Raw genomic sequence first — 72,089 nt, 5'->3', positions numbered from 1 at the left:
CCAAGTCCTCTATCCTTAATTGGTATTTTTGCTGGGCTCTTCGTTACAAGACCAACTAGATTCCCTGGCTGAGGTGGAGGTGGTTTTACAGAATAGGAGAGGGTTAGACCTACTGATAGCTGAAAAGGACTGTCAGACGTGAAGGGCTTTGCCTCTTCTTGAACGAAGAATGCTGCTTTTATGTAAACCAATCAGGAATAGTCAGGGACATGGCCCAACATCTAAGGGAATGAATCATGAAAAAGAGAGAGGAGCTAGCAAATTCCTGGGGTAACTGGAAAAATATCTGGAGTTGGGCATCATGGATTCTGCCTTTAACGGGTCCTCTCTTCATGCTCTTTGCAGTGCTCTTGTTGGCCCTTGTATTCTCAATGCAATCACCCAGTTCATAACCTCTTGGATTGAATCCATAAAGTTACAAATGGTAGCAGCTCAATATAGCCCCCTAAACAATGGAGATGTCCTACCAAAACATGAGATGATGCTTTTTACAATGAGTGATAGAAACATCAAGAGGGGAATGAAGAGGAGAAGTTATAATTTAACATAACCTCTTGCTCCTTCTGCCTCTGTAACTCAGCTTGCTCCTTGCAAAGCCTGGATCATGTAGGTCACGTAGTCTCAGAAAGTGGGGACTTAGCGATACTAGGAACTGGAGCTTATCTCACTCACCCTTGTACTGCTATTTGCAACTGCCCAGCTCCTGCAAACCTGCTTAATCATGCCTGCTCATTTAAAGGTCAGGGATCCCTCTCCCTGTCTTGACTGCTGTTCCCACGCATGCAAAACCTCTTGGTTTAAATCAGCCTATTAGCAGCTACTGTTGCCCACCATAGTCTGTCTAAAAACTCTGTAACCTCTTTGTTCTGGGCTCAGAGCTTGGAGTGTTAACTCCTCTGGGCATGCCAGGATAATAAACCTGAATTCTCCAATTCTTTGAGTGCAGTGCTTGGTTTCTCGATTACTGGTTTCTGCAACACAAGTACACCATCCTAGTCATCCTGGCGGAAGTCAGGGCCATAAATTGGACCCAGAAAGTCATTGAGTCTTATTAGGTGTCAGCCAGTATATTTCTGGATGCCTGACCCAGTCTGTTCCATACCAGTCACAGTTTTTAAAAGAAATCGTACTTTGGCAGTTTTGATAGGACACCCAGTCTACTTTTCTAGTGTTATTTGTTTGATTATCTTTGGTATGATTTAAATTTCCCAGCAAAGGGGGGACTTCAGGTTTACATGACCGTAGCCTGGTGTTAGCCAGATAAATCTGAGAGAGTCAATTCTTAGGCAGGTTGATAAGAAGTCCGGGGTCTCTGAGGAGAAAGGGGCCTGGGACTCTTGAGGAGGAGATATGGGGTCTGAAATTCTCAAGGAGGAGGAAAAGACAAATGTCTTTTTTTCTCTACATTCCTTAGCCTTAGTCACATAAAACATTTTTTTTTTTTCTTTAAACTGTGAACTGATGATTACACAACAAACAACCCAGTTTAAACTCTGTACTAAGGATTATATAACAACAATGTATACTGCTTGAGGACAGTTTCCTCTTCTTGAAAACCTTCTGACTAATCCTGTTATTTTAGAATGTATATTATGGGAGTGGATCTGGTAAGATCTTTCAATTGTTAGTTCTAATCCTGTCATTTTAAAGTGTAAATTGTGGGAGTAGGTCTAGTAAGAGGTTTGCAAACTGGAGACATTCTTTTGATTTATTGTAGTAACCAATTTAAAAAGTATATAATTTCCTTGCTAAGGCTAGTGAGTGGGGGCACTCTCCATCCCCATTCTGATGTCCATGTCAGAAGCTTTCTCTGTCCTTTTTCACTTTAATAAAACTCTGCTACACGAAAGCTGTTGAGTGATCAAGCCTGGTCCCCGGTCCCGAAACTAAATCTTCTTCAGAGATCACGAATCAGACATCATTCATCGTAAGCTATCAAATCCATCCCATAACAGAGGAAGCATCCCTCTTAATAGTGTAGAGTTTATTTATTTATTTATTTTTTGGACTGGAATTTATGTTCTGATTGAGCTATAGTACCTTAAGAGAAAATTCGTATTTATGGCCAGGGTTAGAATATTTGATTGGCCAAGTGAGTGGGTCTTATCTAGCAATATAAGTAATAGCCCAGACAGAACTATAATTCCTTTCTTTTAAAATAAACTTCCTAACAGTCATCCAATCAGAACCCTAGTGGAAAGATACCCATCAAGGTAAACCAGAGGTACTGGATGCAGGTAATTGACCATAATCTAACAATTTGATTGATTTCTAAAATTTGCAAAAATTGTGTCCATGATAGAAAAACATTTATGTGCTAGTGTCCAAGAGACCAAGAATAAAACTTTATGAACAATTATACAAGCCAGGTCCAGCATCTTGGGTCAGCTGTCTACTTCTGATGTCTTCTTCTTGTCCTGGCGTTGGTGTTTCCTTATTATCAGAGCATTGCTTTAAGATGAGTGTGAGGTCAGCAGTTCTTTCTATAGACCAGTCTGGTGCAGGAATCATTTTTAGGTGGGAAAGATAAACCCAAGAGTCAATTTCTTTCAGTTTTGCTGTGCATGAGCTAGTCAAAATAACCTATAAAGGGCCCTTCCATCTAGGTTGGAGGGAGTCCTTTAAATTATGTCAGGCTTGAGGGAATCCTTTAAATGATGTCTTTTCTAATATACATAATCGCCTGGTTGTAAGTCATGGGACATTTGATCTTCATTTGAGGATAGATTACTATGATAAGCGTCAGAAACAAGTTTAGATGACTTGTCAATAATTTGATTAAACCCTTGAAAATAATTTATATCCCTTAAGTAATATAGGATCATATAGTCTTTTATCCAATCTTATTGGTCTCCCTATAATAATCTCAAAGGAGACAAATGATGTTTGCCAAAAGGAGTGGGTCTGAGGTTGAGGAGAACCAGTGGAAGGGCCTTAGGCCAAGGTAAGGAATAAGCATCAATAATGTTAGCCACCTGAGTTTTAATTGTCCGATTTGATTTTTCCACTAATCCAGAAGACTGGGGGTAATTGGCACAATGGAAATATTGCATAATAGGCCAAATTTCCTCAACAATTTGTCCAGTAAAATGGATACCTCTGTCTATGTAGTTCAGAGGGGATTCCCAAGATGGGACTCACTCTTTCTAAAAGCAGCCTCCCTATACATTTTGCCATGGCCCTTCTGCATGGTTAAATATTTGAATACTATGCAGTTAGGGAACTTGGATATTTTGCAACATAAAACATTTTAGTATAATCATTAGAATTATGACTGATAACATTATATCAAGGCATATCAGATGTTAGGGATTCCATATAAATCTTGGAATATCTGTATTAGTGATATTTATCTGTATATTACAGCCTAAAGTTCACTTTCAATCACTTGACAATGTTTTTTAATTAAAAATACCAAATAAACTTAGCTTAACATCTGGCTCTGAGGTTCCTCAGAGATGTTTCTTTGATGCATCCATCCCAGACTCAACTGGAGGCTGAAAAGCTTAGTTAGATTTTGATTTGGGGAAGTTTGTTAGAAATACCAAAAATATTTTATTTTTCCCCCCCCCCAAAATTTTAAAACACAGGATCATGGGTCACTGAAACAATACCTATTCATTTAACCAAGGTCACAAAGAAAATAAATACAGATCATTTAAGGGCACAGAAGCTCACACAATCAGTTATCAGAAGGAGCATTTATAACAGACAGAAACACAATTTCCAGTCTTGTACTACCTCACTTAACAAAATCCATTCACTTTAGTTAACTTAAATCTAAGTTTAGTTAATCCTGAGAAGTGAAAGTGAAAGTCGCTCAGTCATGTCTGACTATTTGTGACCCCATTGACTCTCCATGAAATTCTCCAGGCAGAATACTGGTGGGAGTAGCTTTTCCTTTCTCCAGGGGATCTTCCCAAACCAGGGATCAAACCCAGGTCTTCCACATTGCAGGTGGATTCATTACCAGCTGAGCCACAAACGAAGCCCTTAGTTGATCCTGACTATGTATAAAACCTTTTCCACAGGATTCCTCTTCATAATCTCTTATTACTTTTTGGATCCAGGCTATCTCTCATTTTTCATACAAATAAAATTAACAAGCTCATTTTTTTTTTTTTGCTAGAATGTAATTTCATTTCTCATATTTTCTTTACTGAAAACATACATTTTATTTCTTTCTGTATTCAGAAAATTTACTATATTATTTTCAATAACTTTAAATATGTTTAAATTAGAATCCTCAACTCTTAAAAATCTTAATTTTAGAAAAACTGTGAAGTATGAAATGAAAATATCTCCTGCTATATTAATAAACAAGAGTTGTCACACCATCAGTGATTTCTGGCCTCCAAATGTGAATGAGAGCTCCATCCAAAGGATGCTGCCACCCCCTATGGTGACTGCTGAGGAGCTAGGGGAATACAAGAAGCAAGGTGAATAAGAAAACAGGTTTGGCCCAAATAGCTGAGGTGCAATTGAAAGGAATGAATTCAGTGAGCCCAGAGTGCTAAATTCCTTAACTTGATACCTGATCTTTAATGTTTAGATTGCCTGCTCCCTTTGTTGCAAACTTGTATAAGGCCTGACTTGCCCTCCTACCTCCTTGGAGCAGTTTGTTTCAGAACTACTGAGATGCTCCCTCCTGGACTCAGAGTCCTAAACATTCCCAACAAATAAAATAATGCTGCAGGGAGGCAGCCAATTCTGATTCCATGTTGGAAACTGTTTTTCTGACTTGCTTATATTATTTTTATTATTTAATTTGTTTTTAATTGGAGGCTAATTACAATATTGTGGTTGATTTTGTCATACATTCACATGAATCAGCCATGAGTGCACATGTATTCTCCATCCAGACCCTCCCGCTCACCTCCCTCCCCATCCCATCTCTCAGGGTTATCCCAGTGCACCAGCCCTGAGCACCCTGCCTCATGCATCAAACCTAGATTGGCAATCTATTTCACATATGATAATATACATGTTTCAATGCTATTCTCTCAAATCATCCCACCCTCGCCCTCTCCCAGAGTCCAAAAGTCTGTTCTTTCCATCTGTGTCTCTTTGGCTGTCTCGCATATAGGGTCATCGTTACCATCTTTTTAAATTCCATATGTATATGTTGCTGCTGCTGCTGCTGCTGCTAAGCCATTTTAGTCATGTCCGACTCTGTGTGACCCCATAGACGGCAGCCCACCAGGCTCCACCATCCCTGGGACTCTCCAGGCAAGAGTACTGGAGTGGGTTACCATTCCTCTCTTGGATATGTGTTAATATACTGTATTGGTGTTTTTCTTTCTGACTTACTTCACTCTGTATAATAGGCTCCAGTTTCATCCACCTCATTAGAAATGATTCAAATGCATTCTTTTCAATAGTTGAGCAATATTCTATTGTGTATATGTACCACAGATTTCTTATCCATCTGACTGCTGATGAACTTTTAGGTTGCTTCCATGTCCTGGCTATTGTAAACAGTGCTGCAATGAACATTGGGATACATGTGTCTCTTTCAATTCTGGTTTCCTCAGTGTGTATGCCCAGCAGTGGGATTTCTGGGTCATATGACAGTTCTATTTCCAGTTTTATAAGGAATCTCCACAATGTTCTGCATCGTGGCTGTTCTAGTTTGCATTCCCACCAACAGTGTAAGAGGGTTCCTGTTTCTCCACACTCTCTCCAGCATTTTTTGTTTCTTTGATAGTAGCCATTCTGACTGGTGTGAGATGGCACCTCATTGTGGTTTTGATTTTCATTTCTCTGATAATGAGTGATGTTGACCATCTTTTCATGTGTTTTTTAGCCATTTGTGTATCTTCTTTGGAGAAATGTCTTTTAATTCTTGCCCATTTTTTGATTGGGTTGTTTATTTTTATGGAGTTTAGCTGCAGGAGTTGCTTGTGTATTTTTGAGATTAATCTTTTGTCAATTGCTTCTTTTCCTATTATTTGCTCCCATTCTGAAGGTTGTCTTTTCACCTTGCTTATAGTTTCCTCCATTGTGCAAACGTTTTTAAGTTTAATTAGGTTCCATCTGTTTATTTTTGCTTTTATTTCCATTACTCTGGGAGGTGGGTCATAGAGGATCCTGCTATGACTTTTGTCAGAGAGTGTTTTGCCTATGTTTTCCTCTAGGAGTTTTATGGTTTCTGGTCTTACATTTAGATCTTTAACCCATTTTCAGCTTACTTTTGTGTATGGTGTTAGAAAGTGTTCTAGTTTCATTCTTTTACAAGTGGTTGACCAGTTTTCCCAGCACCACTTGTTAAAGAGGTTGTCTTTTTTCCATTGTATATCCTTGCCTCCTTTGTGGAAGATAAGGTGTCCATAGGTTCGTGGATTTATCTCTGGGCTTTCTATTCTGTTCCATTGATCTATATTTCTGTCTTTGTGCCAGTACCATACTGTCTTGATGACTGTGGCTTTGTAGTAGAGTCTGAAGTCAGGCAGGTTGATTCCTCCAGTTCCATTCTTCTTTATTAAGATTGCTTTGGCTATTTTAGGTTTTTTATAATTCCAGACAAATTGAGAAGAATTTGTAATTCTAATTCACTGAAAAATACCATTAGAACCTTCAAAGGGATTGCACTGAATCTATAGATTGCTTTAGCTAGTATACTCATTTTCACTATGTTGATTCTTCCAGTCCTTGAACATGGTATATCTTTCCATCTATTTGTGTCCTCTTTGATTTCTTTCATCAGTGTTTTATAGTTTTCTATATATAGGTCTTTTGTTTCTTTAGGTACATTTATTCCTACGTATTTTATTCATTTCATTGCAATGGTGAATGGGGTTGTTTCCTTAATTTCTCTTTCTGTTTTCTCAATGTTAGTGTATAGGAATGCACAGGAATTCTGTGTGTTAATTTTATATCCTGCAACATTACTGTATTCACTAATTAGCTCTAGTAATTTTCTGGTGGATTCTTTAGGGTTTTCTATGTAGAGGATCATGTCTCACTGCAAACAGTAAAAGTCTTACTTCTTCTTTTTTAATCTGGATTCATTTTCTGCTCTGATTGCTGTGGCGAAAACTTCCAAAACTATGTTGAATGTAGTGGTGAGAGTTCTCACCCTTGTCTTATTCCTGACTTTAGGGGAAATGCTTTCATTTTTTCACCACTGAGTATAATGTTTGCTGTGGGTTTATCATATATGACTTCTATTATGTTAAGGCATGTTCCTTCTATGCCTACTTTCTAGAAACTTTTTGTCATAAATTTTGAAATTTGTCATGACAAATCATGAATTTTGTCAAAGGCTTTCTCTGTATCTATTGAGGTAATCATATGGTCTTTATCTTTCAATTTGTTAATGTGATGTATCACATTGATTGATTTGAGAATATTGAAGAATCCTTGCATCCCTGGGATAAAGCTCACTTGGTTATGATGTATGATGTTTTTAAAATGCTGTTGGATTCTGTTTGATAGAATTTTGTTGAGGATTTTTGCATCTATGTTCATCACTGATATTGCCCTGTAGTTTTCTTTTTTTGTGGCATCTTTGTCTGGTTTGGGAATTAGTGGCCTCATAGAATGAGTTTAGAAATTAACCTTCCTCTGCAATTTTCTGGAAGAGTTTGAGAAGGATAGGTGTTAGCTCTTCTCTAGATTTTTGGTAGAATTCAGCTGTGAAGCCATGTGGTCCTAGGGTTTTGTTTGTTGGAAGATTTCTGATTACAGTTTCGAATTCTGTGCTTCTGATAGGTCTGTTAAGATGTTCTATTTCTTTCTGGTTCAGTTTTGGAAAGTTATACTTTTCTAAGAATTTGTCCATTTCTTCCAAGTTGTCCATTTTATTGGCATGTAGCTGCTGATAGTAGTCTCTTATGATCCTTTGTATTTCTGTGTTGTCTCTTGTGATTTTTATATTTTCATTTATAAGTTTGTTGATTTGATTCTTCTCCGTCTGTTTCTTGATGAGTCTGGCTAATGGTTTGTCTATTTTATTTATCTTCTTGAAGAACCAGCTTTTAGGTTTGTTAATGTTTGCTATGGTCTCTTTTGTTTCTTTTGCAGTTATTTCTACCCTAATTTTTGTGATTTCTTTCCTTTTACTAATGCTGGGGTTCTTAATTTCTTCCTTTTCTAGTTGCTTTTTGTGTAGAGTTAGGTTACTTATTTGATTTCTCTCCTGTTTCTTGAGGTAGGCTCATATTGCTATGAAAATTCCCCTTTGCATTGCTTTTACTGAATCCCATAGGTTTTGGGTTGCTTGTTTTCATTTTCATTCGTTTCTATGCATATTTTGATTTCTTTTTTGATTTCTTCTGTGATTTGTTGCTTATTTAGAAGTCTGTTTTTTAGCCTCCATATGTTTGTATTTTTCATAGTTTTTTTGTGTAGTTGACGTCTAGTCTTACCGCATTGTGATCAGAAAAGATGCTTGAGATGATTTAGATTTTTTTTTAATTTACCAAGGCTTGATTTATGGCCCAGGATGTGATCTATCCTGGAGAAGGTTCCATGTACACTTGAGAAAAAGGTGAAATTCATTGTTTTAGGGTGAAATGTCTTATAGATATCAATTAGGTCTAGCTTGTCCATTGTATCATTTAAAGTTTTTGTTGCCTTGCTAATTTTCTGTTTAGTTGATGTATTCATTGGTGTGAGTGGGGTATTAAAGTCTCCCACTATTATTGTGTTAATGTTAATTTGCCCTTTCATATTTGTTAGCAATTGCCTTACATATTGCAGCATTCCTATGTTGGGTGCATATATATCTATAATTGTCATATCTTCTTGGATTGATCCTTTGATCATTATGTAGTGTCCTTCGTTGTCTCTTTTCATAGCCTTTATTTCAAAGTCTATTTTATTTGATATGAAAATTGCTACTCCTGCTTTCTTTTGGTCTCCGTTTGCATGAAATACCTTTTTCCAGCCCTTCACTTTTAGTCTGTATGTGTCCCTAGGTTTGAGGTGGGTCTCTTGTTGACAGCACATATAGGGGTTTTAATTTTTTATCCATTCAGCCAGACTTTGTCTTTTGGTTGGGGCATTCAATCCATTGACATTTAAGGTAATTATTGATAAATATGATCCCGTTGCCATTTAGTTTCTTGTTTTGAGTTCACGTTTATAATCCTTTTCTGTTTCCTGTCTAGAGAAGATCCTTTAGCATTTGTTGGATAGCTGGTTTGGTGGTACTGAATTCTCTCAGCTTTTGCTTGTCTTTAGCTTTTGATTTCTCCTTCATATTTGAATGAGATCCTTGCTGGGTATCATAATCTGGGTTGTAGGTTTTTCTCTTGCATCACTTTAAGTATGCCCTGCCATTCCCTTCTGACTTGAAGAGTTTCTATTGAAATATCAGCTGTTATCCTTATGGGGATCCCCTTGTGGATTAATTGTTGTTTCTCCCTTGTTGCTTTTAATATTTGTTCTTTGTGTTTGATATTCACTAATTTGATTAATAGGTGTCTTGGGGTGTTTTGCCTTGGTTTTATCCTGTTTCAGACTCTCTGGGTTTCTTGGACTTGGATGGCTATTTCCTTTCCCATCTTAGGGAAGGAAATATCTCCTCAAGTATTTTCTCACGGCCTTTCTTTTTGCCTTCTCCTTCTGGGACTCTTATGATTCGAATGTTGGGGCATTTCACATTGTCCCAGAGGTCTCTGAGGTTGTCCACATTTCTTTTAATTCTTTTTTTCTTTTTCCCTCTCTGCTTCATATATTTCCACCATTCTATCTGCCACCTCACTTATCCTATCTTCTTCCTCAGTTATTCTACTGTTGGTTTCCTCCAGAGTGATTTTGATCTCAGCTATTGCATTATTCATTATTGATTCTTTTTTTTTTTTCCTAGGTCCTTGTTAAACTTTTCTTGCAACTTCTCAATCCTTGTCTCCAGACTATTTATCTGTAACTCCATTTTGTTTTCAAGATTTTGGATCATTTTTACTATCATTATTCTGAATTCTTTTTCAGGTAGACTCCCTATTTCCTCCTCTTTTGTTTGATTTGGTGGGCTTTTATCATGTTCCTTTACCTGCTGAATATTTCTCTGCCTTTTAGGTTGCTGTGTTTGTGGTGGCCTTTCTGTATTCTGGAAGTTTGTGGTTCCTCTTTATTGTGGAGGTTCCTCCCTGTGTGTCGAGTCGGACCAGTGTCTTGTCAAGGTTTCCTGTTTAGGGAAGCTTGTGTCTGTGTTCTGGTCAGTGAAGCTGGATCTCTCTCTGGAGTGCGATGAAGTGTCCAGTAGTGAGTTTTGAGGTGTCTGTTATTTGGAATGACTTTTGGCTGCCTGTGTTTTTGTGCTCAGGTTTATGTTCCTGCTTTGTTGGATAATTAGCTTGCTATTTCTTGCTCTGAATCTTGTTGGCTTTTGGGTGGAGCTTGGTTTCAGGGTAGGTATGGAGGCTTTCGGATGAGCTTTTGTCGATTAATGATCCCTGGAGTCAGGAGATTTCTGGTGATCTCAAGGTTTGGTTTTAGGCCTCCTGCCTCTGCCTTTCAGTCTTATTCTTGTAGTAGCCTCAAGATTTCTGCATCCATACAGCTCTGATGACAAAACATCTAGGTTAATGGTGAAAAAATTCTCCACAGTGAGGGGTACCCAGAGAGGTTCACAGAGTTACATGAAGAAGAGAACAGGGATGAGGGAGATAGAGGTGACCAGGAGGAGAAAGGGGGAGTCAAAAGGGGAGAGAGCAGTCTAGCCAGTAATCAATTGGCTATTTTCTCTCCACAGTCTGGAACACTCAGAGAGGTTCATGGAGTTCCATAGAGAAGAGAATAAAGGAGGAATGAGATAGAGGTGACCAGGAGGAGAGGAGGGGGAATCAAAAGGAGAGAGACTAGTCTAGCCTGTGATCAGTTCCCTAAGTTTTCTCCACAGCCCGGAACACCCAAAGAGATTCAGAGTTAAGTAGAGAAGAGAAGGGGGAGCGATGGGATAGAGGTGACCTGGGGGAGAAAAAGGAGCGTCAAAAGGGGAGAGAGCAATCAAGCCAGTAATCACACTCCTAAGTAAAAATGGGTACTGAAGATTAGATTCTTAAAGGTACAAAATTGATAACAATTACCAAGAAGAAAAGATTAAAAATCTAGAGTAGAGGTCAGTTAGCCTCTCAAAAATACAGTATTAAGAAAACAAAACAAAATTGCAAAAGTTATATAAAAAATATGAAATTTGCTTTAAAAATAGGATCTTTTTTCAAGGTAATAGTAGGTTTTAAAAAATGAAAATTAAAGAATTAATAAAGAACTTAAAAATTAAAAAAATAAAAAGAAATTAAAAATGATAATAGTAAAATACATCTAGCAATTTCTCTGGAGCTGTTGAGGCCAGTGTGTGGTCAGTTCAGTTTCAGATAGTTCCTTGTTCCACCTTATACTTCTTTTCAAGGTCTATAGGTCCCTTCCAATGTAATCAGGAATCAATGTAACTACAGGGTTTTAATCTGTTGCACCTGTCACTTCCAAAGCCAGTCCTTCTTCTTTGTTTATTTTGGCTTCCTCTGTTTGCAAGTCTTTTCAGTATCTAATTTCCACCCTGACACAAGGGGCATAGGTGGTCATTTATTTAAACTCACTTGTTCAATTGTGCTGTGGGGAAGAGGAACACTGCATACAAATATCACTGGCGTGTGTGGGGAGGGCTCGCTCTGTCTGGGTCACACTGGGTTTGCCCCCGCTCACGGTGTGTGTGCTTTCCTGGTCTACACTGCTTAGGTTTCAGGTTGCTCTGCTGGGAACTGTCTGAAGTGGTCCCTGGGTTGCATGCACTTCCCATATCTACACTGTTCAGGTTCAGGTTCTTGGGTACTCTACAAAGGCACAGGCTCAGCTGGACCTGATTTTTGTGCTCACGTTTTGTGCCCTTCCCAGGTCCGAGCAGCTCAGGTGACTAGGTGCTTAGCGAGTGCACAATCCTCAGGTGTGGTGCACTGGGGACCTCCCCAGTCCCAGCCGCTCAGTTTCCTGGGTGTGCAGCTGCATCTCAGGTGTGCCATGTGTCTCTTCTGGGGAGCTGATCTCTGGCTACAACAGATGTCAGCCGTCCAGGATCCCAGGAAGACTTGGCTAGCGACTGAGAGCCTGCTTGTTGTTTAGTAGGGTATGATGTCTCTGGGGCCGAGTGTGCCCCAATTCCTTCTGGCTCTGGCTGGTGCCCGCCTGCCTCCCTGCCTCTGGTGGGGGATGGGCCAGTCCACAGCCAGCTAGCTCTCCTCTGGTACTTGCTCAGTCTTTTGTTCTGTGATCGGGCCCAGCAGTGCCTTAGGTTAGAGCTTTTCATGGGAAAGTTCTCTCTCTCTCTCTTTCCTCTACCACCGCCCTCACCGCCCCGGCCCTAGCTATCCTATCGTTTGGATTGCTATCTCACGTTAGCTCCCTCAGATTGCCCTCAGGGCATTCAGGCCCGGTCCTTACCCTAAGGAGCGCAGCCTGCGCCTCCCTGTTCAGCCCCCACTTGCTTGTGGCAGACACGAGCGTCTGGGTTACTTCTGTGCTAGGAGTTGTAGATGGACCTGCAATCTGTGGGTTTTATTTATTTATTCCCCCCCCCCCCCATTATGTTGCCCTCTGAGATTCCAAAACTCCCCACAGACCCACTGGTGAGAGGGTCTTCTGGTGTTTGGAAACTTCTCTTTTAAGTCTCCCTCTTCAGGATGGTTCTCTGTCCCTAACTCTCTTGTCTCTCTTTTTATCTTTTATATTTTGTCCTACCTCCTTTTGAAGACAATGGGCTGCCTTTTCTGGGTGCCTGGTGTCCTCTGCCAGCATTCAGAAGTTGTTTTGTAGTATTTGCTCAGCGTTCAAATGATCTTTTGATGAGTTTGTGGGGGAGAAAGTGGTCTCCCCGTCATATTCCTCTGCTATCATAGGGCCACCTCCCTAAATATGTAAAACTTTTAAAATTATCATTCAATAAAGCTGAAAAGGAAAGGAGAGAGGAAGGGAAGGATAGAGGAAGGGAGGAAGAGAAAAACCACCAGACACACAGGAGTTCTCACTCATGGATTTCATAAAAGATTTCAAAGACAAGACAAAAGGCCAATATCTCTGACTTGCTTTTATTATTATAATCATACTCAATGGCTTGCCTGGAGACCCTGTCCCTCTGCTTGACTATGAACTAAAGTGCCTTTGTTCAACTTGAGAGTTTAGAGTTAAGCTTTATTTGGGGCAAAATGAGGACTTCAGCCTGGGAGGCATCATCTCAGATAGCTCTGAAAGATTGCTCCAAAGCAGCAGTGGGGAAAGTCGATATATAAGGTTTTGCTGAAGAGGGATTTCAATACCATGAAACACTCATTTTACAAAAGGTTTTTTGTTAGTCATGAGGATCTGATGTTACCATGAAGAGATTAGTGCTTCTTTAGATATGAGGAGATGCAAAGATTGAGATCATAAAATCTGTTCCTAAAAGCATCCAACTATCTAAAGGCCTGTCTTACCAGATTCCCTGGAGCACAGAGTGCCTCACTCCACCTTGAATTTCCTCAGGGATTGTTGAAAGTCAACAGCTATAGCAACATGGGATTCAATCTCCATGGCAGATGGCAAATACCTTTGTTGTTCAGTCGTTGACTGTGCTTTTGGTAAGTGCCAATTTGTAGTTGACATAGCCCCTTTGTGGTCATAAATCTGACTATACTTTGGAGGGCATTTCATGACCATTTTGTCTGGCGTCACTGGGAAGGCTTGTTCCCAGTTTTGAAAGGTTTTTGCTGATAGGCCACTCAATGTGCTATTACTGGACTAGATCTTAGTCAAAGATCTCTGGACACCTGTCTTCTAGTTATGATCCAGGAAAGTATTCCCTTTCATTGCATCTTCCCATATCTAGAGTTATGCTACTAAAATCATTGATCATTTATCAAGCTATACATTTGATTAGCTGCTTCAAGTCTAGTCATCATTATTTTCATTGGTGCATCAGTCATACACTTGGTAATATAAGAAACAATAATCTTGTGACATAAATATACAAACAGTATATTTTGTGATATTACTATACAAATATTTGTGATATATATTTGTGATATATATTACTATACAAATATAGTTAATAACATTAACTATACTGGAATTAAAAGTTAATATTTTAGCCATAAACTTCCCTCACCAAGCAAGTTTTCTAAAAGATTGTCAAGACTAGGGAATGGGTCACTTAAAGCAGAAATCTGATTTTTAATATGGTTCATCAAATGTGTTACATTTAAGGATTTATCAGGAATGAAAATATAGCATTCACTTTGAAGTATAGTGCAAATATCTCCCTGAGATTCTGTAAGGGGTCAAGGGTCTTGCAGTTTTGTAGCACTGACTTTCTCATCATAGAACTTTCAGAATTCAATGGGCTAATAGTCCAGTAACTATCATTTAAAGCTTATGAAAGTTGTTAAGGCTTCAAATGCAAAAAGGCAAAATCGTTGTCTGAGAAGGCCTTAAAAATAGCTGTGAAAAGAAGAGTAGCGATAAGCAAAGGATCAATAAGAAAAGAGAGATAAGAAAGCCTTCCTCAGTGATCAATGCAAAGGAATAGAGGAAAACAACAGAATGGGAGAGACTAGAGATCTCTTCAAGAAAATTAGAGGTACCAAGGGAACATTTCATGAAAAGATGGGTTCGATAATGTACAGAAATGGTATGGACCTAAAAGAAGCAGAAGATATAAAGAAGAGGTGGCAAGAATACACAGAAGAATTGTACAAAAAAGATCTTCACGACCCAGATAATCACGATGGTGTGATCACTTACCTAGAGCCAGACATCATGGAATGTGAAGTCAAGTGGGCCTTAGAAACCATCACTATGAACAAAGCTAGTGGATGTGATGGAATTCCAGTCGAGCTATTTCAAATCCTGAAAGATGATGCTGTGAAGGTGCTGCACTCAATATGCCAGCAAATTTGGAAAACTCAGAAGTGGCCACAGGACTGGAAAAGGTCAGTTTTCATTCCAAACCCAAAGAAAAGCAATCCCAAAGAATGCTCAAACTACCACACAATTGCACTCATCTCACACACTAGTAAAGTAATGCTCAAAATTCTCCAAGTCAGGCTTCAGCAATACGTGAACCGTGAACTTCCAGATGTTCAAACTGGTTTTAGAAAAGGCAGAGAACCAGAGATCAAATTGCCAACATTCGCGGGATCATCAAAAAAGCAAGAGAGTCCCAGAAAAACATCAATTTCTGCTTTATTGACTATGCCAAAGCCTTTGACTATGTGGATCACAATAAACTGTGGAAAATTCTGAAAGTGATGGGAATATCAGACCACCTGACCTACCTCTTGAGAAACCTATATACAGGCCAGGAAGCAACAGTTAGAACTGGACATGGAACAACAGACTTGCTCCAAATAGGAAAAGGAGTACGTCAAGGCTGTATATTGTCACTCTGCTTATTTAACTTATATACAGAGTATATCATGAGAAACGCTGGGCTGGAAGAAGTACAAGCTGGATTCAAAATTGCTGGGAGAAATATCAACAACCTCAGATATGCAGATGACACCACCCTTATAGCAGAAAGTGAAGAGGAAATAAAATGTCTCTTGATGAAAGTGAAAGAGGAGAGTGAAAAATTTGGCTTAAATCTCAACATTCAGAAAACTAAGATCAAGGCATCTGGTCCCATCACTTCATGTGAAATAGATGGGGAAACTGTGGAAACAGTGTCAAACTTTATTTTTTTTGGGGGGGGGGAGGGGCTCCAAAATCACTGCAGATGGTGATTGTAGCCATGAAATTAAAAGACGCTTACTCCTTGGAGGGAAAGTTATGACCAATCTAGAAAGCATATTAAAAAGCAGAGATATTACTTTGCCAACAAAGGTCTGTTTAGTCTAGGTTATGGTTTTTCCAGTGGTCATGTACGGATAAGAGTGTTGCACTGTGATGAAAGCTGAGTGCCGAAAAATTGATGCTTTTGAACTGTGGTGTTGGAGAAGACTCTTGAGAGTCCCTTGGACTGCAAGGAGATCCAACCAGTCCATCCTAAAGGAGATCAGTCCTGGCTGTTCATTGGGAGGACTGATGCTGAAGCTGAAACTCCAGTACTTTGGTCACCTCATGGGGAGAGTTGACTCATTGGAAAAGACCCTGATGCTGGGAGGGATTGGGGGCAGGAGGAGAAGAGGACAACAGAGGTTGAGATGGCTGGATGGCATCACTGACTCGATGGGCATGAGTTTGAGTAAACTCTGGGAGTTTGTGATTGACAGGGAGGCCTGGCGTGTTGCGATTCATGGGGTCATAAAGAGTGGGACACGACTGAGCGACTGAACTGAACCGAAGGCTTCAACATGGCGAATTACATCCTCCAACCCCAGTGAAGGCACAGGCGCATGCATGCACACACACACACACACACACACACACACACACACACACACACACACACGGAGCTGTTAAATGGTCATATCAGAATACAGACCTTTGACCCATTGGGATCATACCAATCATAGATTGCTTGAGGTTACCTCTAATTTTTTAACATGTATGACATTAAATTTATGGGAACCCAGGATACACCTTTGTATCCATCCCTGTAGATATCAAGACCATAAAAGTGCCACAAATCCAGTGAGTTCCATGCCAATCACTCTCTCTAAGGGTCATCATAGGCATAGTTCATAAAGCACCCAGCCTTGTCTCATAATTAACAGGTTGATCATTTTTAGTATGATTTACTTGCTCCAAACATAGAGAAGCTTTTAAACTTAAATGACCATAGCTTGGTGTTAGTCATATAGATCCACGCCATAATTGTGGGGTTTTTCCTTTTAGTAAATGAGGGGTTAATTTTTTTTTGCCGAGACTTAACTTGTCACTCTGATTGAGTTTGAATGACCCTAAGAGGAAACTTAAATTTATGGCCAGAATCAGAGCAGGTATTTTTAATTCGCCAGGTGAGAGGATTCCCATCTAGTAATATCATTAATAGACAGAACAAGACTGAACTCTCATTTAAAATAAATTTCCTAGGGGGTATCCAATCAGAGCCCTGAAGGAGAGATATCCACCAAGGTAACCCAGAAGTACCAGACACAGGAAATTGGCCACAACCCAACAATTGGATTGAGATTTAAACTAGCATAGAATTGTGTTCATGATAGAAAACATTTGATGGATAGACACAGGTCCAAGGAATCAAGAAAACATTATAAACGATCATACGAATCAGGTTCAGCTTCTTGGACAAGCTGTCTACTTCTGATGTCATCATCTTCTCATCCTAGGGTAATGCAGCTTCCTCTTTGAGACCCGTAAAGTTATAAGGTGAGTTTGAAGTCAGCAAGCCTCTCTATAGACCAGTCCAGCTAAGGGGCATTTGGAAGTGGGAGTTACTTCAAGAGTCAATTTCCCTTCACTTTCACTGTGTATGAGTCGGTTAAGAGTAGCAGACAGAAAGGTCCTTACAACCAGGTTGGAGACAGTTTCTTAAATTATGTCTTTTTCCAGTCTTGGTTGCAGGTCATGTGTGAAGCATCTAATCTTCATCCAAAGGTAGATTACTGAGATAAGCTTCAGAAGTAAACCTAAAGTGCCCTTTAATAATTTAATTAGATTTTACATTAATATACCCTAACAGCAAAACTCTATCCAGGAAATGAGTCTTAGTAGTTACAGATCTACATTAACAAAGTGGAATTTAACATTCACTGAAACATCATTTTCTCCCTAAAATCACTGTTGTTTTTACCAAATTAAAAGTTGTTTAATTAGCCAAATTAAGAGTTGTTTGTGATATAGTTCTGGTCTCAATAGACTTGGCGTGATGATTTATATAACCATAATTAATCATAGACCTTTTTGCTTTGCTGAAACTTTTAAAATAAAAACTTTTAGGGCTAGGAAAGTCATGCCAAAGGCTTGTCACATATTTGCCTAACAGATCTGAGTTCCTCCCTTCTCAAGGTCTCCAAAATTCCTTGAGATTTCTGTACCTGTTAATGAGATAACCTCCCTAACTTATCTTAATAAGTTAGTAATAAATAAAGTTGCTGGAAATTAAAAGATTCCAATCTCTGGAGGGTTCAGATAGAAAAGATTAAATGTTTTAATTTGTTTATAAAGCATAATTTTACCAAATTACTATCATAATTAGTTTGAGGGGAAAGTTTTTCTTATATCTGAAAAACACAGATTCACATCAGCAATTTTTCAGATAGAAACCTTAAAAGTTATGAGCATATTCACCAGTTTAATCAGTCATTTTGTTAACCTTTGTTAAGTCATCAGGTTTTCTACTAGAATCCTTACCCAGTTGAGAAAATTGTATTTTTCCAAAAGTCCTTTCTATAAATCTTTTTGAAAAGGAAGCATTTTTTTTTAAACTTGGTTAGTGCTGTGACAATATTTTGAGATACTAACTAGAATTATGACTAATAACATTTTACCCAAGCCTATCAGAATTTTGGGAACACCATATAGTTTTTAGGATATCTATGTTAGTAACATTTACCATACAACATAACCCGAGATGTATTACTCACTTGACAATACTTTCCATGTAATACTTTATACAGTTCAGTACAGTTCAGTCTATCATTCATACCCTACTCTTTTTGACCCTATGGATGGCAGTGCGCCATGCCTCCCTATCCATCACTAATTCCTGGAGGTTACCCAAACTCATGTCCATTGAGTCAGTGATGCCATCCAACAATCTCATCCTCTGAGGTCCACTTCTCTTCCCTCCCTCAACCTTTCCCAGCATTAGGGTTTTTCAAATGAGCCAGTTCTTCACATCAGGTGGCAGAAGTATTGGAGTTTCAGTTTCAGCATCAGTCCTTCCAGTGAATGTTCAGGACTTTTTTCCATTAGGATGGATTGGTTAGATGGAGGGATTCTCAAGAGTCTTCTCCAACATCACAGTTCAAAAGCATCAATTCTTCAGCGCTTAGATTTCTTTATAGTTCAAATCTCACATTCGTATATGGCCACTGGGAAAATCATAATTTTGACTAGATGGACCTTTGTTGGCAAAGTAAGGTCTCTGCTTTGTGATAAGTTGTCTAGATTGGTCATAACTTTTCTTCCAAGGAGCAAGCACTTTTAATGTCATGGCTGCAGTCACCATCTGCAGTGATTTTGGAGCCTCCCAAAATAAAGTCTGTCACTATTTCCATTCTTTTCCCATCTAATTTCCATGAAGTAGTGGGACCAGATGCCATGATCTTAGTTTTCTGAATGTTGAGTTTTAAGCCAACTTTTTCACTCTGTTCTTTCACTTTCATCAAGAAGCTCTTTAGTTCTTCTTTACTTTCAACCATAAGGGTGATGTCATATGTATATCTGAGGATATTGATATTTCCCCCAGCAATCTTGATTCCATCTTATGCTTCATCCAGTCCAGCATTTCTCATGCTGTACACTGCATATGTTAAATAAGCAGAGTGACAATATACAGCCTTGATGTACTCCTTTCCCTATTTGGAACCAGTCTGTCGTTCCATGTCCAGTTCTAACTGTTGTTTCTTGACTTGAATACACATTTCTCAAGAGGCAGATCAGGTGGTCTGTTATTCCCATCTCTTGAAGAGTTTTCCACAATTTGTAGTGATCCACACAGTCAAAGGCTTTGGCATAGTCAATAAAGCAGATGTTTTTCTGGAATGCTCTTGCTTTTTCAATGATCCAATGGATGTTGGCAATTTGATCTCTCGTTCCTCTGCCTTTTCTAAATCCAGCTTGAACATCTGGAAGTTCATGGTTCATGTACTGTTGAAACCTGGCTTGGAGAATTTTAAACATTACTTTACTAGCATGTGAGATGAGTGCAATTGTGTGGTAGTTTGAGCATTCTCTGGGGTTGCCTTTCTTTGGGATTGGAATGAAAACTGACCTTTTCTAGTCCTGTGGCCACTGCTGAGTTTTCCAGATTTGCTGGCATATTGAGTGCAGCACTTTCATAGCATCATCTTTTAGGATTTGAAATAGCTCAACTAGGATTCCATCACCTCTTCTAGCTTTGTTCATAGTGATGCTTCCTAAGGCTCCCTTGACTTCGCATTCCAGGATGTCTGGCTCTAGGTGAGGAATCACACCATCATGAATATCTGGGTCATGAAGATCTTTTTTGTACAGTGTATTTTTTCCACCTCTTCTTAATATCTTCTGCTTCTGTTAGGTCCATACCATTTCTGTCCTTTATTGAACCCATCTTTGCATGAAATGTTCCCTTGGTATCTCTAATTTTCTTGAAGAGATCTCTATTCTTTCTCATTCTATTGTTTTCCTCTATTTCTTTGCATTGATCACTGAGGAAGGCTTTCTTATCTCTCCTTGCTATTCTTTGGAACTCTGCATTCAATCGGTATATCTTTCCTTTTCTCCTTTGTCTTTTGCTTCTCTTCTTTTCACTGCTATTTGTAAGGCCTCCTCTGGCAACCATTTTATCTTTTTGCATTTCTTTTTCTTGGGAATGGTATTGATCCTTGTCTCCTGTACACGAAGCTCCATTCATAGTTCTTCAGGCACTCTGTGTATCAGATCTAATTTCTTGAATCTGTTTGTCACTTCCAGCGTGTGATCCTAAGGGATTTGATTTAAGTCATACCTGAATGCTTTAGTGGTTTTCCCTACTTTCTTCAATTTAAGTGTGAATTTGGCAATAAGAAGTTCATGATCTGAGCCACAGTCAGCTCCTGGTCTTTTTTTTTTTTTTTTTTTTGCTGACTGTAGAGAGCTTCTCCATCTTTGACTGCAAAGAATATGGTCAGTATTGACCATCTGGTGGTGTCCATATGTAGTGTCTTCTCTTGTGTTGTTGGAAGGTGTTTGCTATGACCAGTGCATTCTCTTGGCAAAACTCTATTAGCCTTTGTCCTGCTTCCTGCTTCATTCTGTACTCCAAGGCCAAATACTCCATGTGTTTCTTGACTTCCTACTTTTGCATCCCAGTCCCCTATAATGAAAAGCACATTTTTTTTTTTTTTTTTTTTTTTAGTGTCAGTTGTAGAAGGTCTTGTATGTCTTCATAGAACCGTTCAACTTCAGTTTCTTCAGCATCACTGGTCGGGGCATAGACTTGGATTACTGTGAATGGTTTGCCTTGGAAACAAACAGAGATCAGTCTGTCATTTTTGAGACTGCATTTAAGTATTTCATTTCGGACTCTTGTTGACTAGGGTGGCTGCTCCATTTCTTCTAAGGGATTTTTGCCCACAGTGATAGATATAACGCTCATCTGAGTTAAATTCACCCATTCCAGTCCATATTAATTCGCTGATTCCTAAAATGCCGACATTCACTCTTGCCATCCCCTGTTTGTCCACTTCCAACTTGCCTTGATTCATGAACCTAACATTCCAGGTTCCTATGCAGTATTGCTCTTTATAGCATCAGACTTTAGTTCCATCACCAGTCACATCCACAACTGGGTGTCGTTTTTGCTTTGTCTCTGTCTCTTCATTCTTTCTGGAGATATTTCTACATTCATCTCCAGTAGCATGTTGGGCACCTATCGACCTGGGGAGTTCATCTTTCAGTGTTGTATCTTTTTGCCTTTTCCTACTGTTCATGGGGTTCTCAAGGCAGTTGCTATTCCTTTCTCCAGTGGACCACATTTTGTCAGAACTCTCCACTGTGACCCGTCCATCATGAGTGGCCTTATATGGCATGATGCAAAGTTTCATTGAGTTAGACAAGGCTGTGGTCCCTGTGATAAGATTGGTTAGTTTTCTGTGATTGTGGTTTTCATTCTGTCTACCCTCTCATGGAGAAGAATGAGGCTTATGAAAGTTTCCTGATGGGATAGACTGACTGAGAAGGAAACTAGGTCTTGTTTTGATGGGTGGGGACATGCTCAGTAAATGTTTAATCCAATTTTCTCTTGATGGTTGGGATTGCAGTTCCCTCCATATTATTTGACCTGAGGCCAAACTATGGTGGAGGTAATGAAGATACTGGCAATCTCCTTCAAAAGTCCCATGCAGGCACTTCTGTACTCAGTGCCCCCAAGCCTGCAGCAGGCCACCACCGACCCAGGCCTCCACTGGACACTCTTGGACACTCCCGGGCAAGTATGAGTCAGTCTATTTTGGGGTCACTGCTCCTTTCTCCTGGGTCCTGGTGCACACAAGGCTTTATTTGTGCCCTCAAAGAGTCTGTTTCCCCAGTCCTGTGTACGTTCTGATGGTTCTATGGTGGGGTTAATGGTGACCTCCTCCAAGAGGGCTTATTCCATATCCAGGTCTACTGCACCCAGAGCCCCTGCCCTTGCAGCAGTCCACCGCTGACCTGTACCTCCACAGGAGACACTTAAACACAGTTCTGTCTCCGTCTCTGTGGGGTCTCTGGGTCCTAGTGCACACAAGGTTTATTTGAGCCCTCTTAGTGTCTCTGGCAGGTATGGAGTTTCATTCAATTCTAAATGTGTTTCCGCCCCTCCTACTGTCTTGCTGGGACTTCTCCTTTACTCTTGGTCATGAGGTATCTCCTCAGAGTCACTTCAGCACTGTGCAGCCACTGCTCTAGCACTGCACAGCCAATTTTGTATACAAAATGAACCTAATTAGTGTAATATTTCTCTTTGGGATATTTCAGGGACCCTCTGAAGCATCCCAAAGTTTGCTAGAAATCAAGTTCTTCATTAGAATGATTTCGGAAGCTTTGTTAACAAATATCAAAAAGGTTTAGAACACTCAGTCAAATAAGATTATAGGTTATTTTGAAACAATAACTATTCACTTAGCCAAAGTTATAATAAAGGATTTCAGAACAGATCATTTAAGAGATAAAGAAACTTAAATCTATTATCAAAGGTAGCTTAATATCTGTAGAAAAGGTGTCTTCTTAACAGAGAGAAAAACTAAATTCAAGTTTTTTCACCAGCTTATTTTACTTAAAATGTAAACTTAATTAACTTTATTTTAAACTTAGTCATGACTATGTACAAAACTCTTTCCTCATGGTTCACTTTCCACAAAACTTATCAATTTCTGTATCCATTACTCTGTTCTTTCATCCTAAAAAGCCACCTGTAAGTCAGGCTTACTTCCTTTTCCTTTCACAAAATACAACTCCATTCCTCATACCTTCTTTACTGAAAACGCATTTCCTACTTTCCTTAAGCAACCAAGAACTGTCTTTTATTAGCATTTTATAGATTGGTGAGAATAAATAAGAGTAATGATTTCTAACACAAAACAAAACAAAAACTTGCTTTCTTATAGGGAACATCTCAGGATGGCACCAAACACTATTCATTAATGGTGTTTATTCCAAAATCTCTAGTTTCTCTGTAAAAGAAAGTTAGTGTTCAGTAATGAATGTTTCAGAATCTTATTTTATTTGGAAATGAACTAGCTATTCAATAGACTTCCAGCACTTAGTTAGCACAACCTTTAGAAATTGAAGTTGCCCCAATCTGGAGAGACTATTTTAGACAGACATTCCTTAAGCATAATTATTTTTAATAGAGTTTATCTAAAGTTCATATTGCATTTACATTTTTTAGAAATTTCTTCACTTGAGGTAATTTCCTTGTTGACAAAATTGTAACAGATATAATAATATTTAACTTCTATTAAGCCTAGGTACAATGAAAATATTCTGCTTAATGTTAATTACTCTAAGACATGCATATATTAGTTAGATCAACAAACAAACATTAATATAAGGTATTTAATACTGAATATTTCCCAGTTCACATGAGCCTGAAATTCATTTAGGTTAATTTATCTTCTATTTAGAATTATTTGGTTTTTAAGCACTTACTTTTTTTTTAAGGCCAACTAGGTTAGAGCTCATTTACAAACTGATCTCAGCAATCAGCAATATTATCCAAAAAATCAAAGACACACACTGAGACATACGTATATCCAAATAGATATAATAAAAGATCCTATAACTTTGTTTTTCAAACTTAATTATGAATCAGATATAGTAATATGAAACTCACTAGTTGTAAACAAATGGTTGGAATATAATTTTAAAAGATTTTGTTCCTCCCTTTTTTTCCTTTTGGTTTCAGGAATTAGAGATGGTCTAGATAAGTGATCCAGAGAATGCTGGTCTAAAGGTATAGGAAGAATTATTTCCTCAGGAAAAGAATTCTTAAAGAGATAATTTTTTGTCTTCAAACTTTCTCTGGAGTCTAAAGAATATTGTGACAACATTGTCAAAAATCGTATTTTTCTGTGCTCACAGTTTTATAGCCAGAATTTAGACCAGATAGTGTTCAAATTGGCCCTGATTACAAGGGCAGATTGATCCCAGCAGGGACTGTCCCTCTGGGGAATTGGGGGTCTTGATTTGATCAGCCCTGGGCTGTTGATTATAGGAGAAAGTCTTGGACATAACATCAGTCCATTTTCCTATGTCAATAAAGATCTAATATTTTTAGCCATTTTTCTTGTCACTGGATCAAATCTATAGATTGGCCAGTCAAAAAAAAAAAAAAAAAAAAAAAAAGAAAAAAATCCCCCCCGCCTCAAGGAATTCCCAGGTGGAGTGTGGAACCTTAGAGTGAACAATTGCCATATCAGCTCAAGCAGTTTGGACGAGATGTCTGTGCACTCAAACCAAACTAACAATGCCAAACTGAACCAGAACTTCACCAGACAGGAGTCACACTCCAAATGAAACAAAAGGCAAAGAGATGCCCAGAAATCAAAAGCCAGATGGCATAAATGCCAGACATGACTTCCCAGTTCCACTAGATCTGCAACCTGGCAGAGTCAGTGTTAGCAGCCTTTTTAGTTCTGATATAGTTTCAAGCAATTTCTTATTGGCTTCCTGCAAAGAAGTTACTCTATCATTTCCTCATTTAGAAATTTCTAGATACCAGTCAAGGGAAGCATGACGACCTTTTCTAATTGTGTGTGCAAAAATACCAATTTTGGAATATCAAAAGAACCCCAATTTGGCCATTTTAGGTTGATATCTCTTTCAGTATAATTTATTCAATTAACTAGGTACTTGCAAGTATGAGCTCTGTACATATTGTACATAAATCTGGCTGGAGTGTTAGTCAGATGCTGGCTTTCTGACACCCCTTTGCTTCTGTTTTTGAGAGTTTCTGTTTCCCATTTTAAGTTGAATTTGTCAGGGATAAAAATCACTAGTGAACTTCTGTAGTGGGCCCTTGTGCTGCTTGTGAGCTTAACTCCTCCGGAGTCACACCAGATTCATTTTAGCTTGTCTTACATGTCTCGGATTCTGCCTCCAGCAATCTAAGACCACCATGGCTGCTCAGGTCGCTAAATGCCTAGTTCTTATGTGCAACCCTGGGACAAACAAGTATTTTAATTAAAGAGACCACTGCACGGTATGAGGACTAGGCCTCCACCACTCCTGAAAATGTTTCAGTCACCTGAGAAAACCAAAACCAGCCAGAAGGAGTCTTGTCCTTTTCCTTTGGACCAAAGTTCTTCTATATTCTCCTCACTTTTATCCTGACAAATTCTATAATGGCAGTAGAATTGAGGGAAAATGTCAAATCAGCCTCTTACTTAACCACTCAACCAAGACCGTTTAGTCCACTACAATGGAGTGACCTTGGCATCTTTCAGCAGAACCCAGGGTATTCCTTGATTTTTTCCCCCTAATTGATCCCCCCCCACACACACACAGTACCTTTCCACTGGGTGGGTAATTCCCCTGGTGTCTTTCAGCCAGCCCCCCACCCAGTATCTTTTGCCTGGGTGGGAATTTCTCAGTATCTGTCAAGCGAGCCCCACTCAGTGTTTAGACCATGAGTGGGTATACCCAGGATGTTTCATCCTCTACCCCCACCCCACCCCACCATATCTTTCCTACTAGGAGGGGACAGGTAACCTGCTCCACTGCCAAATAAAACTCAGAATCTCAACCAATATGGGAAATTCAAAAACCAGGAGAGACTTACTCAAATTCGTTTCCACTCCCCAAGGAGGTGGATGGGCACAAGGGGTCACTGCTGGTACCAGAGTTCCAGTTCCTTTTGGAGTCCAGTCGAAGTAGAGAAGTTTGGGTCCCTTTGTGATCACCATAACTGTCAACTAAAAAAGATGTGCAACTTGGGAGTTGCAAGTTAAGTTTTATTTTGGGCAAAATGAGGACTGCAACCTGGGAGGCTGCATCTCAGATAGCTCTGAGAGACTGCTCCAAATCGGCAGTGGGGGAAGGTCAATATACAAGGTTTTGGTGAAGAGGGAGTTCAATACCTTGAAGCACTCATTTTAACAAAAGGTTTTTGGTTAGTCATGAGGATCTGATGTCACCATGAAGGGATTTAGTGCTTCTCTAGATATGAGGAGATGCAAAGATTGAGATCATAAAATTTGTTCCTAAAAGCATCCAACTATCTAAAGACCTGTCTCACCAGATTCCCTGTAGCACAGAGTGCCTCACTCCACCTTGAATTCCCTCAGGGGTTGTTGAAGGTCAACAGCTATAACAGCATGGGGTTCAATCTCCATGGCAGATGGCAAATGCCTTTGTTTTTCAGTCATTGGCAATGCTCTTGGTAAGTGCCAATTTGTAATTGACATATGTTAATTTAGATCCACAGACTTAAATATCAGGTATCAACTTAATAGTGAATATTCCCAGTTCACTTGAACCTGAAAGTCATCTTAGTCAGTTTTCTTAAAATGTAAGTGCTTTTTATTAAAATTAAATTGAACCCTTTATAAATTTGATTCTAATAATACCTTTCAGAAGTAGAGATATCTCATATGTATAATGTGTACACAGACATAAACAAACTAGAGATCTCATGACTTTACTAACAGCTTATGAACCAGATATTACAATACTGATATCAATTTACAAACAGTTAAACAGTTGGAATAACTTAAAGTTAATTGTTCAGATGATTAAGACTTATTATCTGTAAAGTTTGGCTGAGGAACATACTCAGCAGTTTCAATTTGAAACTGCTGCTTTTCCCCCCTTGATTTCCCAGGTCTTGACTGCTTAATTGGACTTAATCTTAGCTCTTAGATGCCTGTATTCATAGTCTGGTTTAAACATATGTGAGACAAAAGCAGTTTTCCAAATAACCTTTCTACCATAAAAAGTTACTAAAATCAGAGGTAAGATTTTTAATCAAACTGAAATTTAATTTACGAAATTCTATGTTTTATAACTTTTAAAACTTTCATAACTTTTTAATTCATTTATTTATTTTCAGTGGGTTTTGTCATACATTGATATGAATCAGCCATAGAGTTACACGAATTCCCCATCCCGGTCTCCCATCCCACCTCCCTCTCCACCCGATTCCTCTGGATCTTCCCAGCCCAACAGGCCCGAGCACTTGACTCATGCCTCCCACCTGGGCTGGTGGTCTGTTTCACCACAGATAATATACATGTTGTTCTTTCGAAACATCCCACCCTCCCCTTCTCCCACAGAGTTCAAAAGTCTGTTCTGTACTTCTGCGTCTCTTCTTCTGCCCTGCATATAGGACCATCGTTACCATCTTTCTAAATTCCGTATATATGTGTTAGTATACTGTAATGTTCTTATCTTTCTGGCTCACCTCACTCTGTATAATGGGCTCCAGTTTCATCCATCTCATTAGAACTGATTCAAATGAATTCTTTTTAACGGCTGAGTAATATTCCATGGTGTATATGTACCACAGCTTCCTTATCCATTCATCTGCTGATGGGCATCTAGGTTGCTTCCATGTCCTGGCTATTATAAACAGTGCTGCGATGAACATTGGGGTGCACGTGTCTCTTTCAGATCTAGATTCCTCAGTGTGTATGCCCAGAAGTGGTATTGCTGGGTCATATGGTAGTTCTATTTCCAGTTTTTTAAGAAATCTCCACACTGTTTTCCATAGTGGCTGTACTAGTTTGCATTCCCACCAACAGTGTAAGAGGGTTCCCTTTTCTCCACACCCTCTCCAGCATTTATTGCTTGTAGACTTTTGGATAGCAGCCATCCTGACTGGCATGTAATGGTACCTCATTGTGGTTTTGATTTGCATTTCTCTGATAATGAGTGATGTGGAGCATTTTTCATGTGTTTGTTAGCCATCTGTATGTCTTCTTTGGAGAAATGGATTAATCTCAAAAATATACAAGCAACTCCTGAAGCTCAATTCCAGAAAAAGAAATGACCCAATTAAAAAATGGGCCAAAGAACAAAACTTTCATAACTTTTTTTAGAGGCTTACCAGGTGGCGCTGGTGGTAAAGAACCCACCTACCAATGCAGGAGATTTAAAAGGTGTGGATTCGATCCCTGGGTTGGGAAGATTCCCTGGAAAAGGGCATGGCAACCCACTCCAGTATTCTTGTTGGAGAATCCTACCCACAGAGGAGCCTGGCAGGCTGCAGTTCGTGGGGTAACAAAGAGTCAGACACGACTGAAGCAACTTAGCACAAAGGCACATGTTTTATAACTTTAGAGTTTTAATTTAGCATGTCTTCAAAGGTTTGTATAAGGCATTTAACAAAGATCTCTCTGAGTTTATAAATTAAATCAATGCAAAATCACTATTTTTTTTTTTAATATTAACCCTTACATGTTAATTCTCAATTTACTTACTTTGTATTACTAAGGTAATTGGTTTCCTCGGTATGGTTAGTTAATAGTTCCTTAGTGGCAATCTATATGCCTTGTTTATTCCAGGATATAATTAAATAAGAGCTGTAACGAATTTATGTCAAGCCCCTTTAAATATACCAATTTATACACCTTTACCTAAATTCTACCAAATTCTATACCTTTAACTTTAGTTTTCATAAGGATCCAGTCAACAATCTTTGTTTGATCTTAGAAGAGAGTTTAGAAAGCTTTTTTGTTGTTGTTGTTGTTATTCCATATTTTACCTACTTTTACATAGAAAGCTCTGGGATCCCCAGAGTAGCATAGAGCAAAGGAAGTCAGGCCCTTTGGCCTAACTGTCCCGAAATAATTGTCGGTCAGATATCTCAGTGTAAATTTTTCTAGCCCCTTAAATATATAACTTTAAACTGGGTAAATAGAACAGACTTTTTTATTTTTAATGTTGGGAACGAATAGGGGGGGATCTCTCTTGGCTCATTCACTTTAGGTAGTGCAGTAATATCAAATCTTAATCACATAAATGTCTATTTTATTTATGCCATTCTAAATACCATCCAAAGGATGTTTTAAAATTCATTTTAGGTAAATCTTTTTTAATTTTTTTAATATCATTGAAATAATAACTAAACTTTCCCCCTCCCAAGTTTTTTTGTTGATATTCTTAATTGCTATTATTAACATCTGTAAGGCACATTGAGGAGAAGGCCTCAATGAAGCTTCCTAAACCAGTTTCTCATTCTAAAATAAAAGGTTCTTAGATTAGTATGACTTTTGTTTATACGTTCAAACAAAATAATTGTTTACAATGAGAGCACTCTGGATTTAACAATTTGTTAGTTTCTAAATTTTCAAAGGATCCCATTTGGCCCCCAATAAATTATATCTCCAGAGAGATGCAAATGATTAAGAATGCAAAAAGATCTCTTGTAGGCCTAACACAAACACACAATAGAACAACCTAGGAAGATCAGACAGAACATTTACATCTCAAAGACACAGAGAAATCTGAGCTTCCCCTCAGAATGCCTTGTTTAAGGTTTTACTATGCAAGTTTTTTAAGTTTTTACTGCTGCTGCTTCTGCTAAGTCGATTCAGTCGTGTCCGACTCTGTGCGACCCCATAAATGGCAGCCCACCAGGCTCCTCCATCCCTGGGATTCTCCAGGCAAGAATACTGGAGTGGGGTGCCATTTCCCTCTCCAATGCATGAAAGTGAAAAGTGAAAGTGAAGTCACTCAGTCATGGCTTAAGTTTTTACTACTTACACACTAAACAGCCCCCTCAATACTTAGGGCGAGATTTAATTTTTCCAGTTAACTAGGTACTTGCAAGCATGAGCTCTGTTCCTCATTTCTTTCTAGAACAGAACCACCTCGGTGTTTTTCAACAGAGCCCCAGGTATTTCTTCTTAACATCCGACTGAGCCTGCCTTCACCAGTGCCTTTCCACTGGGTGGGTATTTTCTCAGTATCCTTCAACTGAGACCCACCCAGTATCTAGATCCCGGGTGGGTATGTCCTGGTGATCTTTCAGCTGGGCCCCCTACAGTTCTTCAACTGAGAGGTGGACAGGTACCTGCTATACTCCACTAAATAAAAATTCAAGATCTCAACAAATATGGGAGATCCGAGGATCAAGAGAGACTTCTCAAGCCCATTCTGAACTCCAAAGGAAGTGGATGGGCCCAAAGGGCCTCTGCTGGTACCATGGCTCTGGTTTCTCGCAGAGTTCAGGTGGAGGAGAGAGAGCTACTCTGGGTCCCTTCATGTTGGTTGCCAAAACTGTCAACTAAAAAAATACTCAAAACCTAAAAGTTGAGAGTTAGATTTTATTCAGTGCGAATGTTAAGATTTGAGCCCAGCAAAAGTATCTCAGGTGACACGGAGAACTGACTCTGAGGGGGCAGGGGAGGAGCCAGGCTATATACAAGTTTGGAGCAAGGGACAGAGGACTGAATATGAAAAGATTACTGTTAATAAAGGGAAAACTAAATCTCACACATGAAAAATTTTAGTGATCTTCTATGCATTGGAAGGAAAGTTATGACCAACCTAGATAGCATATTAAAAAGCAGAGACATTTCTTTGCCAACAAAAGTCCGTCTGGCCAAGGCTATGGTTTTTTCCAGTGGTCATGTATGGATGTGAGAGTTGGTCTGTAAAGAAAGCTGAGTGCCAAAGAGTTCATGCTTTTGAACTGTGGTGTTGGAGAAGACTCTTGAGAGTCCCTTGGACTGCAAGGAGAGATCCAACCAGTCCATCCTAAAGGAGATCAGTCTTGGCTGTTCATTGGAAGAACTGATGCTGAAGCTGAAACTCCAGTACTTTGGCCACCTCATGGGAAGAGTTGACTCATTGGAAAATACCCTGATACTGGGAGGGATTGGGGGCAGGAGGAGAAGGGGACGACAGAGGATGAGATGGCTGGATGACATCACCAACTCGATGGACATGTGTTTGAGTAAACTCCGGGAGTTTGCTATGGACAGGGAGGACTGGCGTGCTGCGATTCATGGGGTCGCAAAGAGTCAGACACGACTGAGCGACTGAACCGAACTGAACTGAAATGATGTATGGGAAGATGGCAGCATCCAGGCTTGCTGAAATCATGACTTTCATATGGGTCTAGCTATCTGGGGCCAATCCTGCTTTCTTTATTGTTCACATACTAATTCTTCATTTACCCTAAGAGATGGTGAATGTGGCAGATGGCCTCCTCTCATATCCCCCACAGCTTCTCAGCACTTACCAGAGAGGAAGAAACTGATAGCTTCCTAATAGTTGATTTTGTTTCACTTGGGCTCATATATCTACATTTGGGAAAGGCTTGTCCACTGGTAGAGCCTAAAGCAGAAAACATTTTTTTTCACAAATACTCTTGTGGGTCTTTTGCCTCTCCATGTAAACCTTAGAATCAATTTGTCGATATCCATAAAATAACTTGTTAGAATTTTCATTGGGATTTCATTGAATCTACAGATCAATTTGGAAAGAATTGACATCCTCACGATATTGATTTTTTTCCTATCCATGAACATGGACTATCTTTAAATTTATTTAGTTCTTTTTTGATTCATTTCATCGTAACTTTGTATTAGTTTTCCTTATATAGATCTTGTATATATTTTATTAGATTTACACCTAAGTTTTTTGCTTTTTTGGATGCTAATATAAATGGTATTGTGTTTCAATTTCAAACTTCACTTGTTCATTGTTGATATATAGGAAAGCAATTGATTTTTGTGTGCATGCATTAATCTTATAATTGCTTACTGGTTTCAGGAATTTTTTGTCAATACTTAAGAATTTTTTTTTAATGTAGATGATCATGTTATCAGCAAACATAGACAGTTTTATATCTTCTTTGTAAATTTGTATACCTTTTATTTTCTTTTCTTGCTATGTTGCATTGGCAAGGACATCTAGTACAATATTGAAAAGGAGTAGAGAAGAGAGGGGATATTCTTGCTTTCCTCCTGATCTTAGTGGGAGAGTATTAAGCTTTTTATTATTGCATATTTATCTATAAGATTTTGTAGATAGTCTCTATCAAACTGAGAAATTTTTCTCCAATTTTTAATTTGCTGAGAGGTTTTATCATGAATGACAGATTTTGTTAAGTGCTTTTCATGCATCTGTTGATATGATGATATTATTTCTCCTTTTTAATCAATTGATATGGTAGATTATATTATTTGATTTTCAAATATTGAACCAGTCTTCTATACCTAGGGTAAGTCTCACTTAGTCACTGTGGGGTTTCTTATACCTTTTTTTACTTCTTATACTTTTTTGTATTTGATTTGTAATATTTCATTGGGGAGATTTCCAACTGTATACATAATACATTTGTAGTACTCTTTTCTTGTAATGTCTTATTTGGTTTTATATTATGGTAAAACTGGCCTTGATGAGTTGGGAATTATTCCCTATGCTTTTATCCTCTGAAAAAGGTTGCAACTAATTGGCAAAATTTCTTATCTAACTGTTTGGTACAATTCAATAGTAAATCTGTCTGGGTCTGACACTTTCTGTCTGGGAAGGTTATTATTTATTGGTTCAGTTTTATTAATGGCTATAAGCTTAGCCTGATTATCTCTTTCTGTGTGAGTTTTGGCAGATTGTGACTTTTATGGTATTACTAAATTTCATCTAGGTTATCAGATTTGTGGGCATAGTCTTGTTTGAACTATTATTATTGTTTTGATGTACATGGAATTTGTAGTTAGTCATTTCATTTATGTTATTGGAATTTGTGTCTTATCTCTTTTCTTATCCTGGCTAAAGGCTTATTGATTTACTGATCTTTTCAAATTATCAATTTTTGGTTCTGTTAATTTTTTTCCATTGTTTTTCTGTTTTCAATTTCATTGATTTCTGCTCTGATTCTTATTATTGCTTTTCTTCTGCTTGCTTTGGGGATTTAATTTGATTGTTTTCTAGTGGAAACAGATGATTGATTTTAGACCTTCCTTCTTTTCTAATGTATATATTCAGTGCTATACAACTTTTTCTAAATGCTGCTCTCACCGCATTCTACAAATTTTGATAAATTGTATTTTCATTGAGTTGAAAATACTTTTAAATGTCAACTGAGATGTCTTCTCTGAATTATGTGTTATTTCAAAGTATTTTGTTTAATATTGACATATTTGGCACTTTTCAAGTTATATTTTTGTTAGTGATTTCTAGTTTAATTCCACTGTGGTGTGAGGGAAGACATTGTATGATTTATCTTCTTTTAATTTGTTCAGCTGTGTTTTATGACTCATAATGTAGTTTATCTTAGTGTATATCCCATGTGAACTTGAGAAAAATGTATATTCTGCTGTTGTTGGATGAAGCAGTCTATAGATATTGATTATATCTAGTTGGTTGATGGTGTTTTTGTGTTCAATGACGTACTTATTGATTTTCTATCCACTGGATCTGTCCATTTCTGAGAGGGGTGTTAAGTTTCCAACTCTGACAGTAGAGTCATTTATTTCTCCCTGCAGTTCTATCAGTTTGTGTATTACATGGTTTGATACTTTGCTGTTATACACATTAAGAATTTTTATGTCTTTTTAAATAACATGATCCTTTTCTCACTATATAATGGCCTTTATCCCTGATGACTTTCCTTACTTTGAAGTCTACTTTGTCTGAAATTAATATAGCTATTCTTTCTTTCTTTTGATTGGTTAGGATGATATACTTTTCTCCATTCATTTCCCTTTAATCTATATGTGTCTTTATATTTAAAGTGGGTTTATTGTAGGTGACACATTTTGCATTATGCTTTTTAATCAACTCATAGTAGTGCCATTTAATTTGTACATTTAGACCACTGACATTCAAAGTGTGTGTGTATGTTAGTCACTCAGTCATGTCTGACTCTTTGTGACCCCATGGATTGTAGCCCCTCAGGCTCCTCTGTCCATGGGATTATCCAGGAAAGAATGCTGGAATGGATTGCCATTCTCTTCTCCAGAGGATCTGCTTGACCCAGGGATCGAACCATGGTCTCCTGCATTGCAGGCAGATTCTTTATCATGAGCTACAAGGAAGTCCTGACATTCAAAGTGATTATTGATATATTTGGATTAATATCTACCATATTCATTACTAGGCTTCCCTGATGGCTCAATGATAAAGAATCTGCCTGCAATGCAGGAGACATGTGTTCAATCCCTGGGTTGGGAAGACCCCCATAGAAGGGAATGGCAACCCACTCCTGTATTCTTGCCTAGAGAATTCCATGGACAAAGGAGCCTGGCAGGCTATAGTCTATAGAGTCACAAAGAGTTGAACATGACTGAGTGATTAATACTCAAATTCACTACTCTTTTCTGTGTGTTGCCCTTATTCTTTGTCCCTAATTTTATCTTCCACTTTTTTCTGTCTTTTGTTTTATTAATTGAGAATGTCATAGGATTCTATCTTTTCTTAGTATATCATATACACTTTTATTTTTAAACTTGTTTGATATATCTGGTCCGATAATTATAACATCAATGCCTTGTCTGGTTTTTGGTGCTTGCTGGAGCTTCCTTGGTGGCTCAAATGGTAAAGAATATGGCTACCAATGCAGGACAGGTGAGTTCAATTCCTGGGTCAGGAAGATCCTCTGGAGAAGGAAATGGAAATCCACTCCAGTATTCTTGTCTAGAGATCCCATGGAGAGAGGAGACTGGTGGTCACAAAGCATCCATGGGGTCCATGGGGTTGTAAAGAGTAGGACACAACTGAGCAAGTAACACTTTCACTGTCTCTTCATTATATTGTTTGCCTTTTGTGTATGCCTTGTATCTTTTTATTGATGGTTGGGCATGAAGTATAGGATGAAAGGAACTAATGTTCAGGGTAGAGGAAGTTTCTGTAGCCCTATGGTTAGGTCTTAGTCTTTCAGTGAGCTAATGCCTCTGGACTGTGAACTACACAAGTATTTCTTTTTTTTTTCTCCCCCCTTAAGTGGGAGAGGATGGCTAGTGTGGGCTGGAATTGGGTATTTTCCTTCTTGCATGTGAAAGTCTAGAGCTGGCTAGAGTTGGGTGTTTCCTTTCCCCCAGGTTAGTTAGGTTCTGATAATACCCAAGCAGGTTAAGCTCTGGTTAACAAGTTTCTCCTGAGGGCAGACCTGATTAAGAGGAAGAGAGAGCTCTGAAGTATTTAAAAATCATTCCTTTTCCATTCCCACTGCTGAAAACCTGAGGAGATTTTTCTCAAGCATTTACTATGGGATCTAACTGAGCTCCTGGTGTTATATCTCACAATATTGCATGATCTCCTATGAGTGAATCCCTCTGTTTTCTAAGCCACCCTGAAATATTTAGCTCACATGTTATGTCTTAGTAGAAAGAAGAAATTATTAGTATGTGCATGTTTATGTGTGTGTATGCATGTGAACTTGTGTGTACCTCTTTTTCTTCTTCCATCCTCTGCCATCTTTCCTCTCTCTGTTGTGTTGTTCAGCAGTATTGCTGCTTGTTTTTAACCCTTCTCTTTCTCTTTGCCCAGCAAGTCATTTCTGGTCCCCCCTGTAGTCACTTCCCAATCAATCTTACACACTCCAATCCCATTCTCCATTAAATTCATGTTAAAAAATAGTTTATTGATTTTGTCTGCTGGTAGTCATAAGTCATATTGCATGTTAGATGAATTTTTAGATGGCTATTGACATTAAATGTATGTCAATGTATCTTTTGATGAGTGCAAATACAGTAAAATGTTAAGTTCCAGAATTGAATGATTTTTATTTAGTAAAAAATAAGAACATTATTATTAAACAGTTGAGGTAAACCCATGATAGCAGAACAATGGACTCAAAGAAAAAGCTTTTTTCCTCTTCAAAGTTTGATGGTCCATATTACACTATGTGAGATGCAGGTTAATTGAATATAAATATGAAAGGTATAACTGAATGACAACATATATGGATCACCACATGTATTTTGATAATCATCTGCTTCAGATTGCTCAGAGTTCTTACAATGAATATCTGATTCATATTCTCATCAGAGATGTCCAGAAATTAAAGTGAATGCCAAATGTCAGTGGTGTTGGTAAATCAACATATACTAGTTGTCAACCCTAATATATTACTGTATAATATGACTTCCATATTAGAGCTTTTTGTGATTTCACTTTAAGTAAAGCATCTTCATCTTGTAGAGTTAGAAACAAACTAGGCTTTAAATCAGTCAACAAAGGAACTTAAAATTAAAATCACACTATTCTGCATAAGTTTATCTATTCCCCTTGCAAAAATTTATCATGAAATACTGGGATTTTTTTTTAACATAAACTTGATATTGTGCTCATAAGAATTCAATAGTTTAGATTCAGAAGTATATTTCTTATTCTCTTAGATTTTATGCTATCATGTGTCTAATTGGTATACAGAGTGTTGAGCACCACTGACAATTTCTAGCATATTCTGCCCCCTAGTTTCAGTAGTGTAGAAAGTGACATACTTAGCTGTATATCACCTTTGTTATTTCCTGTTTCAATTAGATGGAATAGTAGAGCCATCACTTGGGTAGTTGGACATTTTAAGATTGTGTCCCACTGATAAACATCAAAGACTTCTAATTACATGTGCTACAGAAAACTAAGATCATGGCATCCGGTCCCATCACTTCATGGCAAATAGATGGGGAAACAGTGGTTGACTTTATTTTTCTCCAAAATCACTGCAGATGGTGATTGCAGCCATGAAATTAAAAGAGGCTTCCTCCTTGGAAGGAAAGGTATGACCAACCTAGATAGCATATGAAAAAGCAGCGACATTACTTTGCCAACAAAGGTCCATCTAGTCAAGGCTATGGTTTTTCCAGTAGTCATGTATGGATGTGAGAGTTGGACTATAAAGAAAGCTGAGCACTGAAGAATTGATGCTTTTGAACTGTGGTGTTGGAGAAGATTCTTGATAGTCCCTTGGACTACAAGGAGATCCAACCAGCCCATCCTAAAGGAGATCAGCCCTGGGTGTTCATTGGAAGGACTGATGTTGAAACTGAAACACCAATACTTTGGCCACCTGATGCGAGGCACTGACTCATTGGAAAAGACCCTGATGCTGGGAAAGATTGAGGGCAGGGGGAGAAGGGGACGATAGAGGATGAGATGGTTGGATGACATCACCGATGGACTTGGGTGGACTCCAGAAGTTGGTGATGGACAGGGAGGCCTGGTGTGCTGCAGTTCATGGGGTCATAAACAGTCAGACACAACAGAGCCACTCAACTGAACTGAACTAATGCTTTATAGTGCTGTTAGGGATTTAATTTAATGGAGCTTTCAGAATCAAATGAGTCTTGTGTTGATGCCTTAAGTACTTGAAAAGGAACTATCATCAGTTTATAGTACCTTATTAACCAGATCAAGAAATCCCTCAGACTAGCAGAGAAGAGGTAAAAATGGATATTACAAGCATTTTATACAGTATGGCAAGAAGGAAGTCTTAAAATATGTCTATTGATTAATTTCATAAAACTCGTAAGACAACCAGAATAACCTGTACTATTGCTCTACAATATTACTGTATATTTGACATCACTTACTTTCTTCTTTCTCAAATTCTATGTTACTACTGAGGTTTGAAGTAGTAAATCCATAAATGGATTTTAACTGGAGATGGAGCATTTTTAGTAAAACATTTTCTAACAGAATCTAAATTCCTTAACCTGACATTCAAAACCATCACAAATTAGCCCTTACCAACCATCCCAGATTTTTTTCATTTATTCTTGTTTATGAGCTTGCCATTTTAACATAACTTTTACTCCACTTCAGATATGCTTGTGAAATTTCATATTTGTACCTTTGTTTGTAACAATAACAACTACCACTTATTAAGCATTTATCACATGTCATGCATATACAAAGTGCTTTTCATGCATTATAACCCAATGCCCTAAGCCTTCATTTAAATATCATCTCCTCTGTAAAACCAGACACAATTTGTTCTGTATGCTTCTATAGCACTTTGCTCATGCATCAATCATGTATTTTTCGCACTCCATTATAAATAAACTATTGTGACTAGAATACTATCCCTTTGAGAAGAAGCTGCATGTTATATTTGGCTTCGATTGCCCCTACCTAGTACCTAACAAAAAGAAGTAGGACAGACTAGGTGTTCAATCAACATATGTAGAAAAGTTATCATTAGTGAGCCACTGTGGATGATTGCTAAGGGAACATGAGCAATACTCAAAGAGTTTATGTTATTGTAGAGAAAACATGACAAATGCAAAGTAACTATACTACTAGACCAGATGTAGTAAAAACCTTCAGAGATGACAAACTATTTGACAAGATCAGAAAAAAAAGATATGACTTCTGACTTGGTGTGGTTAGGAGATAAAAATACTAAGAAATAGCTTAATGTTCATAGATTTTGAAGTTATTTTGGTCATCATTCAATAAACATTTCCTGAGGGACTGCTGTTTGTCAGACGCTGTGCTAGACCCACTAGACAATAAATATAAGACATAGGTTTGTTTTCTAAGAATACAATATCTGGTGTGGGAGAAACATGTGCAAAATGACAATTTAAAAACAACCTGGAAACACAGAAAGGAGCACAGCATACTTTAACACCAATGGGGTTTTTCTAAAAAAAAAAAAAAAAAAAAAAAAAAAAAAAAAAACCAGACACAGTAGTAGCAGGTATTTCAGTGTTAAGAAAGAATTTCTGAAGGAAGTAATGATTGAGCTAAATGGAACAGGGCTGGATTTGAGCAAGGTGTTAGTACTTAATGGCTGTATAACTTCAAAACCAGCTGAGGGATGTATGTGAGTACTAATAACTGGGTTGGCCAAAAAGTTTGTTTCGGCTTTTCCAAAAGAAGTTATGGAAAACCCAGTTGAACTTTGGGTCAGCTGAATATAATTGCAGGATACTTATGAAAGTTAAAATGGGTAAAGCACTTAAACTAGGATGCACTTAGAAGATCCTGTTCAATAATGGTTCTTTTCCTATCCTCTTTCTCTTTTTTGAACTAAAATATTGACTGCCATATCAATAAACAAAGGATGTGCAGCCATCAAGCCACCATATTATAGCCGCGCAGATGGTGAGCCCTGAGGGAACTCAGGAAGGAAAGAAAGAGTGCCAGCCATCTAGCAGTCATCTGCTGTAGCCAACCCCTGATGGTGTACCCTGAGGAGACAGGATGAGAAAGCACAGGATGCTGGCCCCAGATAGCTGAGATAGCAAAGGAATGATCTCAGTGAGCCTTCTGTCCATGGGATTCTCCAGGCCAGAATACTGCAGCGGGTAGCCATTCCCATCTCCAGGGGAGCTTCCCAACGCAGGGATTGAACCCAGGTCTCCCGCATTGCAGGCGGATTCTTTACAGTCTGAGATACCAGGAAAGCCCCCAGTGAGCCCAGACTCTTGCATCTGCCTATATGTAGAAAAGTATTGAATTCTTCAAATTGAGATATTTGGTTTTCTTTTATCAACAATAATCTTTTGCTGTTTCTACTATCTAGTATTTTGTTGCAAAAATTCTAATATATCCTGGCTCCCTGCTTGCCTCTTTGGAACCATTTCTCAGAGTTAACAGAGATGCTGTGTTCCAGGGTTGAAGTCCTCAGAACGTCCACTGAATAAAACATAACTCTCAGCTTTTAGAGTGTGCATTTTTTTTTTCAGTTGACACTTTTCTTCAGCTTCACTTGTTGCTTTCATATGTGCACATTTACATTTAGGTGCAGCAAGAATGAGACATCAGTCCTCCAAGCTGAAACATATACATGATAAATTTCCTGTTTGGTAAATCATGTACTTTGAAAAACCCTGTCAGTGAAAGCTCTAGCTATTCCTAGATTGAAATTATTTAAAAAGGAAATGTATTAGCTGATGTACAGAATCTACAAGTAGCATCTGAGTGACCACATTGTTCATTTTTTTAGACTAGATATCTCTTTTTTGTTCAATTCTTCAAAGACTCGTGGCTCCCTTGAATCATCTTACACTGTTATGACTGAATGAACCTCTGTGCAAAGTTCAAAGATTAATTGACCCCAGGGGTGTGGAGTCTGTATGTAAATTGAAATTTTTTATTGGATTTCACTTCTAACAGAGCATGACTGTGATGTTAAGTGGAGCTGGTGTTAAAAGGTAGTAATCTTTTTTACTGAGAAGATACTGAAAAGGAAAAGAAATAATTCCCTGATCAAGCACTTCAACCAGTCGATTAGTGTTGAGGCAGAGATGTTAACCTCTTGTTCTCTAACTACAAAATGGTAGACTGACAATATTCATTAGTACTTTTCCTTGAAGAAAGCTGCAAAAAAGCATTCTCACCCTGGACATAAGCAATAAATTCTGAAGCCTCCGAATGCCCAGTGTTCATTGTAAGCTCTGTGAAATCTTGGTCACTGGGTCACCACAGTCCAGTTTCCTGACAACTTAATTTGCAAGTCATTACCACTTGCAAATCAGTCAGAAAGAATCATTCAAATTGAAATAATACAATACAATGGAGATCTTAGCCTTTTTATTTCAGTTATTTATCATAAAAGGATTTGTTTTAAATTTTTGTTTGAAACTAAACAGTATATTGATTAGTTTTCAACAATTCATGAATCACAGTTCAACACAAAGTACTTTAAATTGAGGCAGTCAGAAAATACAGCAGACCAATTTTAGCTTAGCTGCATATATTATAGGGAATAATGATATAAAAATTCTTGTCTTTATCTAAATGCTTCTGATTTTTCCCAAGACAAATGGCTTGTGCCTGTGATAGTCAAAGATGAAAACAGAGATAAAAGTTAAAGGCTAAATTTCGGTGATCTGAGTGGAAGCTTTGGCAAATGAGCAGAGTAATGAGTCTGGGTTTGGTCCACAATAAATAAACTTATTCTCTGGACTAGTTTGTTTATTTATTTATTTATTTTTAATATAAATTTATTTATTTAATTGGAGGCTAATTACTTTACAATATTGTAGTGGTGTTGCCATACATTGACATGGATCCACCACGGGTGTACATGTGTTCCCATCCTGAACCCCCCAACCACCTCCATCTCCATCCCATCCCTCTGAGTCATCCCAGTGCACCAACCACTAGCACCCTGTCTCATGCATTGAACTCGGACTGGCGATCCATTTCATATATGATAGTATACATGTTTCAATGCCATTTTCCCAAATCATCCCACCCTCGCCCTCTCCTACAGAATCCAAAAGACTGTTCTATACATCTGTGTCTCTTTTGCTGTCTCAAATATAGGGTTATAGTAACCACCTTTCTAAATTCCATATAAATGCATTAGTATATTGTATTGGTGTTTTTCTTTCTGGCTTACTTCACTCTGTATAATAGGCTCCAGTTTCATCCATCTCATTAGAACTGATTCAAATATATTCTTTTTAATGGCTTGGTAATATTCCATTGTGTATATGTACCACAGCTTTCTTATACATTCATCTGCTGATGGGCATCTAGGTTGCTTCCATGTCCTCTCTATTATAAACAGTGCTGTGATGAACATTGGGGTACACGTGTCTCTTTCAATTCTGATTTTTCTTCAGTGTGTATGCCCAGCAGTGGGATTTCTGGGTTGTATGGCAGTTCTATTTCCAGTTTTTTATGGAATCTCCACACTGTTCTCCATAGTGGCTGTACTAGTTTGCATTCCCACCAAGAGTGTAAGAGGGTTTCCTTTTCTCCACACCCTCTCCAGCATTTATTGCTTGTAGACTTTTGGATAGCAGCCATCCTGACTGGCGTGTAATGGCACCTCACTGTGGTCTGATTTGCATTTCTCTGATAATGAGTGATGTTGACCATCCTTTCATTGTTTTTTAGCCATTTGTATGTCTTCTTGGAGAAATGTCTGTTTAATTCTTTGGCCAATTTTTTTTTATTGGGTCATTTATTTTTCTGGAATTGAGCTGCAAGAGTTGTTTGTATATTTTTGAGATTAATTCTTTGTGAGTTGCATCGTTTGCTATTATTTTCTCCCATTCTGAAGACTGCTTTTCACCTTGCTTATAGTTTCACTCGTTGTGCAAAGCATTTAAGTTTAATTAGGTCCCATTTGTTTATTTTCACTTTTATTTCCAATACTCTGGGAGGTGGGTCATAGAGGCTCCTGCTGTGATTTATGTTGGAGAGTGTTTTGCCTATGTTTTACTCCAGGAGTTTTATCATTTCTGGTCTTACATTTAGATCTTTAATCCAGTTTGAGTTTATTTTTGTGCATGGTGATAGAAAGTGTTCTAGTTTTATTCTTTTACAAGTGATTGGAGCCTGGTGGGCTGCCGTTTATGGGGTCATACAAAGTTGAACATGACTGACGTGACTTAGCAGCAGCAGCAGACCAGTTTTCCCAGCATCACTTGTTAAGGAAATTGTCTTTTCTCCATTGTGTATGCTTGCCTCCTTTGCTGAAGATAAGGTGTCCGGAGGTGTGGGGATTTATCTCTGGGCTTTCTATTTTGTTCCATTGATCTATATTGTTTTCTTTGTGCCAGTACCATACTGTTTTGATGACTGTAGCTTTGTAGCAGAGCCTGGAGTCAGGCAGGTTGATTCCTGCAGTTCCATTCTTCTTTTTCATGATTGCTTTGGCTATTTGAGGTTTTTCTATATTTCCATACAAATTGTGAAATTATTTGTTCTAGTTCTGTGAAAAATACCGTTGGTAGCTGGATAGGGATTATATTGAATCTATAGATTGCATTGGGTAGTATACTCATTTTCACTATATTGATCCTTCCAGTCCTTGAACATGGTATATTTCTTCATCTATTTGTGTCCTCTTTGATTTTTTTCATTAGTGTATTATAGTTTTCTATATATAGGTTTTTTGTTTCTTTAGGTAGATATATTCCTAAGTATTTTATTCTTTTCATCGCAATGTCAAATTGAATTGTTTCCCTAATTTCTCTTTCTGTTTTCTCATTGTTAGTGTATAGGAATGCAAGGGATTTTTTTTTGTGTTAATTTTATATCATGCATCTTTACTATATTCATTGATTAACTCTAGTAATTCTCTGGTGGAGTCTTTACGGTTTTCTGTGTAGAGGATCAACCCCAAAGAATGCTCAAACTACCACACAATTGCACTCATCTCACACGCTAGTAAAGTAATGCTCAAAATTCTCCAAGCCAGGCTTCAGCAATATGTGAACCGTGAACTTCCAGATGTTCAACCTGGTTTTAGAAAAGGCAGAGGAACCAGAGATCAAATTGCCAATATCCGCTGGATCATTGAAAAAGCAAGAGAGTTCCAGAGAAACATGTTTCTGCTTTATTGACTATGCCAAAGCCTTCGACTGTGTGGATCACAATAAACTGTGGAAAATTCTGAAGGAGATGGGGATACCAGACCACCTGACCTGCCTCTTGAGAAACCTGTATGCAGGTGAGGAAGCAACAGTTAGAACTGGACATGGAACAACAGACTGGTTCCAAATAGGACAAGGAGTACGTCAAGGCTGTATATTGCCACTCTGCTTATTTAACTTATATGCAGAATATATCATGAGAAACGCTGGGCTGAAAGAAGTACAAGCTGGATTCAAGATTGCTGGGAGAAATATCAATAACCTCAGGTATGCAGATGACACCACCCTTATGGCAGAAAGTGAAGAGGAACTAAAAAGCCTCTTGATGAAAGTGAAAGAGGAGAGTGAAAAAGTTGACTTAAAGCTCAACATTCGGAAAACTAAGATCATGGCTTCTGGCCCCATCATTTCATGGCAAGTAGATGGGGAAAGAATGGAAACAGTGTCAGACTTCATTTTTGGGGGGGCTCTAAAATCACTGCTGATGGGGACTACAGCCATGAAATTAAAAGACACTTACCCCTTGGAAGGAAAGTTATGATCAACCTAGATAGCATATTAAAAAGCAGAGACATTACTTTGCCAACAAAGGTCTGTCTGGTCAAGGCTATTGTTTTTCCAGTGGTCATGTATGGATGTGAGAGTTGGACTGTGAAGAAAGCTGAGCGCCAAAAAGTTGATGCTTTTGAACTGTGGTGTTGGAGAAGACTCTTGAGAGTCCCTTGGACTGCAAGGAGATCCAACCAGTCCATCCTAAAAGAGATCAATCCTGGGTGTTCATTGGAAGGACTGATGCTGAAGCTGAAACTCCAGTACTTTGGCCACCTCATGCAAAGAGTTGACTCATTGGAAAAGACCCTGATTCTGGGAGTGATTGGGGGCAGGAGGAGAAGGTGGCAACAGAGGATGAGATGGCTGGATGGCATCACCGACTCGATGGGCATGAGTTTGAGTAAACTCCGGGAGCTGGTGATGGACAGGGAGGCCTGGAGTGCTATAATTCATGGGGTCGCAATGAGTCCGATATGACTGAGCAAGTGAACTGAACTGAACTGAACTGAACTGAATGTAGAGGATCATGTTTTTTGCAAACAGTGAAAATTTTACTTCTTCTTTACCAATCTGGATTCATTTTATTTCTTTATCTGCTCTTCTGGACTTGTTCAGAAATGAAAATTTTTATGTACTTTAGTATTCCTTTGCTGTGAATTCTGATTGAAAGTCAGATTATCTTATATGAGGACAGACTAATATCCAAAAATTCAACTTGTTTTGTTAATGCCAGTTCCTTAAATGGTACTCATAATGATTCCAATAAATATTCAACTATATCCACATAGGAGTAAGTGTAAATCCACAAAAAATAAACATGTATGTGTTACTATTCTTGAAACACATTGCTATTTGTATGTCTAATTCCTTTTAATTCATAACCAAAAAAGCATGCTGACTCCTTTGGAGAAAGAGGAGAGTGATGTTGTACTCCTGTTTTCTAAAATTTGCTACGACCAAGGTGGTGTTACTTTTTTACTTGTATTCTCTCTTTACTTCGGAAAATATTCCTTAGTTGATCTTATGACATTTTTTCCAATCATAGGAATACAGCACAGTTCTCATTTAGTCAACAGCTAGAGTTGACTATAGAGATTGGTTTTTAGCCTGGGAGTACAGTGCCATGAGGTCTGTGGTTCTTCAGCAAGCAATTATTATTTGCCTTCACGGTCAGCCAAGCACCGTCCTTCTCTCCTTAAATTTTAAAAATTCCTACTACAGCAATAAGTTATCTCAACTAGCAATACGTTTTCAATCCTTGAAATATACAGTTATCTCTGTATTATATTTTTTCTCTCTGACTCTGGCACTAGTCATTATGTTCTGGTAGTGTTAATTGTCTTTTGTGTACTGGGTTATATTAAATTCCTTAGCTGTTTTTGTGGGCTTCCTTTGTAGCTCAGCTGATAGCGAATCTGCCTGCAATGCAGGAGACCCTGGTTCAATTATTGGGTCGCGAAGATCCCCTGGAGAAGGGCATGAGTACCCACACCAGTATTCATGGCTTTCCCTTGTGGCTCGGCTGGTAAAGAGTCTGCCTAAAATGCGGGAAACCTGGGTTCAATCCCTGGGTTGGGAAGATCTCCTTGAGGAGGGCATGGTAACCCATTCCAGTATTCTTTCCTGGAGAATTCCCATGGACAGAGGGGCCTGGTGGGCTACAGTCCATGGGGTCACAAGGAGTCGGACAAGACTGAGCAACTAAGTAGAGCACAGCTTTTGCAGCAGTTTTAAAACTACTACAGTCCTTACTACAATCAATCCTTTGACTGCAGTCTACAATGCCAGATAGCACATTCTTCTAGGATGGTAGTATTGAGATGTTTTCTTTATTCTTTTCAAGTTAGACATATTGATCTCAGGTGGCCTCAGCCGCAATAGCTTGGACCAGGACTTGGATTTCCAGCCGGAGACTGGGGCTGGCTTACAGTGGTGACAGCACCAGATCCTAGCCACTAGACCACTGCTCAGTGACAAAAGCCCTGGCCCTTTGACTTTCCAGAAAATAATTTCTACAAAGACAGAAAGTAGTGAAGCAAGTAAAGTATTTACTAGGAGGAGAAAGAGTACAATACATGTGGAAAGACACACAGGCAGACTCAGAGGGAGAGTCTGAGTCGCCCGACATAGTAGTTTAAATCAATTATATGGGGCATTTTTTCTGGGTTTCCTTTGGTCAGTCATTTTGATTTGCCTGGTGCACAGTCCATATTTGGTATATCTCAGGTTACTTTCATGTATGCACAGGTATCTCTTAGCCAAGATGGATCCTACCAAAAAGATGTCTGGGTAGAACATCCCTTAACATGACTCTCCTTTGGCCTCCAAGAAGCCTTTTCTGTGCATGTGTGATCAGGGAGGTCTCCTAACTTTGGGAATGAGAAATATGTGGTCTATGCAAGGTCCAGCCTCCTCCCTTAATTGCCCTGCTATCCTTATCTTGGAGTTTTGGTCACTAGAGAATAAATCTCCAATTACATTACCCTGGGTAACTCATGGGGCTTCCTTCACCTGCCTCCTGACTCAATATGGATTAGACCCTTGCTACTCAAAGTACAGTTGGTATAATCTGGTTTGTTAGCAGCACAGAATCTGCATTTTAGAGTTTATGCATATGTATATTAAAATTTGAACAGTATAGATGGATCAGTGTCTGGCATATAGTAGATGATAGAATAAATGCCTAATGGAATGAATGAATATAATAAAAATTACAAATGGATGTTAGAAATTATACTATATTATTAGTTTCAAATTAACTTAAACAACAAATAAGTATTGGTTTTTTTTTTTAGTTCCAAACAAACTTTGAACATTGAAATGTGGAAATAAATGATCAGAAAGAGGATTGATTATTTCCGGAGACAGAAGCTTTACTTTTGTATAAGAAAATTGAATGAATTATATTATCAGAGAAATGCAAATCAAAACCTCAATGAGGTACCATTACATGCCAGTCAGAATGGCTGCTATCCAAAAGTCTACAAGCAATAAATGCTGGAGAGGGTGTGCAGAAAAGGGAACCCTCTTACACTGTTGGTGGGAATGCAAACTAGTACAGCCACTATGGAGAACAGTGTGGAAATTCCTTAAAAAACTGGAAATAGAACTGCCATATGACCCAGTAATCCCACTCCTGGGCATACACACCGAGGAAACCAGATCTGAAAGAAACATGTGCACCTCAATGTTCATCACAGCACTGTTTATAATAGCCAGGACATGGAAGCAACCTAGATGCCCATCAGCAGATTAATGGATAAGGAAACTGTGGTACATATACACCATGGAATATTACTCAGCCGTTAAAAAGAATTCATTTGAATCAGTTCTAATGAGATGGATGAAACTGGAGCCCATTATACAGAGTGAAGTAAGCCAGAAAGATAAAGACCAATACAGTATAGTAACACACATATATGGAATTTAAAAAGATGGTAATGATAACCCTATATGCAAAACAGAGAAAATGACACAGATGTACAGAACAGACTTTGGGATTCTGTGGGAGAAGGCGAGGGTGGGATGATCTGAGAGAACAGCGTTGAAACAAGTATACTATCAAGGGTGAAACAGATCACCAGCCCAGGTTGGATGCATGAGGCAAGTGCTCAGGGCTGATGCACTGGGAAGACCCAGAGGGATGGGATGGGGAGGGAGGTGGGAGTGGGGTTCAGGATGGGGAACACTTATAAATCCATGGCTGATTCATGTCAATGCTTGGCAAAAACCACTATAATATTGTAATTAGCCTCCAACTAATAAAAATAAATGGAAAAAAATGAATGAATTATAAATGTAGTCACAGAGTTTAGATATGAGATAATGTGCCCAGCTCCAGTTTATAAATTATATTACCAAATGACATAGTTTTATTAACTTTTTAAAAAAATGGCACAGCTGTAGAATTAATCATTATAAGGAAAGTTTCTCTTTAAATGAAGCAATGATCATTTTGACATACCATGTTTTCCACTCCAGTATGTGACCAAATAGTGTCTCTGCTTTTTCTGTTGTACTCTGTATCTACTTCCACATTCTGGCTCTGTCCTTGGTCCATAGGGATCAAAATGTATAGCATGACATTATGACACAGAAGGGGAAGAGGACAAGCTTTTTACAAGTAAAGATTGATTTGGAGAATTAAGTAGGTGATGAAATGGAATAATAAATGGCAAAAATTGATTGAGCCATCAACAAAATGATTTATTATCAGTTTAGAAAATACACAGACAAATCTGATCAATCTGAAACCCTTAATGAATTAAGTGTGAACATCTGCTCTATTGTAAATAAATAAACAAGCAAAAACAGTATGTCAAAATTGCATAAAATATTACTTGTATTAGCAAGGGATATTGAAAATAAACAAATTTTTTAAAAATTCAAACTCTCATGTCTCCTGTCCAACGTTCTTTTACAGAACTCTCTTTCAAAATTTAATAACTTTGATAAGCAAAAACAAAATGCAATATATTGTTATGGCATGTTTATGTACTTAAAAAACATTTACAGCTCCTTTTTTTTTTCTCTCCACACAGCTTGGAGAACCTTAGTTCCCCAACCAGGTATTAAATCCATGCCACCTGCAGTGGGAATGCATAGTTTTAACCACTGGTTCACCAGGAAAATCCTTTACAGCTTCCTCTTTTAAAGTAACTGGCACAGACTGGTAAGGTCTTGTGGATTTGCTTTGAGCCTTCAAAGACAATTAGAGTTCAAATCAGTCTTTTCTGTTTTATCAATAATATGCTAATCTTGGATTAAAATCAGTGTTTATGCCTTATGGGTCTTCTTAGGGATACTTAATTTTGTCCCTGGTAGCTCAGAGGTAAAGAATCTGTCTGCAATGCAGGAGACACCAGTTTGATCCCTGGGTTGGGAAGGCCCACTGGAGAAGGAAATAGCAACCCACTCCATTATTCTTGCCTAGAAAATCCCATGGACAGAGGAACCTGACAGGCTACAGTTCATGGGCTCACAAAAAGTCAGACATGACTCAGTGACTAAACAATAAACAACAGGGACCACTTAAGAAAATATATATATACATGCATTTTGAGATGGAGCTCTATGGAATGACAGTTGCTTTCAAAAATATATATATAATTGTGTGTGATTTTCTGTCTTTTATCTTAAGAAAATTATGAATAGCAGGACGATTAAAGTATAATGAAATTAAAACGATGAAAATCCATGCCTTTTTCTTCCAGCTGTCTCTTTCAAGTTCTCTGTTTCTGTCAGTGAATCTCCAGCTGTATCTTACTCCAGAATCACGTGAAAAGTATGAAAAACTGCATATTCCTGGGCCCAAATATGTCTAAAGTGAGTCCCAGAAATCTCTATTTAAATGAACAAATTCCCTAGGCAAATCCTGCATAGCTCAGTAGGTAAAACATCTGCCTGCAATGTGGGAGGCCTGAGTTCAATTCCTGGGTTGGGAAGTTCCCCTGGAGAAGCAAATGGCAATCTATATCCAGTTTTCTTGCCTGGAGAATCCCATGGACAGAGGAACCTGGCAGGCTACAGTCCATGGGATCACAAGAGTCAGACACAACTTAGCACTATCTTTAGGCAAATTGTGATGCTTCATATGATCTTTTGAAAAATATTTCTCTAAGACATTAATACCATTTTACTTCCCCCTGATAAAAGACTAAATTAAGGACTCTTTTCCAAAACTCTATTGAATTGCCTTGGATTCTAAAATATACATGGGGATGTTTATGCTTTAGATGTTATTGGACTTACTGAAATATATTTTATTTAAGCTCATCATATTCATTTCATAAGGCAATCAGTATTACAACAAGCATTTCTACTGATCTCAAGAAAGTAAAAAAATACATGAGTTCTTGCTAATTTTTACAGAAGGCATTCTAATTTGTTTATAGTCTGTAAAACAGTATTAGCAGTTTCAGGACTTTGTATTTTGTATCTGCAAAAAAAAAAAAAAAAGGCCAAAGGCATTTTAATCACTCAAGAATTCTTGACAATTTTTTTTTCTGATAAAATTGATGTCTTTAATAGGTTTCATGATGCTAATTGTGAGCTATTTTTTTTGAACAAGAATTCTCCACTAGTGGATTAGTGTAAAATGCATATTAATTGTCCAGGAAAAAAAATAGAAGGAATAGTTAAGCATTTTAAATCTACCCTTATATGCTCTGATTTTTAAATGGCTAAGCAATAAGGATTTTATGACTTCTTAGAAATGGTTCCACACAAAACACACATATTAGCTGTTTTGGAAATGTCCGTGTACAGTTTCACATCATTACTCCTTTTGGACTCTTTTATCCTTGCTGGTTGGTTAACCTTTACAAATAAATGTGGCCTGCTTGTCTTTATTTGGTCAGCACTTCCATCGACAGTTACACATGTTTACTAAACGTTTTAAAGCCTTAATTGCCTAGAATGTCCAGAGCTAAACATTTTGTTTACTTTGTTTCTGGGAAAGTTAGGGGTTATATAAAAATAAAGCATTTTATTTTATAACCTGTTATTGAAAATATTTGTAAGATATATTAATTGGATTTCTGGTTCTAGAGAGCTCTGTATGCTGAAGATAATTGCATATGTCTTCCTTTGCTGGTTGAATGACTTGTAGGGACATATGAGCATCAATGATTCATGTGTAGCACTCAAACTGTTTACCTCAGATTAGGATTTGAACCTACGTACCTGTCCTCAAACCTAGCCAAAACCTTGCTTGGTACTTGAACCCACGTGGCCAGGACTCAAACCCAGTCAAAACCCACAATCTTCAAACTGAGATCAAATACCTGGTTTCAGGACCTAATGTAGCTCTTGTTCTTGATGTCTCATTACAGAAAGAATTCAGTGAGAGACAAAGTGACAGGTAGGAAGTGGATTTATTTAGACAGAAACGCACTCCATAGTGTGGAGTGTGGGCCATCACAGAAGGTGAGAGCAGCCTTGGGAGAAACATACTCCACAGACAAGAGTGTGGGCCATCACAGAGGGTGAGTGTGGCCTCAAAATATAGTGTGGTTAGCTTTTATGGGTTGGGTAATATCATAGGCTAATGAGTAGGAGGATTATTCCAAATATTTTGGGGAAAGGGCAGAAATTTCCAGGAATTGGACCACTTTTTCAACTCTGATGGTTGGCCTTGGAACAGTCATGGTGCTTCTGAGTGTATCATTTAGCTTGCTGATACGTTACAATGAGCTTATACTGAGGTCTCGTTGAAGCTAACTTTTCTGCCATCTTGGATCCATTTGATTCTAACAAGTTTATGTTGTGTTCTCAGGCTATGTTATTCTTTGAAAGGTTGTGTCCTGCCCCCTTCCCTTATGTTTCAATCCTATATATTTTGAGGGATTAAAGGATTGAGCTAAATTTTTACTGACTCTGAAGCTCCAGAGCTTTGACCAAGTTGTATGTGTGTGTGTGTGTGTGTGTGTGTGTGTGTGTGTGTGTGTGTTACTGGTTTGCTCAAAATTTTGAGTATTTGAATTATGGTCCATCATATTTTATTTGACATGCAATAAGAAAAGACTGAGAGAGAGAGAGAGAGAGAGAGAGAGAGAGAGAAATTGAGCTCTAAGCATTCTTTTCCAAGACTTGAATAGGACCTTTCATTTATCTGTGGATATTTTTAAGGAAAATAAATCCAAGACTAAATACTTTGTGAAAAATGAAAGCCATCCCCTTGGGAAGATCTAAAGGTTAACTTTTTAAAAATATATATTTATTCATTTCTTTGGCTGGATCAGGTCTTGGTTGCAGTGTATGATATCTTCATTATGGCATACAGAGTCTTTCATTGAGGTCCACAGTCTTCTCTAGTTGTGGCATGCAGGCTTAGTTGCCCTGTGGCATTTGGGATCTTAGTTCCCTGACCAGGTATCAAATCTGCATCCCCTGCATTGGAAGGTAGATTCTTAACCACTGGACAACTAGGGAAGTCCCTAAAGTTTAACTTTTTTAAAACTGCAAGAACCAAGAAAATAATCTTGCTTGAAACCTCATCAAAAAGAATAAAATACCAAGGAGCATACTTAACCAAAGAGTTGAAAGACTTATACTCTGAAAACTATAAAACGTTGATGAAGGAAGTTGAAGAAAATACAAAGAAATGGAAAGACGTCTTATGTTCATTGATTGGGAGAACTAGTATTGCTAAAATGTCCATACTACCCAAGTAATCTACAGATTTAATGCAATTTTTATCAGAATACTTATGACATTTTTCACAGAACTAGAACAAATAATCCTACAGTTAATATGAAACCAAAAAAGACCACAAGTAGACAAAGCAATCACAAGCAAAAAGAACAAAGCCGGAGGTATCATGCTCCTTGAATTCAGACTATACTACAAAGCTACAGTGATCAAAACAGTGTTGTACTGGCACAAAAACAGACCAAGACATCAATGGAACAAAATAGAGGGCCCAGAAATAAATTAATGCACATTTAGTTAATTAATCTATGACAAAGGAGGCAATAATATACAATAGGAGATTAAAAAAAAAAAAAAAAACCTCTTCAGTAAACAATGTTTGGGAACAGGAACAGGACAGCTATATTTAAAACAATGAGATTAGAACAATTTTGAATACCATACACAAAAATAAAATCAAAATGGATAAAATACCTAAATGTAAGACTGAAATCCATAAAACTCCTAGAGGAAAACATAGGCAGAAATTGCTTTGACATAACTTGTAGCAATAATTTTTTGGATCTGTCTCTTGAGACAAAGGGAGCACAAACAAAAATCAACAAATGAGACCTAACTAAACTTTAAACCTTTTTCACACCAAAGAAAACCATTGAGAAAGTGATAATACAACCTAATGAATAATATTTACTAATGATACGGCTGATAAGCAGTTAATATCCAAAATATATAAACAACTAATACAACCTAATAGCAAAAAGAAAAAAAAAAACTGATTACAAAAGTGGGAAGGAAGTACGAATAGACTTTTTTTCCAAAGAAAGCATACAGATAGCCAAGAGGCATACGAAAAGATGCTCAACATCACTAATCATCAGAGAAATGTAAATCAGAACCTCAATGAGATATCACCACATGCCTGTTGGAATGGTATAAAAAGAGCAAAATAACAAATGTTTGCAAGGATGTGGAGAAAAGTGAACCCTAGTACACTGTTGGTGGAAATGTAAATTGATATAGCCACTATGAAAAACAATATGGAATTTCCTCAAAAAAATAAAAATAAAAATACCATATGATCCAAACTGCAAGGAGATTAAACCAGTCAATCCTATAGGAAATCAACCCTGAATAGTCATTGGAAGAACTGTTGCTGAAGCTGAAGATCCAATACTTTGGCCACCTGATGCAAAGAGTCCATTCATTGGAAAAAAAAAAAAAAAAAAAAACCCACAAACAACCCTGATGCTGGGGAAGATAGAAAATAAAAGGAAAAGCAGGCAACAGAAATTGACATAGTTAGATAGCATCACCAACTCAATGGACATGAATTTGAGCACAATCTGGGAGACAGTGTAGGACAGAGGAGCCTGGCATGCTTCAGTCCATGGGGCTGCAGAGTTAGACAAGACTTAGTGATTAAACAACAATATGATCCAGCAATTCCACTCTTGGTTATATATCAGAAGAAAAAAAAAGCACTAATTTGAAAAAATACATGCATCCCAATGTTTACAGCAGTATTATTTACAATAGTCAAGTTATAGAAACAACATAAATGCCCATCAACAAACAAATAGATAAAGAATACATACACACACACCCACAATGGAATACTACTCAGCCATGAAATAGAATGGAACCTTGCCATTTGCAACAATATGGCTGGACTTGGACAGTAAAATGCTTAGTGAAGTTTGCATACAGAGAAAGACACATACAGTACGGTATCACATGCAGAATCTAAACAGTAAGACAAGCAAGTGAATATGGTAAAATAGAAGCAGACTCATAGATACAGAGAACAAACAAATGGTTACCAGTGGGGAAAGGGAAAAGAGGAAAGTCAAAACAGGGGTCGGGGATTAAGAGGTACAAACTACAGTATATAAAATAAGATATAAGGATCTACTGTACAGCACAGGGAATATGGCCAATGTTTTATAACTTTAAGTGGAGCATAACCTATAAAAATAGTGATTCACTATGTGTATACCTGAAACTATATAATACAGTAGATCAACTATATGTCAATTAAAACAATGGAAGAACCATTAATGAGTTCTAGTTCTCAAATATCAGTCCATAAAAAGTTTTACCAAAGCTAAATGGTAAAACTCAACATTTAAAAATCTCAGATCATGGCATCTCGTCCCATCACTTCATGGCAAACAGATGGGGAAACAATGGAAACAGTGACCAATTTTATTTTCTTGGGCTCCAAAATCACTGTGGATTGCAGCCATGAAATTAAAAGATGCTTACTCCTTGGAAGAAAAGCTATGACCAACCTAGACAGCATATTAAAAAGCAGAGACATCCCTTTGCCAACAAAGGTCTGTCTAGTCAAGGCTATGGCTTTTCCAGTGGTCATGTATAGATGTGAGAGTTGGGCTATAAAGAAAGCTGAGTGCAGAAGACTTGATGCTTTTGAACTGTAGTGTTGAAGAAGACTCTTGAGAGTCCCTTGGACTGCAAGGAGATCCAACCAGTCCATCCTAAAGGAAATCAGTCCTGGGTGTTCATTGGAAGGATTGATGTTGAAGCTGAAACTCCAATACTTTGGCCACCTGATGTGAAGAGCTGGTTCATTGGAAAAGACCCTGATGCTGGGAAAGATTGAGGGCGGGAGGAGAAGGGGACGACAGAGGATGAGATGGTTGGATGGCATCACCGACTCAATGGACATGAGTTTGTGTAAACTCCGGGAGTTGTTGATGGACAAGGAGGCCTGGCCCGCTGCGGTTCAGGCGGGTGGCAAAGAGTCGGACACAACTGAGCAACTGAACTGAAGGAAACTGACTCTGCCCATTATTATCTGTATATATGACTATTCAGTTTCATGCTCTAATATCCTTATGTATTGAATATTGTCTAGCAATAACTTGCTTCAATTATTTTTCCCCATTTGGAGTTGGTCTAGTCCTATTTTGGCTTCATTGCTTTCTTAAAATTATTTGTTGCTTTAGGTTCATTAGGTAAACTTCTTTTCCCTCCTTGGCTTTGTTTTTTATTTGAGAAAAAAATGTTTTAGGTTATTTTATATTCAAAATTTTTCAGCATATGCATAATGTATGTATCTGAATATAGTGAAAGTTGTATTGCATCATAATGTTGGTGCTTAATATTTAAGAATACTGATCTATAATTTGATATAGGCAATTTATGAAAGGGAGATTAGTAGGTTTAGTTTTTTTTTTTTTTCCTATTTAAATATTCATTGGCCTGCTTTTTCTTTAGAATTTCTAGTCTATTTGCAAAAATCCATTTTTATATCCTTTACAGGACTACTGACTAAATGAATTCCTTTTCTTTTTTTCCATCTTTACCCCTTTCTAGGCAAGCCCTGACAAATTGATATTTATGTTCTGTCTTCTCCGCACTCTCTGCTTTCAGTAAGAATCCTCTTTAAATTGCTACAGTGTGGCCAGGCTCAATCTCTGTTTTATTCCATTCCATTTATAGAACTAGTGGCAATGTCTCATGAAACCTGAATGATTCTTACCTTCTTTTATTTTCTTTTAAGTTGGTGACTAATTACCACGTTTTATATGACTCTTTATTTTTAGTCAGTTTAATTTTCCAAGCTCTTTCTTTTAGATTTCCTCATTTCTCAAAATACTTTTATGCCCTTGTTTTGTTGTGCTTTATCAACTAGTAGTTTATAAACCAGATGTAGTTATAAACCAGGTAGTCAGGGATCACTGAGTCTGAGCTTCCTTCTCTATACACTCAATTGCTTTTCTCTTTCAATGAAGAAATAAATCCAAGTTTTATTTCCTTTGATCCTTAATACTCCATTTATATGTAGTTGCTGCCTTAGCCTTTTCTAATAAATTCTGCATTGAGTCAGTCATTTCAAGCACCTTAGTACATTATCTGGATAGTACTTTCTACTCCCACCACCAGGTTGTCAATGACACAGAGAATTCCTAAACTTTATATTGGCCATATAAAGAGTATCATAATAGTTTTGAACCTGAACATTTATAATATTTATGAGGTAAGGTAGCCTATAATGTCAACCATGTCATCATTGTGTGGTTCAGGTAAGTATGCCCATGACTGAACTATGTCAGTACATATCCATTTCAAACCAATGTCACAGTCATGCTTTTTAAAACATTATAATTTAGTAAAGGCAAATGTGAGCTGTATAAAGGCAAATTGAAAGTTAGTGATATCAGGAAAAAACCACTGAATTCCTGATTCTCCATCTAGGTGACTATTATCATCAATAGAGACAGCAAAAATAGACAATAAGGTAGAAAGTGCCCTACACTGAGACCCCAGCTGCCCTTACTCTATAGTCCGAACTTGATTACTTAATTCCTATGCTTTGAGTAAGCTGTGTTATCCATTTGTACTTTAATTGGTACTAGGTATTGAAATAGGCAATTTTGTAAGTACATTCTAGCTCTAAATTTTTGTTTTCTTTAAGAAGTGGGAATTGGATGGGTCTTAGGATCAACCCTGGTCTCTGATTGAATAAATAGCTCTTAAAATTTCTTAAAGAACTATTGTTGGACTGAGGGTTCTGGGAGAGGTATGAGAATGAGTCATCCTCTTTAGATAAGTATTTTGGATTCAAATATTAGTTAGTAGACAGCTATACACTCTTATCAGATAAATGTTTGCCTTCTCAATTTCAATTGACTGGACATATACCCTTCACTCTGGAATCTTTCTGTCATAATTTGTCACTTTCTGAAAAGTTAACTTATCCTACTTATGATTTGTGAGACATTAGATGTCACTGGCTTCTTCACAATTCAGGTCTAACAGCTGTAATTCCTTCTAGGGTCTCAATTAGATATTCTTAACTTCATAATGTTGCTGGGTGCTGCTTCACAGATGTTATTACTTAGCCTGAGGATAGATACATTTTAGTGTTAAATGATCTGATCCCTTTAAATGATGAAATTTGGGGACTTCTTGGGTCTGTTAGATGTGTTTCTGTGACTGTGATTTATTAGTCAAATTTGCTTACTATGTCTCTCTGTCTCAAGACATTTGAAAAATAATATGGCTACCAATTATTAAATTTTGTTAGACTTTGCTGCCATATTTATTATAATCCAAGGAAAAAAGGATCAGAAATGAAATGCATGTTGTTGTGCTTGCTGATCTTTTGTAAAAAGGGTATTTGCCTTACAGTGTACCAACCAGCCCATCACTTCAGTTCAGTCACTTAGTCGTGTCTGACTCTTTATGACCCTATAGACTGCAGCATGCCAGGACTCCCTGTCCATCAGCAACTCCCAGAGTTTACTCAAACTCATGTCCATTGAGTCTGTGATGCCATTCACCATCTCATCTTCTGTCATCTGCTTCTCCTCCCGTCCTCAATCTTTTCCAGCATCAGGGTCTTCTCAAATGAGTCAGTTTTTCCCATCAGATGGCCAAAGTATTGGAGTTTCAGCTTCAGTATCAGTCCTTCCAATGAATAGTCAGGACTGATTTCCTTTAGGATGGACTGGTTGGATCTCCTCACAGTCCAAGGGACTCTCAAAAATCTTCTTCAACACCACAGTTCAAAAGCATCAATTCTTCTGTGCTCAGCTTTCTTTATAGTCCACTCTCATATCTGTACATGACTATTGGGAAAACCATAGCTTTGACTAGACCCACCTTTGTTGGCAAACTAATGTCTCTGCTTTTTAACATGCTGTGTAGGTTGGTCACAGCTTTTCTTCCAAGGAGTAAGCATCTTTTAATTTCAGTCAACATCTGCAGTGATTTTGGAGCCCAAGATAATTAAATAAATAATAAAATAATAAGATAATAAAATCTGTTACTGTTTCCACTTTTTCCCCATATATTTGCCATGAAGTGATGGGACTGGATGCCATGATCTTAGTTTTCTGAATGTTGAGCTTTAAGCCAACTTTTTCACTCTCCTCTTTCACTTTCATCAAGTGGCTCTTTAGTTCTTTGCTTTCTGCCATAAGGGTGGTGTCATCTGCATATCTGAGGTTATTGATGTTTCACCTGGCAATCTTCATTCCAATTTGTGTTTCATCCAGTCCATCATTTCTTATGATGTACTCCTCATATAAGTTAAATAAACAAGGTGGCAATATACAGCCTTGACATACTCCTTTCCCAATTTGGTACCAGTCTGTTGTTTCACGTCCAGTTCTAACTGTTGCTTCCTGACCCACATACAGATTTCTCAAGAGGCAGGTCAGGTGGTGTGGTATTCCTATCTCTTTAATTATTTTCCACAGCTTGTGGTAATCCATATAGTCAAAGGCTTTGACATAGTCAATAAAGCAGAAGTACATGTTTTTCTGGAACTTGCTTCCTTTTTCGATAATCCAAGAGATGTTGGCAATTTTATCCCTGGTTCCTCTAACTTTTCGAAATCCAGCTTGAACATATGGAAGTTCACAGTTCACATACTGTTGAAGCCTGACTTGGAGAATTTTGAGCATTACTTTACTGTGTGTGAGATGAGTGCAATTGTGTGGTAGTTTGTGCATTCTTTGGCGTTGGCTTTCTTTGGGATTGGAATGAAAACTGACCTTTTCCAGTCTTGTGGCCACTGCTGATTTTTCCAAATTTCTTGGCATAATTTGTGCAGCACTTTCACAGCATCATCTTTTAGGATTTGAAATAGTTCAATTGGAATTCCATCACATCCACTAGCTTTGTTCATAGTGATGCTTCCTAAGGCCCACTTGACTTTGCATTCCAGGATGTTTGGATCTAGGTGAGTGACCATACCATCATGATTAATGGCAGTATTGGTTGCATCAAAGACATTCTCAGAGTTCTCTAGAATTATTCCCATAGCCTTGCTAGTTTTGACAGCACTGTTGGAGAAAATTCCTGAATTGAACACTCCTATCTATTAAGACACAAGTCATCTAATAGGTCGTTGGAGTATTGAGTACTTGAATACAAATTTCAAATCTTGTTGTGATTCGTACTAATTGAGTATCAAAAAGTTGACCTTCCATGGTGGCTCTTTACCTAGAAAAATAAACTTCTTGTAAAACATGATTGACTCTATTGTGTTTAGCATACCCCAAATTAATGAAATGCTTGGCAGTGTCTTGAGAAATTATAGTGTAGTTGACTTTGATAAATGTGTGGCTTCCCTGGAAAGACCTCCAAAGTTGCAGGCAAGTTATACAGTGACTTGATGACATGAGTAGAACTGTGACAGAAATCCATAATGCAAAGTTCAAGATAACTACAAGAAAAAATATAGGATAAAGTCATATTACTGAAGGATTTCAGTAGTAATAGCAATAATAATACCTGGAGGTATAGCTGATTGTTTAAAAAATACATTCATAGGAAATGATAGCATTTCCTTTCTGTATTTATAGAGAGGAAATATTAAATAGCTCAGTAACCACATATCTGATATTAGTTAGAAAGGATTTTGAATAAAGAATTGAATAAGCATTGTGTGCTGTGTCCATGCATGCTGTCTGCTAAGTCACTTCAGTGGTGTCAGACCCTTTGTGACCCTGTGAACTGTAACCCACCAGGCTCCTCTGTCCATGGGATTCTCCAGGCAAGAATACTGGAGTGGATTGCTATGTCTTCCTCCATGGGATCTTACCTACCCAGGGATTGAACCGGCATCCCTTACATTTCTTGCACTGGCAGGTAGGTTCTTTACCACTGGTGCCACCTGGAAAGCCCAAATAAGCATTAGGAAAATATTATTTTTAGTAAAATCAGTTAGGTGAAAAATCACATTTTGTAAAAATCTAAGAAAGGTGTTGCAATTAAGAAATGGGAGCTAGTTTCAGAGAAAACTAATTTTGGTTACAAATTGTAATTTATATATTTGTATTTTGCATGTTTGATTGTTGTGAAATGTTAGACAACTGGAAATTATAATTGAGGTATTAGAATATCTGTGGGGAAGATGCTTGTATTGCCTGACTGTGCTTAGCAGAAGAAGATAGTAGAATCGTGTGAGGTAGGTTGTTAATAATTAAATTTATATTTACATTGCATTTGCTTGACTAGTGGATACTGTTTTGTTTGGTATCTAAGTTTAGATACTTATTTGAATTTAATGGTCAAACTCAAACCTTTGGAAACATCAAATTTTAAGTCATGATGTGTGTAAAGAATCTTTGTTTCTAATTCCTACAAACAAACCCAAATGTTGAATCTTGTACTTTTATTTTCTTGTAAAGACCTTAAATTTTAGAGTGGTTTTAAGTTTACAACAAAATTGAGATGAAGGTACAGAGCATTCTTGTGTACCCTCTACCTCCTCACATATATAGCTTCCCCCATTACCAACATTGCACACCAGAATGACACATTCTTTCATCAAGGGTGAACCTACATTGACCTACATAGTCACCTACATAGTCATCTAAAGTCCATAGTTTACCTTAGAGTTTATTCTTGATGTTGTATTTTCTACAGTTTTAGATAGATGTATAATGACATATAACCATCATTATAATATCACACATAATATTTTTACTGCCTTAAAAATACTTTCTGCTCTGATTATTCATTTCTCTGTGCTATCCACCCTTGGAAATCATTGATCTTTTTATTGTCCCCATAGTTTTGCTTTTTCCAGAATGTTATGCAGTTGGAATTGTACATTATGCAGTCTTTTCAGATTGGCTTCTTTCACTGAGTAATACACATTTAAATTTCTTCCATGTCTTCTCATGGATTGGTAGCTCATTTCTTTTTCAGTTCAGTCACTCAGTTGTGCCCAACTCTTTGCGATCCCATGAATTTCTTTTTAGTGCTTAATAATATTCCATATTCTCGATGTACCACTGTTCATTTATCCCTCTGCCTCTTGAAGGATATTCGGTTGTTTTGCAGTTTGGGCTGTTATCAATAAAGCTGCTATTAACATCTATGTGCAGGTTTTTGTGTGGACATAAGTTTTCAACTCCTTTGGGTAAAAGACCAAAGAACACGATTGCTAAGTACTATGGTAAGAGTATGTTTAGCTCTGTAAGAAGCTGCCAAACTGTTTTTCAGAACGTGGCTGTTTTTTTCAGAATGTGACCATTTTGCAGTCCCACCAGTAGTGAATGAGAATTCCTATTGCTCCATTATCTCACCAGCATTTAGTGGTTTCAGTGTTCTGCATATTGTCCATTCCAGTAGATATGTACTGGTATCTCCTTCCTGTTCCAATTAGTATTTCTTTGTACGCATATGATGTGGCATCTTTTCATATGCTTATTTGCTATTTGTATATCGTCTTTGACAGGCTTCCCTGGTAGCTCAGTTGGTAAAGAATCTGCCTGCAATGCAATAGACCCCAGTCCAATTCCTGGGTGGGAATGATCCACTGGAGAAGGGATAGGCTACCCACTCCAATATTCTTGGGTTTCCCTTGTGGCTCAGCTGGTAGAGAATCCACCTGTAATTCAAAAGACCTGGGTTTGATGAAGTGTCTGTTATGGCCTTTGGCCCATTTTTAAAATTGGGTGACTCATTTTCTTATTGTTGAGTTGTAAGTGTTCTTTGTATATTTTGAATGACAGTACTTTACCATGTATCTTTTGCAAATATTTTCTCCTAGTCTATGACTTGTCTTCTAATTCTCTTGCTATTACCTTTCACAGAGCAGAAGTTTTTATTTTTTATTTATTTTTTTTATGAAGTCCAACTTAACCATTATTTCTGAGAACCACAAGTGCCAAGGGAAGGAGTGAGAAGATTGATGCCTCATCTCAAGAAATAAGGCAGGAATGGCTGAGGCTGACTTCTTCCTTCCTTTGTCTTTTTGAAATATGTAGGCCCTCAACAGATTGGATGATGCCTACCCATGCTGAGGATAGCACACTGCTTAACTGTGTTCCCCAATCCACACGCCAGCTTCACCTGGAAATTCTATTACAGACACACTGAGAAATAATGTTTAGCCAAGTATTTGGGTACTCTGTCATCCAATCAAATGGACACATAGAATTAACACTATCTGGGTAAGTTGGCTAACTGGAAACATTTACATTTGACTTTTGAATTAAAAATTAGATTTGATTTTGAATCAAAAATCCATGGGACTAGTGAGATTCTTAGTGTTTAATAGTCAAGGAAGTTATGCTTTTATGTACTAATATATATGCCATCATCGGATGTGAAAAGGAAACTATACAACATCAAGGGATGTAGATGGGATATTTTAGTTACAGAAAACATACTAATATTTTGTATGTTTGTTACATACTTTGTACAGTTTTCAGCATAAATGTACATGTCTTCACATTACTTTTACATACATTTTCTTCTTTTTTTAAAAATTAGTTTATTTGTCTGTGTCAGGTCTTAGTTGTGGCACGTGGGATCTTCAGTTGCAGCGTTTGAACTCTTAGTCATGGTATCTAGTTCCCTGATCAGTGATGTAACCCAGGCCCCCAGCATTGGGAGCACAGAGTCTTAGCCACTGGTCCACCAGGGAATTCCCTACATTTTCTTCTTATGGGATAGTCTGTTAGCGCCTATGGTTGCTATAACATAGTGTCACAGACTTGGGGGCTTAAAAGCAGTATTTGTCATCTTACAGTTCTGGAAGTCAAGTGGGTTTCACCGAGCTTAAATCAAGATGTTGGCAGGGCTGTGTTCTTTTGTTTTTAAGAGAGAATCCATTTTCTTGACTTTGGCAGCTTCTAGAGGCTACTTGCATTTATCAACTCAGTATTCCTTCCTCCATCTTCAAAGCCTACAGTGGCTGGTTAGGTCTTTCTTATGATACCACCTATCTGGTTTTGATTGTTCTGCCTCCTTTTATTTATTTATTTATTTTTTCCATTTAAGGGCCCTGATGATTACTTTGAGCTTATTTGGATAATCAAGGATAATCTCCTTATTTTAAGGTCAGCTGATTAGGAAACTTAATTTCATCTGCAACCTTAGTTCCCCTTTGCTATGTAATATAACATATTCATGTGTTTTGGGAATTAGGATGTGGACATCTTTAGTAGTAAGGTGTGGAGGGGGCATCAATCTGCTTTAATAAATTACCACAATTTTGGTGACTTTTAAGAAGAGAAATTTATTCTCTCACTAAAATCAGAAATCTGAAATCAATATTACTGGGCTTAAATCAAGGTGTCAACAAGTCTGCCCTCTCTCTGGAGGTTGAAAGGAGAAAAACTATTTCCTTGCCTCTTCCAGCTACTTGTAGCTGTTGGTATTCCTTGTTTTTCTTGCCTTGTGGCTGTATCACTCCAACTTTCCACCTCCATTATTACATCACCTTCTCCTCTTCCATACGTGTAAAAACCGCCTTCTGCCTCTCTCACTGGTGCTTTGTTATAGAGCCCACGTGGAGAGTCCAAAATAATCTCTTCATTTCAAGATCCTTAATTTAGTCCCCATTTGCAAAGACTCCTTTTTCTTATAAGGTAACATTTATAGATTCCACGGATGAGAACCAGATATCCCTGTGTGGCCATTTACTACACAGTCTTTGAATGTGTGGAATTTGTGGAATCCAGTAGAGAAATGAGAAAACCTGCTTTAGAATGCTGTTTCCTGAATTTCAGGATCCGTGGGAAGCTTTCGACACATAAGGATAATGGACACAAAATAACAATATAAGAAACTACTGACATGAAATTTTAATATCGGATACCTCTATACATCAAATATACAGGTTAATTCAAGGCATTTGCTGACTTTTACAATGTTCCTATAGTAAATTTGAAAAATTTGAAAAATTTCAAATACTATGAACTCCACCCTATCTTAAATGTCATGAAAAAAAGAATTTGTGATCGTATTCTCATACTGTCATTACTCTTCCTGACCTCAATGCTTGGATCAGTGTTTCCATCTTTCTCTGACCCTTTCCAGCTCTTCCAGCTCAGGACAAGGGACGATGTGCCCACAACATATGGGAATTTGGTCTATCTACCACTTTCCCATAAGCCTGAAACAAAATTGGATTCTCAAAACACTCTATGCTAATTGAGGCATAGTCCTTCTTGAGGTCCTACAAAAATTGTTTAAAAAATTCTCTACCTTTAGAAACATCTACATGTTGGCATGGTGGTGGTGTCTTATCATCATTATTTCTCAATTCCAGTTGAAGATTAACAGAACACCGAATACCTTAGTCATGACCACTGTTCTATTCCTAATATGAATATAGCTAAGATCATGTCCCTCCAACCTATCAGTATAAGTTAAATCCTTTTCTTTTAACTTGGAAGAATAAAGGAAGAAATGTAGGATTCTAGCTACTTTTATATTTTCTACCTTATTTAGCTCTTTGCCTCACTATCTCAGCTTATCTTTAATGACTTCAGTTACTCCCCTCGAAAGGAACAGTCTCTCTGGTTTCCTACAATGCTGTTAACATCAGGAAGAGTTATGTTCCTTGTCAGAAAACAAACACAAAGGGAATGGAATCCTAACAGAGTAATAGGAGCCATGATACATTGAGTAAGTGCACATCTGAAATGAATGGTAACCTCTGGATATTTATATGAACAAAATTACAGATAAAAACTTGTACATCTAGTAATAACAAGGATTGAATAAATCATAAATTGAAACTCTATGAGAATTAACATAAATCTGATCTAAAGTTTTATCAGAAAGTCTCAAATGTAATAAAGCGTATTTGCATTGGATTCTATAACCTCAAATTTTGTAGAAGTTATGATCCAAAAAACAATTAAGATTTCCTGAAGATATTTAAAAACATGTCTAGAAATATGTCTATATGTCTAGTAGTTCTTATAAACATTGAGATCACTTATTTTATTTTTATATTCAATTAACATTTTTATTTTAACTTCTTGAAAAATTTTACCTCTTTTGTCATTGATGCAGTACATTTAAATGCCACTCTCCTATTTTATGACACTCTTTGATTAATTGCATTGATTTTGGTTTTAACATACTTTTATCCTTATCCGCTTGAAAAATCCCAGAATGAATAAATTTATTTTTTAACTTTACAGATTTTAAACAAAGGGCGAAAGGGAAAGTCTCTCAGTCGTGTCCAACTCTTTGCCACCCCATGAACTATACAGCCCATGGGATTCTCCAGGCCAGAATACTGGAGTGGGTAGCCCTTCCCTTCTCCAGGAGATCTTTCCAACCCAGGTCTCCAGCATTGCAGGCAGATTCTTTACCAGCTGAGCCACAAAAGAAGCCCAAACAAAGGGCAAGCTTATAGTAAAGATTGTTAGAGTATCTCTACTTTGCATTTCAATGAGAAAAATGGGGCTACTAAAATTTGTTAGTCTCAGTATGGCTTTTAAAAAGTAAGCACTAATACTATTTCAAGTAAAATCTTAGAAAATAAGAGCATAATAGTAAAAACTATGTTCAAAATTGCTCCTAAATAAATGGACCTCTTAATCAATTACAGTTCTATTTTATAAGGAACTGTATGACTTAAGAGCTATGAGAAGGTAGTCTTGAAGCAAATATTTTCTTTGAAAAATTTTTTTTACTTCTGTATGATAACAAGATATGTGAAATATAAAATAAAAATGATGATTCTAGGAGTTTGCACTTTAGAAAACATATCCATTCTAATGCTGAGGATTCACTATCCTAGATTCATTAAGCTTTCTTTCTTTCTTTCTTTTTTTTTATGTTGAAGTATTCTGTGGTGGCTTAGTGGTAAAGAATCCCCCTGCCAAGCAGGAGTTGGATCCCTGGGTCTGGAAGATTCCCTGATGAAGGAAATGGTAACCCATTCCAGTATTCTTGCCTGGGAAATCCCACTGACAGAGGAACCTTGCAGGCTATAGTCTATGGGGTCACAAAAGAGTAAGACAGAACTTAGTGACTAAAACAAAAACAACAATAGTTGAATTACAATGTTGTGCTAGTTTCTGCTGTACAGCAAAGTGATTCAGTTACACATATACATATATCCATTCTTTTTCAAATTCTTTTCCCATATATGTTATTCCAAAATATTGAGTAAGGTTCCCTGTGCTATACAGTAGGTCCCTGTTGATTATCTATCTTTTACATAGTAGTATTTATATGTTAATCCCAAACTCCCAATCCACCCTTCCCCCGACATTACCCTTTTGGTAGCCATAAGTTCAATTTCGAAGTCTGTTTCTATTTCCTAACTAAGTTAATTTGTATCATGTTTTTAGATTCCACGTATAAGTGATATATTTGTCTTTGTCTGGCTTGCTTCACTCAGTATAATTTCCGGGTCCATCTATGTTGCTGCAAATGGCATTATTTCATTCTTTTTATGGCTGAGTAATATTCCATTGTACATACATACCACTTCTTTATTCATTCCTCTGTGGATGGACATTTAGGTTGCTTTCAAATCTTGACTATTGTAAATAGCACTGCAATGAGCATTGGGGTACATGTATACTTCTGAATCATGTTTTTCTCCAGATACATGCCCAGGAATGGGATTGCTGGATCATATGGTAGCTCTATTTTTAGTTTTTAAGGAACCTCCATACTGTTCTCCATAGTAGTTGTACCAATTTGCAATCCCACCAACAGTATGAGAGGGTTCCCTTTTTCCACACCCTCTCGAGCATTTGTTGTCTGTAGGCTTTTTGATGATGACCATTCTGACTGGTGACTCATTCTAGTTTTGATATACAATTCTCTGATAATTAGTGACGTTGAGCATGTTTTCATGTACGTTCCAGCCATCTCTATGTATTCTTTAGAGAAATGTCTATTTAGATACTATGGCCATATTTTGATTGGGTTGTTGAAAAACAAAGTGAAAACTGAAAGTGTTAGTTGCTCAGTCGTGTCCAACTCTTTGCGACCCCATGAACTGTAGACCACCAAGCTCCTCTGTCCATGGAATTCTCCAAGCAAGAATATTGGAATGTGTTGCCATTTCCTTCTCCAGGGGATCTTCCCAATCCAGAGATCAAACCTGGGTCTCTCACATTGCAGGCAGATTCTTCACCATGTGAGCCACCAGGGAAGCTGATTGGTTTGTTAGTTTTTGATATTGAAATGAACGAGCTGTTTGTATATTTTAGATAAATCCCTTGCCAATTTATTCATTTGCAAATATTTTCTCCTATTCTGAGGGCTGTCTTTTCTTTTTGCTTATGGTTTCTTTTGCTGTACAAAAATCTTTAAGTTTACTTAGGTCTCATTTTTAAATTTTTATTTTCACTACCCTTAGAGTTGGATCAAAAAACAGGTTGGTGCAATTTATGACAAAGTGTTCTGCCTATACTCTTCTCTAAGAATATTATAGCATCTAGCATATCTTATACAATCAGGTTGGTGTAAATGTTTCATACTTGCTATGTTACATATTTTTTGACCCATATATATTTCAGTCATCAGCAAAAAATGTTCAAGATGGGTTCCTGGATGCACATGATTTTACATCGTTTCCTCCCTCCTTACTGTTGTCACAGGTTGTTTCTCTTTTCCTATTATTTTTGGAAAGATTAATTATTTGCTACATCAGTGGTTAAAAACCACCTATCCAGTCTAGGTACTTAGTGGAACATTTAGTTGAATGCTGCAAATGCCAAAAATAATAGTAGAAAATGAAATCATCTGAGAGGGAAGAGAAAATAGGGAGAGATTTTGGGGGGAGGGATCAAATTAAAAATATATATATTTGGAAGTAAACACAAAGTATTTTGTGGGTCTTTTAATTTTTAAATGAAAACTGCAAAATAATTTAAGACCTAAATACTACTTACTGTTGCTAGGAAATATCCATTTTATATTTAGAAGAAAGATCCTGTAAAGAAAAGAAGATACGCTCTGAAATTTAAAAGAAGACTTCTATTCATTGCTTAAATGTTTTGAAATTGAAAAATGGTAGGTTTCAGCAAGGTAAAGCAGATGATCCTCTGTGTTTTTGATTTACGAAAATATGAATGTCTGTGATGCTTTTAATAGAATTGTGAAACTAGATATAAAGTATTCACTACTTTCACTGATGTGGGGGATTGTAAAGATTTTATTACAGAGTTCTTAAAAAGATGGATTAATCTTTTCTTCACAAGTAGGTGTTCCTACTGTAGGGCATTTGTTTAGTCAAATGAAGCAAGAAAGAAATGAGGTAATAAGGCAATTTGTCATCAAAGCTTAAACAGAATTGGAATTGTGAATTTTTATGCTACTGTAGATGAAATTATTAACAAAATGTAAGCTTTCAGATAATTTACAAGAAGAAGAAAAGTTATGACTTTTGTAAATGCCAAATATATTTGACTTTTAAAGCATCTACATGGAAGAAGAAATATCAAATTACCAGATTTCAAATGGTTGAAAGAAGTTATACAAGAGCTAAGGAGACTAACTATATCTCTGTGGCACCAAAATAAGAGTACAGTAAAAGAAAATGTGTGATATTAAGTAGCATAGAACTTTGCTATGGAACTAATTATTACATGTACAGAATATATTTTTTTCTTAATTTCTTTATTAGGTTGGTCATATTCCCAAACCTTAAATTTTGCTTACAAAAATAATAATAATAATGAACTTTAAAGAATATACTGTTGAAAGGGAAAGTGAAAGTCACTCAGTCAGGTCCGACTCTTTGTGACTCCATGGATTATGCAGTCCATGGAATTCTCTAGGCCAGAATATTGGAGTAGGTAGTCATTCCCTTCTCCAAGGGATTCTCCCAACCCAGGGATTGAACCCAGGTCTCTGGCATTGCAGGCAGATTCTTTACCAACTGAGCCACCAGGGAAGACCAAGAATATTGGAGTGGGTAGCCTATCCCTTTTCCAGAGGATCTTCCTGACCCAGGAATCGAACTGGGGTCTCCTGCATTGCAAGTGGATTCTTTACTAGTTGAGCTACGAGGAAAGTCTCCATACTGTTTGTAAGTCCTCTGGTTGCAATCATTTAATACATGTAGCATTAAGATTCTGAGATGATATTGAATAAAGCTTAAGAATTTTCCAATATACAGCATGAGGGTATCTATTATGTAAATTAGCCCATCATTAAATGAATTGGGGGGAGAAAATTTTCTTAATGAAAACAGTTTTTTTTTTTTTTTTTTTACTGTAGTATGAAAGCTGTTTTCTAGTTGGTGGACACACACACACAGTCTTTCACTATTGTTAGAAGTCTAGTGTCTCATGTGTATTAAGGCTTGGGTGGGATGAGTGGAGTGTAGGAACACAAACCCTAGCAAATGCTGAACATGAAAGCATGCCATTCATTCTAACCTGACATAAACTATCAATTCAATCAGTTTAAGACATAGGTGTTTTATTTAGCTATGGTTGGTCACTTATAAACTATGAAAATAGCTTCTTCTAGCAAATACTGGTGGTATGCATGGTGTTAATTCAAAGTTGAGTGTTTATGCTCCCTATGTTTTACTCACAGAACTTCAAGAATGGCCTAAAAAGAGTCAATATTCTACTGGCAAACCTTTGTTACCAGTAAATAGCCAGATGCTGATGATGAATAATCCAGTGGCAAACAAGTATAAGAAACACCTTTGTCAATGTATAATTTGCTTTACTGATGACTTCAAATATGACCTTTCCAAAAGAATCTTGACAATAATTTGAGACTGTTGTTCAATACAGAAGTAATAATCAACTTAAGCCTACTTCTTAAGGACGGGTTCGTTCCTGCTAGCACAGATCATATACCTTGGTCATTCATGAGGCAAGTGCTGCTATCTATTATGGAAGCCAAGCAACAGCTGGTATATCATCCTAGTGTACGGCAACTGAAAGCTTCAGAATATTTGGAAGATGAGTCCATCATCATGGAAACAAACCAGAGGAAGCCCAGTCATGTTTTTTCTTCTAAGATTAAACAAAAATATAAATAAAATCAATATTATCTATTAATTAATATTGGTTTCAAGTTACTGTGAATATATATTTCATTCACTTATTCAAAAGGTATTTTTGAATGTCTATTTGGTGCCAAATACTCTGCTATGATTTGAGTATGCACCAGTGAATATGATAGACAAGGTCCCTACCCTCACATAACTTATAGTTTAGGGGGAAAGACTTATGTTAAATGAATAAAGAAAACATTTAATTACAGGTTATAATGAGCTATTAGTACTAGGAAGGAATTAAATAGGGAAATCATTAGAGAATAATATGGTGGTGATAAAAGGTAGCAGGAAAATATTTAGATAGGATAAAAAGGGATTCCCTCTAAGGAAGTGACAGCTAAGTTGAAAGCTCTAGGGTAAAGTCAAAACTGGCTATTGAGATTCTGAAGGATGCTTCAAGGTCTCTGCTTGTGCTTAGTTGCTCAGTCATATCTAACTCTTTGCAAACCCATGGACTTTAGCCCGCCAGACTCTTCTGTCCATGGGATTCTCCAAGCAAGAAGACTGGAGTGGGTTGCCACGCCCTCCTCCAGAGGATCTTCCCAACCCAAGGATCGAACTCCCCTCTCCCACATTGCAGGCAGATTCTTTCCCATCTGAGCCACCAGGGAAACCCAAGAATACTGGAGTGGCTAACCTGTCCCTTCTCCAGGGGATCTTCCCAACCCAGGAATCTAACCAGGTCTCCTGTACTGCAGGCAGATTCTTTACCAGCTGAGCTACCAGATCTCTAGGAAGAAAAAAAACAAAAAGCTATGTAAAGACTGAGATGATAGAGAGCTTGGGCCTGTTCCAGAAGCTGAAATGAGGCCAGTAGTCTTGTGGTAGGGCCAGCCAGGTAAAGAATAGCAGGGGATACTTTTGGGCAGTTAGATGGGGCTCAGATGCAGTTTGACATTATAGGACATGCATTTGGGGGCATTAGTGATTTGGGGGATTGTCAGAGCAGTAGTTTTTAAAAATAAATGTCTTTTTTCCTCACTATTTAGAAATATTTCCCATCAATTTGTTAAGGCAGACCAAGATTTTACCTACTGTTATTTTACTAATCTACCAGTGAGAAAAGTGAAAGGTTTTTCTCTCCATGGCTACTCTCTACAGTCCCTATAGCTTCTTTCTGTTCTCATAGGAAACTTTTTGAGATACAAAGTAGATTACTACATGGTTAAGACATCTGTAAATTATTTTCTCCATGAACACCATCTGATGGTCTTTTTTCCTTATTGGAGAAAACCTTTCTTCATAATCGGCATGTAAACATTTAAGAAAATCCATTTAGCAGGTGAAAAAGAACATTATCTTATCATCTTTCTACTGTTGGAACTCTGAAGATTTAGAATCTATCAATCTGAACTATCAGTAGACAGTGTATTTATTTCTTACTAGCATGTAAACTCCTTAAGAGGAGATATCAGGGCCTCATTTTATTTTGTTGTTCTTCACTCTCTCAGTCCTCTCTGACTCTTTGTGACCTCTTGGACTGTAGCATGCCAGGTTTCTTGTGCTTCACCATCTCCCGGAGTTTGCTCAAACTCATGTCCATTGAGTCAATGATGCCATCCAACCATCACATCCTCTGTCGTCCCCTTCTCCTGCTGCCTTCAATCTTTCCCAACATCAAGGTCTTTTCCAATGAGTTGGCTCTTTGTATCAGGTGGCCAAAGTATTGGAGCTTCAGCTTCATCATCAATCCTTCCAATGAATATTCAGGGTTGATTTCCTTTAGGATTTACTAGTTTGATCTCCTTGCAGTCCGAGGAATTCTCAAGAGTCTTTTCCAACACCACAGTTCAAAAGCATCAATTCTGGCACTCAGCTTTCTTTATGGACCAACTCTCACGTCCATACATGACTACTGGGAAAACCATAGCTTTGACTATATTGACCTTTGTCTGCAAAGTAATGTCTCTGCTTTTTAATATGCTGCCTAGGTTTGCAATAGCTTTTCTTCCAATGAGCAAGAATCTATTAATTTCATGGCTGCAGTCCACGGTGATTTTGGAGCCCAAGGAAATAAAGTCTGTCATTGTTTCCATTGTTTCCCCATCTATTTGCCACGAAGTGATAGGACAGGATGCCATGATGTTAATTTTTTTAATGTTTAATTTTGAGCCAGCTCTTTCACTCCTTCTTTCACCTATTTTACTTTACCACTGTACCAAATACAGTACCTTACATAGAATGGGGCTTTCCCAGTGGCTCAGTGGTAAAGAATCCACTTGCAATGCAAGAGACGTGGCAGGAACCGCAGGCTCCATCCCTGGGTCAGAAAAATCCCCCGATGAGGAAAATAGCAATCCACTTCAGTATTCTTGCTGAGAAACCCCATGGACAGAGGAACC

The sequence above is a fragment of the Muntiacus reevesi genome, chromosome X (assembly GCF_963930625.1).
Source record: "Muntiacus reevesi chromosome X, mMunRee1.1, whole genome shotgun sequence".
Classification (NCBI taxonomy): domain Eukaryota; kingdom Metazoa; phylum Chordata; class Mammalia; order Artiodactyla; family Cervidae; genus Muntiacus; species Muntiacus reevesi.
Note: the sequence above shows the minus strand (reverse complement) of the source record.